This window comes from Procambarus clarkii, chromosome 9 (assembly GCF_040958095.1).
Source record: "Procambarus clarkii isolate CNS0578487 chromosome 9, FALCON_Pclarkii_2.0, whole genome shotgun sequence".
Lineage (NCBI taxonomy): Eukaryota > Metazoa > Arthropoda > Malacostraca > Decapoda > Cambaridae > Procambarus > Procambarus clarkii.
Genome location: NC_091158.1, coordinates 2859401 through 2931489, shown reverse-complemented (window position 1 = coordinate 2931489; position 72089 = coordinate 2859401). Strand labels below are relative to the sequence as shown.

Below are 72089 nucleotides of genomic sequence, written 5' to 3'. Positions count from 1 at the left end.
TCTTTCCGCATATTGAGAACTTTGGTAGTTATAGGTCAGCCAAGTATAATTCTGAGTGCTTCATTTTGCATTTTTTCCAGTTTATCTATACTTTTGCAATTGTATACCAGGCTGTGGTTTTGTCCCTGTATAGCCACCAGTGGTGTACCAACCAGTGGTGTACCAACCTATGATATAGCAAGCTGTGGTGTACCAACCTATGATATAGCAAGCTGTGGTGTACCAACCAGTGGTGTACCAACCTATGATATAGCAAGCTGTGGTGTACCAACCAGTGGTGTACCAACCTATGGTATAGCAAGCTGTGGTGTACCAACCAGTGGTGTACCAACCTATGATATAGCAAGCTGTGGTGTACCAACCAGTGGTGTACCAACCTATGGTATAGCAAGCTGTGGTGTACCAACCAGTGGTGTACCAACCTATGATATAGCAAGCTGTGGTGTACCAACCAGTGGTGTACCAACCTATGGTATAGCAAGCTGTGGTGTACCAACCAGTGGTGTACCAACCTATGGTATAGCAAGCTGTGGTGTACCAACCAGTGGTGTACCAACCTATGGTATAACAAGCTGTGGTGTACCAACCAGTGGTGTACCAACCTATGGTATAGCAAGCTGTGGTGTACCAACCAGTGGTGTACCAACCTATGGTATAGCAAGCTGTGGTGTACCAACCAGTGGTGTACCAACCTATGATATAGCAAGCTGTGGTGTACCAACCAGTGGTGTACCAACCTATGGTATAGCAAGCTGTGGTGTACCAACCAGTGGTGTACCAACCTATGGTATAGCAAGCTGTGGTGTACCAACCAGTGGTGTACCAACCTATGGTATAGCAAGCTGTGGTGTACCAACCAGTGGTGTACCAACCTATGGTATAGCAAGCTGTGGTGTACCAACCAGTGGTGTACCAACCTATGGTATAGCAAGCTGTGGTGTACCAACCAGTGGTGTACCAACCTATGGTATATTAGCAAGCTGTGGTGTACCAACCAGGGGTGTACCAACCAGTGGTGTACCAACCAGTGGTGTACCAACCTATGGTATAGCAAGCTGTGGTGTACCAACCAGTGGTGTACCAACCTATGATATAGCAAGCTGTGTTATACAAAGCTCTGGTGTACCAAGCTGTGGTATATCAAACTATGGTATAGCCGTATTATACCAAGCTGTTGTATAGCTTTGGTATACCAATCTGTTTAATAGCAAGTCGTGGTATAGCAGCTGTGGTACAGAAAGCTCTACTATAGTGTAGGACAACGAACACAACCACGGGACAAGACAACACAACATATATATTATAATTAATGTACAGTTAAGCTGTGATAAGACGGAGGAGGACCCCTGGGGTCCTCCTCCCCCCAGCCACCACCACCACCTGACCCCTGGGGTCCTCCCCCAGCCACCATCACCACCTGACCCCTGGGGTCCTCCTCCAGTCTTCACTGCCACCCCTGGTTGATGGGGTTCTGGGAGTTCTTCTACTCCCCAAGCCCAGCCTGAGGCCAGGCTTGACTTGTGAGAGTTTGGTCCACCAGGCTGTTGCTTGGAGCGGCCCGCAGGCCCACATACCCAACACAGCCCGGTTGGTCCGGCACTCCTTGAATAAAACAATCTAGTTTCCTCTTGAAGATGTCCACGGTTGTTCCGGCAATATTTCTGATGCTCGCTGGGAGGACGTTGAACTACCGCAGACCTCTGATGTTTATACAGTGTTCTCTGATTGTGCCTATGGCACCTCTGCTCTTCACTGGTTCTATTCTGCATTTTCTTCCATATCGATCACTCCAGTACGTTGTTATTTTACTGTGTAGATTTGGGACCTGTCCCTCCAGTATTTTCCATGTGTATATTATTTGGTATCTCTCTCGTCTCCTTTCTAGTGAGTTCCATTGGAGAGCTTTGAGACGATCCCAATAATTTAGGTGCTTTATCTCGTCTATGCGTGCCGTATATGTTCTCTGTATTCCATCTATTTCAGCAAACTCTCCTGCTCTGAAGGGGCTAGTGAGTACTGAGCAGTACTCAAGACAGGACAACTCCAGTGACTTGAAAACAACCATTGTGATGGGATCCTTTGATTTGAAGGTTCTCGTAATCCATCCTATCATTTTTCTGGCTGATGCAATATTTGCTTGGTTATGCTCCCTAAACGTTAGGTCGTCGGACATCATTATTCCCAAATTCTTGACATGTTGTTTTCCTACTATGGGCAGATTCGAATGTGTTATATACCCTGCATTATGTTTCAGATCCACATTTTTGCCGTACCTGAGTACCTGGAATTTATCAGTTAAACATCATGTTATTTTCTGCTGCCCTATCGAAAACTTTGTTGATATCTGCTTGTAGTTTTTCAATGTCTTCCACAGAGGTAATTTTCATGCTGATTTTCGTGTCATCTGCAAAGGATGACACAAAGCTGTGACTTGTATTTTTGTCTATATCTGATATGAGAATAAGGAAAAGCAGTGGTGCAAAGACTGTACCTTGAGGTACAGTGCTTTTAACTGCGCTTGGGCTCGATTTTATTTGATTGACTGTTACTCTTTGTGTTCTGTTCGACAGGAAACTGAGTATCCAGCGTCCTACTTCCAATTATTCCCATTGACCTCATTTTGTGTGCTATCACCCCATGGTCACATTTGTCGAACGCCTTTGCAAAGTCTGTGTATACAACATCTGCATTTTGCTTTTCTTCCAGAGCTTCTGTGATTTTGTCATAGTGGTTGAGTAACTGTGACAGACAGGATCTTCCCGCTCTAAATCCATGTTGTCCTGGGTTGTGTAGTTCATTATTTTCCATAAAACTAGAAAGTTGATTTCTAATCACTCTTTCAAACACTCTCCACCTGACCACTGGGGTCCTCCCAGAGCCTTCATCACCCCCACCTGACTGTTGGACGCCAGTTAATCGCCATGGCCATACACATGGGGAGACCCAATACCCTCTTATGATGGCCGGCACTAAGCTAAACAACTTAATAGGTATCAACAACGTTGTCAGCAGATTTAAATGTAGCTCTGCCCCTGCTGCCCTCAGACCTTCAGAGACAGCCCGGGCCACGGAGCGTCTACACACGCTCCCTCACACACTGTAGCTTCTAGATTCTGGCCCGTGTACAAGATATATATTTTTATAATAAAAGTAAGGAAAAACAGTTTTTTTTTTATTATTATTTTCTACCACAGACGTGGCCACACATTCAGTGGACGTTTGGTACTCCAATTCCTGCCCGCTACCGAGTAACCTTCGACCATCCCCGGTCAACAACAACCCAACATCAACCGATGTTACATGACCCCTGGGGTCCTCCCCCAGCCTTCACCACCCCCACCTTCCCCCTGGAGTCCTCCCCCAGCCTTCACCACCCCACCTTCCCCCTGGGGTCCTCCCCCAGCCTTCACCACCCCACCTTCCCCCTGGGGTCCTCCCCCAGCCTTCACCACCCCCACCTTCCCCCTGGAGTCCTCCCCCAGCCTTCACCACCCCACCTTCCCCCTGGGGTCCTCCCCCAGCCTTCACCACCCCACCTTCCCCCTGGGGTCCTCCCCCAGCCTTCACCACCCCCACCTGACCCCTGGGGTCCTCCCCCAGCCTTCAACACCCCCACCTGACCCCTGGGGTCCTCCCCCAGCCTTCAACACACCACCTTCCCCTTGGGGTCCTCCCCCAGCCTTCACCACCCCCACCTGACCCCTGGAGTCCTCCCCCAGCCTTCACCATGTAACACCCATGATCCCCCCCCCCCTTAGAGTTCACACCCAGGGAAGCCTTCTCCAAGAGGTCAGCCCAGATGACCTCCGGTTTATCTTGTATATTGATTATAAATTCCTGGGTTAGTCTTAGTCAGCAGAGTTTCAAGTATGTAATATTTCATGCAAGGAAATTAGACTCCAGATTCTTATGTGTAAACATCCCTGGATCTCCCCCTTTTGGCCAGGTCAGAGGTCAGTCACACACGTAATTAATAACTCCTCTCTTGAAGAGTGTATGGTGAATGTCAAACAAGCTTTTTGAAATATTTCTTGAGTGTTTGTACACTCTTGGTGGGTAGCAACAGCAGATCTCCCCCTCCCCCCTGTGGGGGTTGTATATAGAGGGCCTGTAGGAACATAGGAGGGCAGAGGGCGGTACACCGGGATCGAGAACGGGGCTGTGAAGAACATCTCAGCCAGGGAGAGACAGATAGCTTAAGGTAATGTGTGTGATCTCTGAGTCTTTGTTCCATGTCCAAATTTCTTAACTTTTTGCCAGTGTTAGAGTAGCATGTATAAGTAGTGATTGACATAATTTTGGTCTCAATAAACTCGTTAAATTTCCCGTCTTTGTCAATTGTTGAATCCTCTTAGCCTTTTGGATATAGTGGCTGACAACCATTTTCATAATTAATGACAGTCATAGAAAGTACTCTCCTAGTCAAGCAATGTTTCTTGCCTCGTTGCTTGATATAGTTTCAATGGTCAAAGGCAGATGGTGGCAGCGTATTTAATCCTTGTGTTAGCATTTCCTTCTTGGCAGTGTACCTTTGGTTCCGGTGTAACCATCATATGTCAGCTCATAACAGTGTTATTAAGTGCAACCGATGAGGAAGTGTTACTCAGGATAGTTTAGTGTTCCATTATAGTGGTACATTTTAGGGTGGTGTTACAATAGAGTGGTGTTACAACCACCCCACCTTCCCCCTGGGGTCCTCCCCCAGCCTTCACCACCCCCACCTGACCCCTGGGGTCCTCCCCCAGCCTTCAACACCCCCACCTGACCCCTGGGGTCCTCCCCCAGCCTTCACCACCACCACCTGACCCCTGGGGGTCCTCCCCCAGCCTTCACCACCACCTGACCCGTGGGGGTCCTCCCCCCAGCCTTCACCACCACCACCACCTAACCCCTGGGGGTTTTCCCCCAGCCTTCACCACCACCATCTGACCCCTGGGGTCCTCCCCCAGCCTTCACCACCCCCACCTTCCCCCTGGAGTCCTCCCCCAGCCTTCACCACCCCACCTTCCCCCTGGGGTCCTCCCCCAGCCTTCACCACCCCCACCTGACCCCTGGGGTCCTCCCCCAGCCTTCAACACCCCCACCTGACCCCTGGGGTCCTCCCCCAGCCTTCAACACCCCACCTTCCCCTTGGGGTCCTCCCCCAGCCTTCACCACCCCCACCTGACCCCTGGAGTCCTCCCCCAGCCTTCACCACCCCACCTTCCCCCTGGGGTCCTCCCCCAGCCTTCACCACCCCCACCTGACCCCTGGGGTCCTCCCCCAGCCTTCAACAACCCCACCTGACCCCTGGGGTCCTCCCCCAGCCTTCACCACCACCACCTGACCCCTGGGGGTCCTCCCCCAGCCTTCACCACCACCTGACCCGTGGGGGTCCTCCCCCCAGCCTTCACCACCACCACCTAACCCCTGGGGGTTTTCCCCCAGCCTTCACCACCACCATCTGACCCCTGGGGTCCTCCCCCAGCCTTCACCACCACCACCTGACCCCTGGGGTCCTCCCCCAGCCTTCACCCGCCCCTGACCCCTGGGGTCCTCCCCCAGCTACCACCACCACAACCTGACCCCTGGGGTTCTCCCCCAGCCACCAACACCACCACCTGACCCCTGGGGTCCTCCCCCAGCCACCACCACCAACTGACCCCTGGGGGTCCTCCCCCAGCCTTCACCACCCCACCTTCCCCCTGGGGTCCTCCCCCAGCCTTCACCACCCCCACCTGACCCCTGGGGTCCTCCCCCAGCCTTCACCACCCCCAACTGACCCCTGGGGTCCTCCCCAGCCACCACCACCACCACCTGACCCCTGGGGTCTTCCCCCAGCCACCACCACCACCTGACCCCTGGGGTCCTCCCCCAGCCACCACCACCACCTGACCCCTAGGGTCCTCCCCTAGCCTTCACCACCACCACCTGACCCCTGGGGTCCTCCCCCAGCCTTCACCACCACCAACTGACCCCTGGGGGTCCTCCCCCAGCCTTCACCACCACCACCTGACCCCTGGGGGTCCTCCCCCAGCCTTCACCACCACCACCTGACCCCTGGGGGTCCTCCCTCAGCCTTCACCACCACCACCTGACCCCTGGGGTCCTCCCCCAGCCTTCAACACCCCACCTTCTCCTTGGGGTCCTCCCCCAGCCTTCACCACCCCCACCTGACCCCTGGAGTCCTCCCCCAGCCTTCACCACCCCACCTTCCCCCTGGGGTCCTCCCCCAGCCTTCACCACCCCCACCTGACCCCTGGGGTCCTCCCCCAGCCTTCAACACCCCCACCTGACCCCTGGGGTCCTCCCCCAGCCTTCACCACCACCACCTGACCCCTGGGGGTCCTCCCCCAGCCTTCACCACCACCTGACCCGTGGGGGTCCTCCCCCCAGCCTTCACCACCACCACCTAACCCCTGGGGGTTTTCCCCCAGCCTTCACCACCACCATCTGACCCCTGGGGTCCTCCCCCAGCCTTCACCACCACCACCTGACCCCTGGGGTCCTCCCCCAGCCTTCACCCCCCCTGACCCCTGGGGTCCTCCCCCAGCTACCACCACCACAACCTGACCCCTGGGGTTCTCCCCCAGCCACCAACACCACCACCTGACCCCTGGGGTCCTCCCCCAGCCACCACCACCACCACCTGACCCCTGGGGTCTTCCCCCAGCCACCACCACCACCTGACCCCTGGGGTCCTCCCCCAGCCACCACCACCACCTGACCCCTGGGGTCCTCCCCTAGCCTTCACCACCACCACCTGACCCCTGGGGTCCTCCCCCAGCCTTCACCACCACCAACTGACCCCTGGGGGTCCTCCCCCAGCCTTCACCACCCCACCTTCCCCCTGGGGTCCTCCCCCAGCCTTCACCACCCCCACCTGACCCCTGGGGTCCTCCCCCAGCCTTCAACACCCCACCTGACCCCTGGGGTCCTCCCCCAGCCACCACCACCACCACCTGACCCCTGGGGTCTTCCCCCAGCCACCACCACCACCTGACCCCTGGGGTCCTCCCCCAGCCACCACCACCACCTGACCCCTGGGGTCCTCCCCTAGCCTTCACCACCACCACCTGACCCCTGGGGTCCTCCCCCAGCCTTCACCACCACCAACTGACCCCTGGGGGTCCTCCCCCAGCCTTCACCACCACCACCTGACCCCTGGGGGTCCTCCCCCAGCCTTCACCACCACCACCTGACCCCTGGGGGTTCTCTCTCAGCCTTCACCACCACCACCTGACCCCTGGGGTCCTCCCCCAGCCTTCACCACCACCACCTGACCTCTGGGGTCCTCCCCCAGCCTTCACCACCACCACCTGACCCCTGGGGTCCTCCCCCAGCCTTCACCACCATCAACTGACCCCTGGGGGTCCTCCCCCAGCCTTCACCACCACCACCTGACCCCTAGGGGTCCTCCCCCAGCCTTCACCACCACCACCTGACCCCTGGGAATCCTCCCCCAGCCTTCACCACCACCACGTGACCCCTGGGGTCCTCCCCCAACCTTCACCACCACCTGATCCCTGGGGTCCTCCCCCAGCCTTCACCACCCCCACCTGACCCCTGGGGTCCTCCCCCAGCTACCACCACCACCACCTGACCCCTGGGGTCCTCCCCCAGCCACCAACACCACCACCTGACCCCTGGGGTCCTCCCCCAGCCACCACCACCACCACCTGACTCCTGGGGTCCTCCCCCAGCCTTCACCACCTCCACCTGACCCCTGGGGGTCCTCCCCCAGCCTTCACCACCACCACCTGACCCCTGGGGTCCACCCCCAGCCTTCACCACCACCACCTGACCCCTGGGATCCTCCCCCAGCCTTCACCCCCCCTGACCCCTGGGGTCCTCCCCCAGCTACCACCACCACAACCTGACCCCTGGGGTCCTCCCCTAGCCACCAACACCACCACCTGACCCCTGGGGGTCCTCCCCCAGCCACCACCACCACCACCTGACCCCTCGGGGTCCTCCCCCAGGCACCACCACCACCTGACCCCTGGGGTCCTCCCCCAGCCACCACCACCACCTGACCCCTGGGGTCCTCCTCCCCCAGCCACCACCACCACCTCCTGACTCCTGGGGTCCTCCCCCAGCCTTCACCACCACCACCTGACCCCTGGGGGTCCTCCGCCAGCCACCACCACCACCACCTGACTCCTGGGGTCCTCCCCCAGCCTTCACCACCACCACCTGACCCCTGGGGGTCCTCCCCCAGCCACCACCACCACCACCTGACCCCTGGGGTCCACCCCCAGCCTTCACCACCACCACCTGACCCCTGGGGGTCCTCCCCCAGCCACCACCACCGTCACGGGCCAAGCTCAACAAGGACAAACTTCTTTCCATAATTCACGTGAGCTTCACTGACACACTTGTGGAGGAAAACTGTCCTTGAAATGGCCGCAAAACCCTGGAGGAGGAGGAGGAGGAGGAGGAGGAGGAGGAGGAGGAGGAGGAGGAGGAGGAGGAGGAAGAAGAAGAAGAAGAAGAGGAGGAGAAGAAGGAGGAGGAGGTTCAGGAGTCAAGAAGCAGGGATGACTGACAGGTGTGTGGGAGGAGGCAGGAAGGATACAGCACACGCCAGGTCTGCTAAATGCTTCTACTTATACAAAGAAATCCAAGATATCGAGCGCACACACACACACACACACACATACACACACACACACACACACACACACACACACACACACACACACACACAGACAGACAGACAGACAGACAGACAGACAGACACACACACACACACACACACACACACACACACACACACACACACACACACACACACAGACAGACAGACAGACAGACAGACAGACACACACACACACACACACACACACACACACACACAGACAGACAGACAGACAGACACACACACACACACACACACACACACACACACACACACACACACACACACACACACACACACACACACACACACGGGGGCCTCGTAGCCTGGTGGATAGCGCGCAGGATTCGTAATTCTGGGGCGCGGGTTCGATTCCCGCACGAGGCAGAAACAAATGGGCAAAGTTTCTTTCACCCTGAATGCCCCTGTTACCTAGCAGTAAATAGGTCCCTGGGAGTTAGTCAGCTGTCACGGGCTGCTTCCTGGGGTGTGTGTGTGTGGTGTGGAAAAAAAATAGTAGTTAGTAAAAAGTTGATTGACAGTTGAGAGGCGGGCCGAAAGAGCAAAGCTCAACCCCCGTAAAAACACAACTAGTAAACACAACTAGTAAACACACACACATACACACAGACCAAAGAGCCATAGCTCAACCCCCGCAAGCACACCTAGGTGAGTACACCACTGTAATGTACCAGCTACTGTAATATACACTTTGTAATGACAGGTTATGTCAACACCGCTGTTACAGTTGTAACGAAGGTGATCTTACCTTCGCCAATTTGTGAATTTAACAATAATAATTGTAATTAAAGCTTAATAAGAACAACATGTTGAATCCAGGCGTCACCCTGACAGTGGGACACCCCGTCACCCTGACAGTGGGACACCCCGTCACCCTGACAGTGGGACACCCCGTCACCCTGACAGTGGGACACCCCGTCACCCTGACAGTGGGACACCCCGTCACCCTGACAGTGGGACACTCCGTCACCCTGACAGTGAGGCACCCCGTCACCCTGACAGTGGGACACTCCGTCACCCTGACAGTGAGGCACCCCGTCACCCTGACAGTGGGACACCCCGTCACCCTGACAGTGAGGCACCCCGTCACCCTGACAGTGGGACACCCCGTCACCCTGACAGTGGGACACTCCGTCACCCTGACAGTGGGACACCCCGTCACCCTGACAGTGAGGCACCCCGTCACCCTGACAGTGGGACACCCGGTCACCCTGACAGTGAGGCACCCCGTCACCCTGACAGTGGGACACCCGGTCACCCTGACAGTGGGACACCCGGTCACCCTGACAGTGGGACACCCGGTCACCCTGACAGTGGGACACCCGGTCACCCTGACAGTGGGACACCCGGTCACCCTGACAGTGGGACACCCGGTCACCCTGACAGTGGGACACCCCGTCACCCTGACAGTGGGACACCCCGTCACCCTGACAGTGGGACACCCGGTCACCCTGACAGTGGGACACCCGGTCACCCTGACAGTGGGACACCCCGTCACCCTGACAGTGGGACACCCCGTCACCCTGACAGTGGGACACCCGGTCACCCTGACAGTGGGACACCCGGTCATCCTGACAGTGAGACATCCCGTCACCCTGACAGTGGGACACCCCGTCACCCTTACAGTGGGACACCCCGTCACCCTGACAGTGAGACACCCCGTCACCCTGACAGTGGGACACCCCGTCACCCTGACAGTGGGACACCCGGTCACCCTGACAGTGGGACACCCGGTCATCCTGACAGTGAGACATCCCGTCACCCTGACAGTGGGACACCCCGTCACCCTTACAGTGGGACACCCCGTCACCCTGACAGTGGGACACCCCGTCACCCTGACAGTGAGACACCCCGTCACCCTGACAGTGGGACACCCGGTCACCCTGACAGTGAGACATCCCGTCACCCTGACAGTGGGACACCCCGTCATCCTGACAATGGGACACCCCGTCACCCTGACAGTGGGACACCCGGTCACCCTGACAGTGGGACACCCCGTCACCCTGACAGTGGGACACCCCGTCATCCTGACAGTGGGACACACCGTCACCCTGACAGTGGGACACCCCGTCATCCTGACAGTGGGACACACCGTCACCCTGACAATGGGACACCCCGTCACCCTGACAGTGGGACACCCCGTCACCCTGACAGTGAGACACCCCGTCACCCTGACAGTGAGACACACCGTCATCCTGACAGTGGGACACACCGTCACCCTGACAGTGGGACACCCGGTCACCCTGACAGTGGGACACCCCGTCACCCTGACAGTGGGACACCCCGTCATCCTGACAGTGGGACACCCCGTCACCCTGACAGTGGGACACCCCGTCACCCTGACAGTGGGACACCCCGTCACCCTGACAGTGGCACACTCCGTCACCCTGACAGTGAGGCATCCCGTCACCCTGACAGTGGGACACTCCGTCACCCTGACAGTGAGGCACCCCGTCACCCTGACAGTGGGACACCCCGTCACCCTGACAGTGAGGCACCCCGTCACCCTGACAGTGGGACACCCCGTCACCCTGACAGTGGGACACTCCGTCACCCTGACAGTGGGACACCCCGTCACCCTGACAGTGAGGCACCCCGTCACCCTGACAGTGGGACACCCGGTCACCCTGACAGTGAGGCACCCTGTCACCCTGACAGTGGGACACCCGGTCACCCTGACAGTGGGACACCCGGTCACCCTGACAGTGCGACACCCGGTCACCCTGACAGTGGGACACCCGGTCACCCTGACAGTGGGACACCCGGTCACCCTGACAGTGGGACACCCGGTCACCCTGACAGTAAGACACCCCGTCACCCTGACAGTGGGACACCCCGTCACCCTGACAGTGGGACACCCGGTCACCCTGACAGTGGGACACCCGGTCACCCTGACAGTGGGACACCCCGTCACCCTGACCGTGGGACACCCCGTCACCCTGACAGTGGGACACCCGGTCACCCTGACAGTGGGACACCCGGTTATCCTGACAGGGAGACATCCCGTCACCCTGACAGTGGGACACCCCGTCACCCTTACAGTGGGACACCCCGTCACCCTGACAGTGAGACACCCCGTCACCCTGACAGTGGGACACCCCGTCACCCTGACAGTGGGACACCCGGTCACCCTGACAGTGGGACACCCGGTCATCCTGACATTGAGACATCCCGTCACCCTGACAGTGGGACACCCCGTCACCCTTACAGTGGGACACCCCGTCACCCTGACAGTGGGACACCCCGTCACCCTGACAGTGAGACACCCCGTCACCCTGACAGTGGGACACCCGGTCACCCTGACAGTGAGACATCCCGTCACCCTGACAGTGGGACACCCCGTCATCCTGACAGTGGGACACCCCGTCACCCTGACAGTGGGACACCCGGTCACCCTGACAGTGGGACACCCCGTCACCCTGACAGTGGGACACCCCGTCGTCCTGACAGTGGGACACACCGTCACCCTGACAGTGGGACACCCCGTCATCCTGACAGTGGGACACACCGTCACCCTGACAGTGGGACACCCCGTCACCCTGACAGTGGGACACCCCGTCACCCTGACAGTGAGACACCCCGTCACCCTGACAGTGAGACACACCGTCATCCTGACAGTGGGACACACCGTCACCCTGACAGTGGGACACCCGGTCACCCTGACAGTGGGACACCCCGTCACCCTGACAGTGGGACACCCCGTCATCCTGACAGTGGGACACACCGTCACCCTGACAGTGGGACACCCCGTCATCCTGACAGTGGGACACACCGTCACCCTGACAGTGGGACACCCCGTCACCCTGACAGTGGGACACCCCGTCACCCTGACAGTGAGACACCCCGTCACCCTGGTACATGTCCCACCCTGACAGTGGGACACCCCGTCACCCTGACAGTGAGACACACCGTCATCCTGACAGTGGGACACACCGTCACCCTGACAGTGAGACACCCCGTCACCCTGACAGTGGGACACCCCGTCACCCTGACAGTGAGACACCCCGTCACCCTGACAGTGGGACACTCCGTCACCCTGACAGTGGGACACCCCGTCATCCTGACAGTGGGACACCCCGGTCACCCTGACAGTGAGACACACCGTCATCCTGACAGTGGGACACCCCGTCACCCTGACAGTGGGACACACCGTCACCCTGACAGTGGGACACACCGTCACCCTGACAGTGGGACACCCTGTCATCCTGACAGTGGGACACACCGTCACCCTGACAGTGGGACACCCCGTCATCCTGACAGTGGGACACACCGTCACCCTGACAGTGGGACACCCCTTCACCCTGACAGTGAGACACCCCGTCACCCTGGTACATGTCCCACCCTGACAGTGGGACACCCCGTCACCCTGACAGTGGGACACCCCGTCACCCTGACAGTGGGACACCCCGTCACCCTGGTACATGTCCCACCCTGACAGTGGGACACCCCGTCACCCTGACAGTTGGACACCCCGTCACCCTGACAGTGGGACACCCCGTCACCCTGACAGTTGGACACCCCGTCACCCTGACAGTGGGACACCCCGTCACCCTGACAGTGAGACACCCCGTCACCCTGGTACATGTCCCACCCTGACAGTGGGACACCCCGTCACCCTGACAGTTGGACACCCCGTCACCCTGACAGTGGGACACCCCGTCACCCTGACAGTTGGACACCCCGTCACCCTGACAGTGGGACACCCCGTCACCCTGACAGTGGGACACCCCGTCACCCTGACAGTGGGACACCCCGTCACCCTGGTACATGTCCCACCCTGACAGTGGGACACCCCGTCACCCTGACAGTGGGACACCCCGTCACCCTGACAGTGGGACACCCCGTCACCCTGACAGTGGGACACCCCGTCACCCTGACAGTGGGACACCCCGTCACCCTGGTACATGTCCCACCCTGACAGTGGGACACCCCGTCACCCTGACAGTTGGACACCCCGTCACCCTGACAGTGGGACACCCCGTCACCCTGACAGTTGGACACCCCGTCACCCTGACAGTGGGACACCCCGTCACCCTGACAGTTGGACACCCCGTCACCCTGACAGTGGGACACCCCGTCACCCTGACAGTGGGACACCCCGTCACCCTGACAGTGGGACACCCCGTCACCCTGGTACATGTCCCACCCTGACAGTGGGACACCCCGTCACCCTGACAGTGGGACACCCCGTCACCCTGACAGTGGGACACCCCGTCACCCTGACAGTGGGACACCCCGTCACCCTGACAGTGGGACACCCCGTCACCCTGACAGTGGGACACCCCGTCACCCTGACAGTGGGACACCCCGTCATCCTGACAGTGGGACACACCGTCACCCTGACAGTGGGACACCCCGTCATCCTGACAGTGGGACACACCGTCACCCTGACAATGGGACACCCCGTCACCCTGACAGTGGGACACCCCGTCACCCTGACAGTGAGACACCCCGTCACCCTGACAGTGAGACACACCGTCATCCTGACAGTGGGACACACCGTCACCCTGACAGTGGGACACCCGGTCACCCTGACAGTGGGACACCCCGTCACCCTGACAGTGGGACACCCCGTCATCCTGACAGTGGGACACCCCGTCACCCTGACAGTGGGACACCCCGTCACCCTGACAGTGGGACACCCCGTCACCCTGACAGTGGCACACTCCGTCACCCTGACAGTGAGGCATCCCGTCACCCTGACAGTGGGACACTCCGTCACCCTGACAGTGAGGCACCCCGTCACCCTGACAGTGGGACACCCCGTCACCCTGACAGTGAGGCACCCCGTCACCCTGACAGTGGGACACCCCGTCACCCTGACAGTGGGACACTCCGTCACCCTGACAGTGGGACACCCCGTCACCCTGACAGTGAGGCACCCCGTCACCCTGACAGTGGGACACCCGGTCACCCTGACAGTGAGGCACCCTGTCACCCTGACAGTGGGACACCCGGTCACCCTGACAGTGGGACACCCGGTCACCCTGACAGTGCGACACCCGGTCACCCTGACAGTGGGACACCCGGTCACCCTGACAGTGGGACACCCGGTCACCCTGACAGTGGGACACCCGGTCACCCTGACAGTAAGACACCCCGTCACCCTGACAGTGGGACACCCCGTCACCCTGACAGTGGGACACCCGGTCACCCTGACAGTGGGACACCCGGTCACCCTGACAGTGGGACACCCCGTCACCCTGACCGTGGGACACCCCGTCACCCTGACAGTGGGACACCCGGTCACCCTGACAGTGGGACACCCGGTTATCCTGACAGGGAGACATCCCGTCACCCTGACAGTGGGACACCCCGTCACCCTTACAGTGGGACACCCCGTCACCCTGACAGTGAGACACCCCGTCACCCTGACAGTGGGACACCCCGTCACCCTGACAGTGGGACACCCGGTCACCCTGACAGTGGGACACCCGGTCATCCTGACATTGAGACATCCCGTCACCCTGACAGTGGGACACCCCGTCACCCTTACAGTGGGACACCCCGTCACCCTGACAGTGGGACACCCCGTCACCCTGACAGTGAGACACCCCGTCACCCTGACAGTGGGACACCCGGTCACCCTGACAGTGAGACATCCCGTCACCCTGACAGTGGGACACCCCGTCATCCTGACAGTGGGACACCCCGTCACCCTGACAGTGGGACACCCGGTCACCCTGACAGTGGGACACCCCGTCACCCTGACAGTGGGACACCCCGTCGTCCTGACAGTGGGACACACCGTCACCCTGACAGTGGGACACCCCGTCATCCTGACAGTGGGACACACCGTCACCCTGACAGTGGGACACCCCGTCACCCTGACAGTGGGACACCCCGTCACCCTGACAGTGAGACACCCCGTCACCCTGACAGTGAGACACACCGTCATCCTGACAGTGGGACACACCGTCACCCTGACAGTGGGACACCCGGTCACCCTGACAGTGGGACACCCCGTCACCCTGACAGTGGGACACCCCGTCATCCTGACAGTGGGACACACCGTCACCCTGACAGTGGGACACCCCGTCATCCTGACAGTGGGACACACCGTCACCCTGACAGTGGGACACCCCGTCACCCTGACAGTGGGACACCCCGTCACCCTGACAGTGAGACACCCCGTCACCCTGGTACATGTCCCACCCTGACAGTGGGACACCCCGTCACCCTGACAGTGAGACACACCGTCATCCTGACAGTGGGACACACCGTCACCCTGACAGTGAGACACCCCGTCACCCTGACAGTGGGACACCCCGTCACCCTGACAGTGAGACACCCCGTCACCCTGACAGTGGGACACTCCGTCACCCTGACAGTGGGACACCCCGTCATCCTGACAGTGGGACACCCCGGTCACCCTGACAGTGAGACACACCGTCATCCTGACAGTGGGACACCCCGTCACCCTGACAGTGGGACACACCGTCACCCTGACAGTGGGACACACCGTCACCCTGACAGTGGGACACCCTGTCATCCTGACAGTGGGACACACCGTCACCCTGACAGTGGGACACCCCGTCATCCTGACAGTGGGACACACCGTCACCCTGACAGTGGGACACCCCTTCACCCTGACAGTGAGACACCCCGTCACCCTGGTACATGTCCCACCCTGACAGTGGGACACCCCGTCACCCTGACAGTGGGACACCCCGTCACCCTGACAGTGGGACACCCCGTCACCCTGGTACATGTCCCACCCTGACAGTGGGACACCCCGTCACCCTGACAGTTGGACACCCCGTCACCCTGACAGTGGGACACCCCGTCACCCTGACAGTTGGACACCCCGTCACCCTGACAGTGGGACACCCCGTCACCCTGACAGTGAGACACCCCGTCACCCTGGTACATGTCCCACCCTGACAGTGGGACACCCCGTCACCCTGACAGTTGGACACCCCGTCACCCTGACAGTGGGACACCCCGTCACCCTGACAGTTGGACACCCCGTCACCCTGACAGTGGGACACCCCGTCACCCTGACAGTGGGACACCCCGTCACCCTGACAGTGGGACACCCCGTCACCCTGGTACATGTCCCACCCTGACAGTGGGACACCCCGTCACCCTGACAGTGGGACACCCCGTCACCCTGACAGTGGGACACCCCGTCACCCTGACAGTGGGACACCCCGTCACCCTGACAGTGGGACACCCCGTCACCCTGACAGTGGGACACCCCGTCACCCTGGTACATGTCCCACCCTGACAGTGGGACACCCCGTCACCCTGACAGTTGGACACCCCGTCACCCTGACAGTGGGACACCCCGTCACCCTGACAGTTGGACACCCCGTCACCCTGACAGTGGGACACCCCGTCACCCTGACAGTTGGACACCCCGTCACCCTGACAGTGGGACACCCCGTCACCCTGACAGTGGGACACCCCGTCACCCTGACAGTGGGACACCCCGTCACCCTGGTACATGTCCCACCCTGACAGTGGGACACCCCGTCACCCTGACAGTGGGACACCCCGTCACCCTGACAGTGGGACACCCCGTCACCCTGACAGTGGGACACCCCGTCACCCTGACAGTGGGACACCCCGTCACCCTGACAGTGGGACACCCCGTCACCCTGACAGTGGGACACCCCGTCACCCTGACAGTGGGACACCCCGTCACCCTGACAGTGGGACACCCCGTCACCCTGACAGTGGGACACCCCGTCATCCTGACAGTGGGACACCCCGTCACCCTGACAGTGGGACACCCCGTCATCCTGACAGTGGGACACCCCGTCACCCTGACAGTGGGACACCCCGTCACCCTGACAGTGGGACACCCCGTCACCGTGACAGTGGGACACCCCGTCACCCTGACAGTGGGACACCCCGTCACCGTGACAGTGGGACACCCCGTCACCCTGGTACATGTGGGAGAACACACCAAGGGGTAACTAAGGCAATCTGAATGATAAGTTCCAAAAGGAATAATTATAAAAGAACACTAATTGAAGTTAATCCTCCGCCACCATCCTCTATTTTACAGTGAAGGATTTACTGACACATTCCTCCCTGACTCGGGCGGAAGAAGGTCAAGAACATAGAACAAGAGCCTAGAACATTGAGCGAAGTTGCAGAATCTGTGGTGAGAGTGACGGACACCGCCTTGACCACTATCTACGTGAATGTGAACACCTGAGAGACATTAGGAATATGTGTAGAATAATAAACCCCACATTGTTTGAGTTAGGAAAACACTATTTGTCAAATATTGATACTGTTCTTGAAAGATTTCCCCATTTTGCACCCGCAAGATAACGTAAGCTTTTAAGGGTTGATAAATGTTAATCTTCTTGTTTGAGGAGCTGTTCACTTGAGACAGTTAAGCAAGTCCCAGCTGTGTCTGGGTACAAGTGACAGGATGAACAACCCAGCGGGTTTTCTTCCTATTGGGGAGTGTTGTACATGCTGCTATGGCGGTGTGTCCACTCACAGGATGAGTGGCGCTGCCCAATACTGTCACTATGGCGGTGTGTCCACTCACAAGATGAGTGGCGCTGCCCAATACTGTCACTATGGCGGTGTGTCCACTCACAAGATGAGTGGCGCTGCCCAATACTGTCACTATGGCGGTGTGTCCACTCACAAGATGAGTGACGCTGCCCAATACTGTCACTATGGCGGTGTGTCCACTCACAAGATGAGTGGCGCTGCCCAATAAACTCGCCCCTCGGGGCAAAATTTAAAAATTTAACATTCTCTTCATAATTACTGAATTAATTAGAAGTCAATAATTATTATACTTGTTGATAATTACAGATGTTACAAAGACACGTGGAGAATCACTTGAAATGACCAAGACAAGACAGCTCAAGATGGGGCTACACTGAAGTAATTCTGCAACCAATCCAGACCAATAAGATCATCACTATACCTGGTTGATACCTGCTTGATGGGGTTCTGGGAGCTCTTCTACTCCCCAAGCCCGGCCCGAGGCCAGGCTTGACTTGTGAGAGTTTGGTCCACCAGGCTGTTGCTTGGAGCGGCCCGCAGGCCCACATACCCACCACAGCCCGGTTGGTCCGGCACTCCTTGAAGAAAACTATCTAGTTTTCTCTTGAAGATGTCCACGGTTGTTCCGGCAATATTTCTTATAGTCGCTGGGAGGACGTTGAACAACCGCGGACCTCTGATGTTTATACAGTGTTCTCTGATTGTGCCTATGGCACCCCTGCTCTTCACTGGTTCTATTCTGCATTTTCTTCCATATCGTTCACTCCAGTACGTTGTTATTTTACTGTGTAGATTTGGGACCTGTCCCTCCAGTATTTTCCACGTGTAGCTCGCAGTAAAAAATTGAACTATGAACTATCCCAGAGCTGGTAACTCCGCCCCCTCAGGTACTCTGGCCACGCCCCTGGTCACACAAGGGCCAATCACTAATGTCACCAATTCCTAAGCCTACCAGGGGTCCCAGACACTGTCCTGTGTGTGACAATTTATCTGTCGTAGCCTGTCGTAAACACCGTGGAGAGGAGAGGTGGATAGTGGAGGCCAAGGTACTTCACACAACCTTGACCCACTCTCAAACAGATATATATGGCTCTCATCTTGTCGTAAACGTCAGAGTCTGGGAACGAAGAGAGGGAGAAGGGAGAAGGGAGAAGGGAGAAGGGAGAAGGGAGAGCGGGAATAAAGAGATATAATGTAGAAAATAATACAGATTTCCCTAGCCGTTACAACACACACACACACACACACACACACACACACACACACACACACACACACACACACACACACACACACACACACACACACAAAACACACATATGCACACACACAAGGAAATAGGTTAGGAGTCATTGCATTAGCCAACCAGCAGCTAGGAAAGTGGGATCCAAGAACTAGAGCTCGATCCTGCAGGCATAAATAGGTGAGTACACACACACACACATGCAGGAGCAGCGCTGCATGTCCTGCACGCAAGGTCATGATAACCTTTTTAGTCGCGCAAATTTACATAAATTTGAATTTCATTTTCAGAGACAAAATATATATGAGTTGTGAGTGGAGAGATGTGGTGCGGCGTCTGTGTGAGTGTAACCTACACTTCCCGGAGAGCTTGTATACATTGTGTTACAACAACATTTAAGTATTAAGATGGAGTCGGCCACGACAGCACCGACGATGGGTATATTAAGAACAAGACAAAGCTTCCTGCCAAGACACCATTTTCCCCTAACTAAAGAAAATGTCTGGAAGATCTTGCTCAGCCACAAGGTGGGAGGAGGAGAGGGTGGGAGAATGAGTGGGAGGGACTTCCGTGGGAGGAGGAGAGGGTGGGAGGAGGAGAGGGTGGGAGGAGAGAAACCAATACATACTGTATATGATGTTCCAAGAGATCGGCTCGACCGAAGCATCAATAACATACAAGTAAGGGCCCTAAAGAGCTGACTGACCTCTCGGATACAATCAAATGCTGTTCTTCTCTCAACTAATTTAAATGAGGAACAAATATATATTATTTTCTTCTCCGAGGCTATGGGTCCCTACACTTGCACCAGAGGTGGTACCCCTTCTAGGTATAATTATTTATATATATATATATATATATATATATATATATATATATATATATATATATATATATATATATATATATATATATATATATATACACTAGCTGTACCCGGCCACGTGTTCCCTGTCCCCCAGTCCTCCCCCAGTGGAATGGTAGTGTCACCCCTCACCTGTCTCCTCGGCCACCCAACCATTCCCCACTCCACCATCCCCTCTTCCTTCCCACCATGCCCCACTCCCCTGTCCCTTTGTGCTCCCCACCATTCTCCGTTCCCCCATCCCCTCGGCCCCACCATCCCAAACTCCCCCGTCCCCTCGTCCTTCCCCACCATTCCCCACTCTCTCGTCCGATGCCTTCCCAAATGGTCTGATGTTCCCATCAGAAAACTGGGAACATCAAATGATCTGATGTTCCCATCACTGAAATATAAGAAAAACAGTTACAAAATGAAATGAAAATATGAAAAAATATAGAAATGAACTATACTCACGAAATGATCGGTCTGGTAAACAACACAGCTCAATTCCAACGCAATTCACACAAAATAATTAAATCAAAATGAAAATAAATAAAAATTTATGAAAATTCAATTTATCAATGCAATCAGAAACATTGAAATGGAATTGTAACATATCTAGTATAGCATGTGTGTTGCTCTTTCATGCAACAGATGGCGCTGTTTTTTTCAAAAACATATGTTTTTACCTGTCACAGGAGTGGCATCTATATAGTAGGTATATAATAAGATGCGCCTATTCAAATGCAACGTTGTGTTAAAATTTCAAAGCAATCGGTGAAGAGTTTTCGGAGATTACAGCATGTGTTGCTCTTACGTCCAACAGATGGCGCTGTTTTTCAGAAAAAGCATGTTTTCCCTGTCACAGGTGAGGCATGTATATAGTAGATATATAAAAAGACGCGCTTATTCGAATACAACGTTGTGTCAAATTTTCAAAGCAATCGGTAAAGAGGTTTCAAAGATTTCCCTCACAACATTCGCAATACTAAATATGTTAAGATTTCATTTCAATGTTTCCAATTTCATTAATAAATTGCATTTTCATGTATTTTTATTTATTTTCATTATGATTTCATTATTTTGTGTGACATTGCGTTGGAATTGAGCTGTGTTGTTTACCATACCATTCATTTCGTGAGCATATTTTTTTTTTATTTTTTTTTTCATTTTGTTTTTTTTAACTGTTTTTCTTATATTTCAGTGACGGAACCATCAGATCATTTGATGTTCTCAATTTTCTGATGGGAACATCATATCATTTGGGAGTGCATCGAACGAGTGAGTGAGGAATGGTGGGGAGGACAAGACGAGAGTGGGGGATGGTGGGGAGGACGAGGGGATGAGGGAGTGAGGAATGGTTGGGAGGACGAAAGGATGGGAGCCTCGTAGCCTGGTGGATAGCGCGCAGGACTCGTAATTCTGTGGCGCGGGTTCGATTCCCGCACGAGGCAGAAACAAATGGGCAAGGTTTCTTTCACCCTGAATGCCCCTGTTACCTAGCAGTAAATAGGTACCTGGGTGTTAGTAAGCTGTCACGGGCTGCTTCCTGGGGGTGGAGGCCTGGTCGAGGACCGGGCCGCGGGGACACTAAAGCCCCGAAATCATCTCAAGATAACCTCAAGATGGGGGAGGGGTGAATAATAGGGAGGACTGGAAGACAGGGGAAGGTTACTGTTGCTCAGCAACGCACAAGCGTTGCTGAGCCTCAGGAACACGTGGCTGGGTACAGCTAGTTATATATAATTTTGTTTTTAACCTGAGTTAAAACTAACATGGAAATTTTATCAAAGGTAACGTAACGATCACTGTTAGCTGATATAGATCTGACTATTGGTGACCGATCAGATCTGACTATTGATGACCGATCAGACCTGACTATTGATGACCGATCAGACCTGACTATTGATGACCAACCAGACCTGACTACTGATGACCCATCAGATCTGACCAATATGGCTGACTTCGCCAGCAATACTGTCCTGTTGTTATCATAAACTTATTATTCACTAACTTCATGCAACATGTTCACCAATGTTGCCACTCTTCCTTGCTGAGAATATGGGCAGTGCAGCTCCAGGACCGTCCTCCTGGAGCTGCACTCACCTTGCGGGGGTTGAGCTCTGGCTCTATGGTCATAGTGTGGTGGGCCCCTCACCACCTTGGCTCTATGGTCATGGTGTGGTGGGCCCCTCACCACCTTGGCTCTATGGTCATGGTGTGGTGGGCCCCTCACCACCTTGGCTCTATGGTCATGGTGTGGTGGGCCCCTCACCACCTTGGCTCTATGGTCATGGTGTGGTGGGCCCCTCACCACCTCGCCTCAACTTTGCTCAAGAGAAAAGAGCATTCTCTTGAGCACTATCATGTAGAATGTCCCATATTGACTGACTCCCGACCCCAAGGGTTAAAAAATGCTGAACTCTGTAAATATTGTCTGAATACTGCAAGACTTGATGATATACTCATCCTATACCCAAGATTTACTATGCAAATATATGATATATGTGATGTAATTATTGCCTGGGTTTGTAAAAGGACTTTAGTCATGCTTTGTACCCAATAGCCCACTACAGTGTAGTGTAGTAGTGTTGTAGTGTAGTGGTGTAGTAGACCGGGTCAGATTGTTACAGATCTCTATGGGTTCATAGACCCACTACACAAAAAAAATATTTATCAAAAATAAACATTCAGGGACGTGACTTGCTGTGGGTTATGTAATGTGTTAGGACGAGCCGTGGAGAGGGGGGACCTGCTGCATGGGTGACAGCTTCTCCCCAGTATCAACCTACCATGGCTTTGCGCCCTGGAGAGGCTTCTCCAGATCAATAATCAGAGCGCAACTCCATAGTCTCCAGAGACTGATGGATGCCAACTACTAGAGCTAGAGCTACTAGAGCCATATTAGTCCCTGATGTGTGTGGTAGGGGAGCCCCCGCGGGTGTAGCACACCAGGTACCTCCGCTACACCTCTCTCAGAGGTCGTGTACCTGCATAATGTGGTCCCGGCGCACCCCTGCTGTCCTGGTCAGGATAACCTTGCTTGGTCCTCCTTCCCTGCCTCACTCTCTCTATCATTGTCCATGATACTGTCTCTATCATTGTCCATGGTACTGTCTCTATCATTGTCCATGGTACTGTCTCTATCATTGTCCATGGTACTGTCTCTATCATTGCCCCTTATACTTTCTCTATCATTGTCCATAGTACTGTCTCAATCATTCCCTTGTACTGTCTCTATCATTGTCCCTTGTACTGTCTCTATCATTGCCCCTTGTACTTTCTCTATCATTGTCCATAGTACTGTCTCAATCATTCCCTTGTACTGTCTCTATCATTGTCCCTTGTACTGTCTCTATCATTGTCCCTTGTACTGTCTCTATCATTGCTCCAAGTATGAAATCTGATTATGAATTTTGGTTTTACAAGGTAACCACTCTGTCAAAATATTAAATATGTACCCAACTCAGTTAATGATTAATCAACCAATTACTCCATGGGATAACTGGGATCTATCAGTTGATTTTGTAAATGCGCCCAAGAAAGATAGTGTGCACACTACATTTTTAAAACAGTTAACACTGTGCAGCATCACTGAGAGTACTCAGAGTATGGGTAACGATGTGTATCAGTGCTATACCGACGGTTCTGTTGAAGAAGGTGGATGATGTATAGAATTCGCATGTAATATATTTGAACAATCTTCTCTCGTACATACAGCAATGAAGCGCGTCAATGACTGGGCAAGTACAACTCAGACCAAACTTGCAGGCATATACCTGTAAGTTATGTGCCCAAAACACGTCATAGGCCACTTAACTTTAAGCCGTTCGTGATGAGCCGGACGGAAGTGCATAGATCAGGTTGCCAGCACAAACAAGCTGAGTGGTCATGGCATCAACTAGGATAGACTAGAGACAAGGCCGCGGGGGCAGAAGTGCTCATTAATCTATCAGTATACTATGTATATTCCCAGAGCCATGATGTATACTATGTATATTCCCAGAGCCATGATGTATGAGTGCCCGTTGACTGGGGCAGGAAGACCAGGTATGCATACCTGGGTTGGCTGTTAGGCTTACCAAGACACGCACAGCCAACCACCAGTCATCTTCCAGGATACAGCTTCCAGGATACAGCTTCCAGGATACAGCTTCCAGGATACAGTCGCAGCAATTACCTGAATCACCTGCCTGTTTAATGCTAGATGAGGTGCTGCCATGGCAGTACGGAGACGCGCTCTCATGTCTCGCTCTGCTCGGAAATCGAACCCTGGTCCAATTGATTACCAGTCGACAACACAACAGGACACGGGATTATGGCACCTGAAGGATGTGATTCCCTTCCTCTCTTCAGACACATCCTGTGTGATGTGGACACATGCCTGGACACATGCCCGGATACATGCCTGGACACATGCCTGGACACATGCCCGGACACATGGCCGGACACATGGCCGGACACATGCCTTGACACATGCCTGAACACATGCCCGGACACATGCCTGGACACATGCCCGGACACATGCCTTGACACATGCCTGAACACATGCCCGGACACATGCCCGGACACATGACTGGACACATGCCCGGACACATGACTGGACACATGCCCGGACACATGACTGGACACATGCCCGGACACATGCCCGGACACATGCCTGGACACATGACTGGACACATGCCCGGACACATGCCTGGACACATTCACAGTGTGATAATAGCTAGTGTTCAGTATGATCAGTTCCATGTGGCTGGTGAGTGGTTAGGGGGTTCCCCTTTTTTCTCTTTAATCAGACTGTTAATTTCATAGTAATTATTCACTTACTGCTAATTACAAAGTAATTATATAATTAGTGAGATGAAGTAATTAGAAAGTAAATTAATGTAGTATTTCAGTTAATTGTCAGTTAGTTAGACTCAACAATTACCCGGTGCCTGTTACATCCTTACTCACCTTCCAACTCCAAGTTTACTCACCCTCCAACTCCAAGTTTACTCACCGTTATTGTTGTCGTTGTTTTAGATTTAGCTACTCAGAACGAAATGTCCATGTAGCACTGGCTATGGTGAGCCCATAATTGAGTTCGGTTATTCGCGACAACCTTGTTACTCTGATATTTGGGTCAAAGTTTTAAATGGAGGTGGGGTTTCCTCCTTTTCCCCTGTTTCTTTTCCGCTTCTGTTTTAGCAGACCGCTTATCACATGCCTCTGTATGACTAACCATCCTGTGTGATGGGGATTTTTTAGCATCACCTAGTTAGCTTTTTTTGACACACTGTACTCCACTTCATATAGTCTAGGGCAGCTGCACTAATGCACATGTACCTAATATGTTAATAAAAAAAAAAAAATTCTGTTTTAGCGCACAGATTTTAGTGTTGTTTTAATAGCATTATCTTCGAGGTGGATACAGATACACAGTGTTCACTAGTGTGTCTCATTCTTCAACTGCTATTCTAATGCCTAGTTGATACCTGGTTGATGGGATTCTGAGAGTTTTTCTACTCCCAAGCCCGGCCCGAGGACAGGCTTGACTTGTGAGAGTTTGGTCCACCAGGCTGTTGCTTGGAGCGGCCCGCAGGCCCACATACCCACCACAGTCCGGTTGGTCCGGCACTCCTTGGAGGAAACAATCAAGTGCAATATTTCATATGCTCGTTAGGAGGGTGTTGAACAACCGCGGACCTCTGATGTTTATACAGTGTTCTCTGATTGTGTCTATGGCACCTCTGCTCTTCACTGGTTCTATTCTGCATTTTCTTCCATATCGTTCACTCCAGTACGTTGTTATTTTATTGTATAGATTTGGAACCTGTCCCTCAATTATCTTCCAGGTGTATATTATTTGGTATCTCTCTCGTCTCCTTTCTAGTGAGTACATTTGGAGAGCTTTGAGACGATCCCAATAATTTAGGTGCTTTATCGCGTCTATGGGTGCCGTATATGTTCTCTGTATTCCCTCTAATTCAGCAATCTCTCCTGCTCTGAAGGGGAAAGTGAGTACTGAGCAGTACTCAAGACGGGATAACACAAGTGACTTGAAGAGTACAACCATTGTGATGGGATCCTTGGATTTGAAAGTTCTCGTAATCCATCCTATCATTTTTCTGGCTGACGCAATATTTGTTTCGTTATGCTCCCTAAACGTTAAGTCGTCAGACATCATTATTTCCAAATCCTTTACATGCTGTTTTCCTACTATGGACAGATTTGATTGTATTTTGTATCCTGTATTATGTTTAAGGTCCTCATTTAAACCGTACCTGAGTACCTGGAATTTATCACTATTAAACATCATGTTATTTTCTGATGCCCAGTCGAAAACTTTATTAATATCTGCTTGAAGTTTTTCAGTGTCTTCAGCCGAGGTAATTTTCATACTAATTTTTGTGTCATCTGCAAAGGATGATACGAAGCTGTGACTTGTATTTTTGTCTATATCTGATATGAGAATAAGGAACAGCAGTGGTGCGAGGATTGTACCCTGAGGTACAGAGTTAATACAGCTGCTGTCGTTGGATTAATGTTGACTTTGATGTACAAGGATTCAGTTGCTTCACATTCCAGTAAGTAGTGCAATATTGGCGCCTCTGCTTCTGTTCCACATATATGACACTCTTTAACTATTGGGTTTATTACCTCCCAGCAGCACTTGTAACCAAGTCTGAGTCTGTGTATGGCTACTGCAATGTCTCTGGATAGCTTTTTGCAAAGCTTGAAAGAGTAGCACCCAGTGGCTTGCTCGTACCACACCGCAGTGGAGCTTCCTTCCGTTACTTTGGCTCTGTGGTTTACTCACCCTCACCCCTCCCATACCCACCACCGACCCCTCACCCACCCACCCTCACCCCTCCCTTACCCACCACCGACCCCCCTCACCCACCCACCCTCACCCCTCCTCACTTCCTGCCTGCTGGTTCTTCTAGCTACAGTCAATGTCAATATTATTCCCGTACATGTCAGCCCTCACTCAACACCATAACGACGCTGGACTTGGCAGCCGGTCTTCATATACATGTGATCAGTCCACTATCTACACCTGATAGACTTGTCAAGTGAAGAGGTATACTGAGTGTGAGTTTACATTCTTGTCCTGACCAGTGGTTGCACCATCTGCATTAATCAGGAGACATATGTTGACGTGCAAGGGTCTTCAACCTCCACAGTGTTGCTGTTGAAACTAAAACATTGTGCACCCTCTACCGGAAGTGAACAATTGTCTACTCGGTACGAACAATGGCGATTAAGAGGCATTTGTGGCTTATATATTCTTCTGTGTGGGTTTGAGGCCCTTCCCTGGCTGCCAGTGGGCCCCTTCCCTGGCTGCCAGTGGGGCCCTTCCCTGGCTGCCAGTGGGCCCCTTCCCTGGCTGCCAGTGGGGCCCTTCCCTGGCTGCCAGTGGGGCCCTTCCCTGGCTGCCAGTGGGCCCCTTCCCTGGCTGCCAGTGTGTCCCTTCCCTGGCTGCCAGTGTGTCCCTTCCCTGGCTGCCAGTGGGCCCCTTCCCTGGCTGCCAGTGTGTCCCTTCCCTGGCTGCCAGTGTGTCCCTTCCCTGGCTGCCAGTGTGTCCCTTCCCTGGCTGCCAGTGTGTCCCTTCCCTGGCTGCCAGTGGGCCCCTTCCCTGGCTGCCAGTGGGCCCCTTCCCTGGCTGCCAGTGGGCCCCTTCCCTGGCTGCCAGTGTGTCCCTTCCCTGGCTGCCAGTGTGTCCCTTCCCTGGCTGCCAGTGGGCCCCTTCCCTGGCTGCCAGTGGGCCCCTTCCCAGGCTGTCAGTGGGCCCCTTCCCTGGCTGCCAGTGGGCCCCTTCCCTGGCTGCCAGTGTGTCCCTTCCCTGGCTGCCAGTGTGTCCCTTCCCTGGCTGCCAGTGGGCCCCTTCCCTGGCTGCCAGTGGGCCCCTTCCCAGGCTGTCAGTGGGCCCCTTCCCTGGCTGCCAGTGGGCCCCTTCCCTGGCTGCCAGTGTGTCCCTTCCCTGGCTGCCAGTGTGTCCCTTCCCTGGCTGCCAGTGTGTCCCTTCCCTGGCTGTCAGTGGGCCCCTTCCCAGGCTGTCAGTGGGCCCCTTCCCTGGCTGCCAGTAGGCCCCTTCCCTGGCTGCCAGTGTGTCCCTTCCCTGGCTGCCAGTGTGTCCCTTCCCTGGCTGCCAGTGTGTCCCTTCCCTGGCTGCCAGTGTGTCCCTTCCCTGGCTGCCAGTGTGTCCCTTCCCTGGCTGCCAGTGGGCCCCTTCCCTGGCTGCCAGTGGGCCCCTTCCCAGGCTGTCAGTGGGCCCCTTCCCTGGCTGCCAGTGGGCCCCTTCCCTGGCTGCCAGTGTGTCCCTTCCCTGGCTGCCAGTGTGTCCCTTCCCTGGCTGCCAGTGTGTCCCTTCCCTGGCTGTCAGTGGGCCCCTTCCCAGGCTGTCAGTGGGCCCCTTCCCTGGCTGCCAGTAGGCCCCTTCCCTGGCTGCCAGTGTGTCCCTTCCCTGGCTGCCAGTGTGTCCCTTCCCTGGCTGCCAGTGTGTCCCTTCCCTGGCTGCCAGTGTGTCCCTTCCCTGGCTGTCAGTAGGGCCCTTCCCTGGCTGCCAGTGTGTCCCTTCCCTGGCTGCCAGTGTGTCCCTTCCCTGGCTGCCAGTGTGTCCCTTCCCTGGCTGTCAGTAGGGCCCTTCCCTGGCTGCCAGTGTGTCCCTTCCCTGGCTGTCAGGAGGGCCCTTCCCTGGCTGCCAGTGTGTCCCTTCCCTGGCTGCCAGTGGGCCCCTTCCCTGGCTGCCAGTGGGCCCCTTCCCTGGCTGCCAGTGTGTCCCTTCCCTGGCTGTCAGTAGGGCCCTTCCCTGGCTGCCAGTGTGTCCCTTCCCTGGCTGTCAGTAGGGCCCTTCCCTGGCTGCCAGTGTGTCCCTTCCCTGGCTGCCAGTGTGTCCCTTCCCTGGCTGTCAGTAGGGCCCTTCCCTGGCTGCCAGTGTGTCCCTTCCCTGGCTGCCAGTGTGTCCCTTCCCTGGCTGCCAGTGTGTCCCTTCCCTGGCTGCCAGTGTGTCCCTTCCCTGGCTGCCAGTGGGCCCCTTCCCTGGCTGCCAGTGTGTCCCTTCCCTGGCTGTCAGTAGGGCCCTTCCCTGGCTGCCAGTGTGTCCCTTCCCTGGCTGCCAGTGGGCCACTTCCCTGGCTGTCAGTAGGGCCCCTTAACTGGCTGCCAGTGTGTCCCTTCCCTGGCTGCCAGTGTGTCCCTTCCCTGGCTGCCAGTGTGTCCCTTCCCTGGCTGTCAGTAGGGCCCCTTCCCTGGCTGCCAGTGTGTCCCTTCCCTGGCTGTCAGTAGGGCCCTTCCCTGGCTGCCAGTGTGTCCCTTCCCTGGCTGCCAGTGTGTCCCTTCCCTGGCTGCCAGTGTGTCCCTTCCCTGGCTGCCAGTGTGTCCCTTCCCTGGCTGCCAGTGTGTCCCTTCCCTGGCTGTCAGTAGGGCCCCTTCCCTGGCTGCCAGTGTGTCCCTTCCCTGGCTGCCAGTGTGTCCCTTCCCTGGCTGCCAGTGTGTCCCTTCCCTGGCTGCCAGTGGGCCCCTTCCCTGGCTGCCAGTGTGTCCCTTCCCTGGCTGTCAGTAGGGCCCTTCCCTGGCTGCCAGTGTGTCCCTTCCCTGGCTGCCAGTGGGCCCCTTCCCTGGCTGCCAGTGTGTCCCTTCCCTGGCTGCCAGTGTGTCCCTTCCCTGGCTGCCGGTGTGTCCCTTCCCTGGCTGTCAGTAGGGCCCTTCCCTGGCTGCCAGTGGGCCCCTTCCCTGGCTGCCAGTGGGTCCCTTCCCTGGCTGCCAGTGGGCCCCTTCCCTGGCTGTCAGTGGGCCCCTTCCCTGGCTGCCAGTGGGCCCCTTCCCTGGCTGCCAGTGTGTCCCTTCCCTGGCTTCCAGTGTGTCCCTTCCCTGGCTGTCAGTAGGGCCCCTTCCCTGGCTGCCAGTGTGTCCCTTCCCTGGCTGCCAGTGTGTCCCTTCCCTGGCTGTCAGTAGGGCCCTTCCCTGGCTGTCAGTAGGGCCCTTCCCTGGCTGTCAGTAGGGCCCTTCCCTGGCTGCCAGTGTGTCCCTTCCCTGGCTGCCAGTGTGTCCCTTCCCTGGCTGCCAGTGTGTCCCTTCCCTGGCTGTCAGTAGGGCCCCTTCCCTGGCTGCCAGTGTGTCCCTTCCCTGGCTGCCAGTGTGTCCCTTCCCTGGCTGCCAGTGTGTCCCTTCCCTGGCTGTCAGTAGGGCCCTTCCCTGGCTGTCAGTAGGGCCCTTCCCTGGCTGTCAGTAGGGCCCTTCCCTGGCTGCCAGTGTGTCCCTTCCCTGGCTGCCAGTGTGTCCCTTCCCTGGCTGCCAGTGTGTCCCTTCCCTGGCTGCCAGTGTGTCCCTTCCCTGGCTGCCAGTGTGTCCCTTTCCTGGCTGCCAGTGGGTCTCTTCCCTGGCTGCCAGTGGGCCCCTTCCCTGGCTGCCAGTGGGCCCCTTCCCTGGCTGCCAGTGGGTCTCTTCCCTGGCTGCCAGTGGGTCCCTTCCCTGGCTGTCAGTGGGCTCCTTCCCCAGCCAGTCTCCCTCCTCTCCAAGTATTGTATGTAATGCAGACTGTAACACCCCTAAATTGTAACACCACTATAATGTATATACTAAACTAATAAAGTAACTCTACTACTTATCCTGAGTAACACTTCCTATCGGTTGCACTTGGTAACACTGTAATATGAGCTGACATATGATGGTTACACCGGAACCAAAGGTACTCTGCCAACAAGGAAATGCTACACAGGATTAACTACGCTGCCACCATCTGCCTTGACCATTGAGACTATATCAAGCAACGAGGCAAGAAACATTGCTTGACTTGGAGAGTACTTTCTATAACTGTCATTAATTATGGGACAGTTGTCAGCCACTATATCCAAAAGGCTAAGAGGATTCAACAATTGACACAGACGGGAAATTTAACACGAGTTCATTGAGACCAAAATTATGCTAATCACCACTTATAAATCCTACTCTAACACTGGCCAAGAGTTAAGAAATTTAGACATGGAACAAAACTCAGAGATCTCACACATTACCTTAAGACCTCTGTCTGTCCATCCGGTGGATTCACTGTCACTCCCGCTGTGAGATGTTCTTCACAGACCCCTCTCGACCCTGGTGCCCCGCACTCTGTCCCTAAGTCTGCTATAGGACCAATATATACACCCCAAAAGGGGGGAGGGGAGATCTGCTGTTGCTACCTACACCAAAACTGCAAGGGGGCTGGGCCACACACGCACAAACACTTAAGAATTTTCAATTAAGCTTGTTTGACATTCACCATACACTCCTCAAGAGAGGAGTTATTAATTACGTGTGTGACTGAACTTTGACCTGGCTAAAAGGGGGAGATCCATGGATGTTTACACATAAGAATCTGGGGTCTAATTCCATTGCAATGTTTGACAAGAGTATCATGAAATATTACATACTTGAAACTAGCTGACTAAGACTAACCCAGGAATTTTTTAATTAACATACAAAATAATCCAGAGGTCATCTGGGCTGACCTCTTGGAGAAGGCTTCTCGGGAGGGGGGGGGGGGGTCATGGATGTTACAGCACGACGAGTCACAATAACGTGGCTGAAGATATGATGACCAAAACACACACCAGAAGATTACGAGACGACGTTTCGGTCCGTCCTGGACCATTATCAAGTCGATTGTGGACATGATAATGGTCCAGGACGGACCCAAACATCATCGTCTATAAGGTGTGAAGGATTGAAGAAATTGTTTATGTAATAATCTAAGATGAGGTCTGATAAAGACCCTTGTGCCTTCTGTAATGCTTTTGCGCTACCGCTCACAGGATGAGTATGGGGTGCACAATAAACTAGCCGCCTTCGGCGGCAACAATAAAAAATCGTCGTCTCATCATCTTCTGAAGTGTGGTTTGGTCATCATTGTATGAGTTACTCACAAGACTGTACAGTGTGAGTGACCCAAACTTGCCCCTGCTGGTCACAGTACTCATTAAACAAGAACATCCTCGCTGGAACATTCTCCACACATGTTAAAGTCGGAGTCGTGGGAGTATCCCCCACACATAGAGTCGTGGGAGCATCCCCCACACATAGAGTCGTGGGAGCATCCCCCACACATAGAGTCGTGGGAGCATCCCCCACACATAGAGTCGTGGGAGCATCCCCCACACATAGAGTCGTGGGAGCATCCCCCACACATAGAGTCGTGGGACCATCCCCCACACATAGAGTCGTGGGAGCATCCCCCACACATAGAGTCGTGGGAGCATCCCCCACACATAGAGTCGTGGGAGCATCCCCCACACATAGAGTCGTGGGAGCATCCCCCACACATAGAGTCGTGGGAGCATCCCCCACACATAGAGTCGTGGGAGTATCCCCCACACATAGAGTCGTGGGAGCATCCCCCACACATAGAGTCGTGGGAGCATCCCCCACACATAGAGTCGTGGGAGCATCCCCCACACATAGAGTCGTGGGAGCATCCCCCACACATAGAGTCGTGGGAGCATCCCCCACACATAAAGTCGTGGGAGCATCCCCCACACATAGAGTCGTGGGACCATCCCCCACACATAGAGTCGTGGGAGCATCCCCCACACATAGAGTCGTGGGAGCATCCCCCACACATAGAGTCGTGGGAGCATCACCCACATATAGAGTCGTGGGAGCATCCCCTCCATATAGAGTCATGGGAGCATCCCCCATATATAGAGTCGTGGGAGCATCCCCCACACATAGAGTCGTGGGACCATCCCCCACACATAGAGTCGTGGGAGCATCCCCCACACATAGAGTCGTGGGAGCATCCCCCACACATAGAGTCGTGGGAGCATCCCCCACACATAGAGTCGTGGGAGCATCCCCTCCATATAGAGTCATGGGAGCATCCCCCATATATAGAGTCGTGGGAGCATCCCCTCCATATAGAGTCATGGGAGCATCCCCCACATATAGAGTCGTGGGAGCATCCCCTCCATATAGAGTCATGGGAGCATCCCCCATATATAGAGTCGTGGGAGCATCCCCTCCATATAGAGTCATGGGAGTATCCCCAATATATAGAGTCGTGGGAGCATCCCCTCCATATAGAGTCATGGGAGTATCCCCAATATATAGAGTCGTGGGAGCATCCCCTCCATATAGAGTCATGGGAGTATCCCCAATATATAGAGTCGTGGGAGTATCCCCTCCATATAGAGTCATGGGAGTATCCCCAATATATAGAGTCGTGGGAGCATCCCCTCCATATAGAGTCGTGGGAGCATCCCCCATATATAGAGTCGTGGGAGCATCCCCTCCATATAGAGTCGTGGGAGCATCCCCCACATATAGAGTCGTGGGAGCATCCCCTCCATATAGAGTCGTGGGAGCATCCCCCACATATAGTCGTGGGAGTATCCCCTCCATATAGAGTCGTGGGAGCATCCCCCACATATAGTCGTGGGAGTATCCCCCATATATAGAGTCGTGGGAGCATCCCCTCCATATAGAGTCATGGGAGTATCCCCAATATATAGAGTCGTGGGAGCATCCCCTCCATATAGAGTCGTGGGAGCATCCCCCCACATATAGAGTCGTGGGAGCATCCCCCACATATAGAGTCGTGGGAGTATCCCCTCCATATTGAGTCGTGGGAGCATCCCCCACATATAGTCGTGGGAGTATCCCCCATATATAGAGTCGTGGGAGCATCCCCTCCATATAGAGTCGTGGGAGCATCCCCCACATATAGAGTCGTGGGAGTATCCCCTCCATATAGAGTCGTGGGAGCATCCCCCACATATAGTCGTGGGAGTATCCCCCCACATATAGAGTCGTGGGAGCATCCCCCACATATAGTCGTGGGAGTATCCCCCCACATATAGAGTCGTGGGAGCATCCCTCACATATAGAGTCGTGGGAGTATCCTCCACATATAGAGTCGTGGGAGCATCCCCCACATATTGAGTCGTGGGAGCATCCCCACATATAGAGTCGTGGGAGCATCCCCCACATATAGAGTCGTGGGAGTATCCCCCATATATAATCGTGGGAGCATCCCCCACATATAGAGTCGTGGGAGCATCCCCCACATATAGAGTCGTGGGAGCATCCCCTCCATATAGAGTCGTGGGAGTATCCCCTCCATATAGAGTCGTGGGAGTATCCCCTCCATATAGAGTCGTGGGAGCATCCCTCACATATAGTCGTGGGAGTATCCCCCACATATAGAGTCGTGGGAGTATCCCCCACATATAGAGTCGTGGGAGTATCCCCCACTTATAGAGTCTTGGAAGCATCCCCCACATATAGAGTCGTGGGAGCATCCCCTCCATATAGAGTCGTGGGAGCATCCCCCCACATATAGAGTCGTGGAAGCATCCCCCACAAATAGAATCGTGGGAGCATCCCCCACATATAGAGTCGTGGGAACATCCCCCACGTATAGAGTCGTGGGAGCATCCCCCCACATATAGAGTCGTGGGAGCATCCCCCCACATATAGAGTCGTGGAAGCATCCCCCACAAATAGAGTCGTGGGAGCATCCCCTCCATATAGAGTCGTGGGAGCATCCCCCCACATATAGTCGTGGGAGCATCCCCCCACATATAGAGTCGTGGAAGCATCCCCCACATATAGAGTCGTGGGAGCATCCCCCCACATATAGAGTCGTGGAAGCATCCCCCACGCATAGAGTCGTGGGAGCATCCCCCCACATATAGAGTCGTGGAAGCATCCCCCACATATAGAGTCGTGGGAGCATCCCCTCCATATAGAGTCGTGGGAGCATCCCCCCACATATAGTCGTGGGAGTATCCCCCACATACAGAGTCGTGGGAGCATCCCCCACATACAGAGTCGTATAAGCCTCTCCCACAACACTCATTAACTTATCATTCTACACATCACGCTTAAACGTTATTAATAGTAGTCAGCCCTCGCCTCCCCCTTCACCAGCCCTCGCCTCCCCCTTCACCAGACCTACGCCCCATTTCACCTACATCACCCTCATCTTCCCCCTCCCCCTCATTCACCCAGACCTACTCCTCCCCTTACATTATTTCATCAAGACTTCTCATAACACCAAGGGGCCGCCTGCCTCCCTCCCCCACATCACCAAGGGGCCGCCTGCCTCCCTCCCCCACATCACCAAGGGGCCGCCTGCCTCCCTCCCCCACATCACCAAGGGGCCGCCTGCCTCACTCCCCCACATCACCAAGGGGCCGCCTGCCTCACTCCCCCACATCACCAAGGGGCCGCCTGCCTCACTCCCCCACATCACCAAGGGGCCGCCTGCCTCACTCCCCCACATCACCAAGGGGCCGCCTGCCTCACTCCCCCACATCACCAAGGGGCCGCCTGCCTCACTCCCCCACATCACCAAGGGGCCGCCTGCCTCCCTCCCCCACATCACCAAGGGGCCGCCTGCCTCACTCCTCCACATCACCAAGGGGCCGCCTGCCTCCCTCCCCCACATCACCAAGGGGCCGCCTGCCTCACTCCTCCACATCACCAAGGGGCCGCCTGCCTCCCTCCCCCACATCACCAATGGGCCGCCTGCCTAACTCCCCCACATCACCAAGGGGCCGCCTGCCTCACTCCTCCACATCACCAAGGGGCCGCCTGCCTCCCTCCCCCACATCACCACGGGGCCGCCTGCCTAACTCCCCCACATCACCAAGGGGCCGCCTGCCTCCCTCCCCCACATCACCAAGGGGCCGCCTACCTCCCTCCCCCACATCACCACGGGGCCGCCTGCCTAACTCCCCCACATCACCAAGGGGCCGCCTGCCTCACTCCTCCACATCACCAAGGGGCCGCCTGCCTCCCTCCCCCACATCACCACGGGGCCGCCTGCCTAACTCCCCCACATCACCAAGGGGCCGCCTGCCTCCCTCCCCCACATCACCAAGGGGCCGCCTGCCTCCCTCCTCCACATCACCAAGGGGCCGCCTGCCTCCCTCCCCCACATCACCAAGGGGCCGCCTGCCTCCCTCCTCCACATCACCAAGGGGCCGCCTGCCTCCCTCCCCCACATCACCAAGCCGCCCAGGAGACAAATCTTCCTAAAAGCAAGCCGAATGCAATTTCCTCAAAGAAAAGATATGACACGATCATTAAAAGACCCCACCTTCCTTAAGGAGCCAATATGAGCAGCTCCTGCTTGATCTGCTTGATGGGGTTCTGGGAGTTCTACTACTCAGGCATATTTCTTATGCTTGCTGGGAGGACGTTGAACAACCGCGGACCTCTGATGTTTATACAGTGTTCTCTGATTGTGCCTATGGCACCTCTGCTCTTCACTGGTTCTATTTTGCATTTTCTTCCATATCGTTCACTCCAGTACGTTGTTATTTTACTATGCATATCTGGGACCTATCCCTCCAGTATCTTCCACGTGTATATTATTTTATATCTCACTCGTCTTCTTTCTATTGAGTACATTTAGAGAGCTTTGAGACAATCTCAATAATTGAAGTGCATTATCGCGTCTATGCGTGCCGTATATGTTCTCTGTATTCCCTATATTTCAGCAATCTCTCCTGCTCTGAAGGGGAAAGTGAGTACTTAGCAGTACTCAAGACGGGACAACACAAGTGCCTTGAAGAGTACAACCATTGTGATGGGATCCCTGGATTTGAAAGTTCTGGTAATCCATCCTATCATTTTTTCTGGCTGACGCAATATTTTCTTGGTTATGCTCCTTAAACGTTAGATCGTCAGACATTATTATTCCCAAATCCTTTACATGCTGTTTTCCTACTATGGGCAGATTTGATTGTATTTTGTACTCTGTATTATGTTTAAAGGTCCTCATTTATACCGTACCTGAGTACCTGGAATTGATCACTTTTAAACATCATGTTATTTTCTGCTGCCCAGTCGAAAACTTTATTAATATCAGCTTGAAGTTTTTTAATGTCTCAGCCGAGGTAATTTTCATACTGAATTTTGTGTCATCTGCAAAGGATGATATGAAACTGTGACTTGTACTTTTGTCTATATCTGATATGAGAATAAGGAAAAGCAGCGGTGCAAGGACTGTACCTTGAGGTACAGAGCTTTTAACTGCTCTTGGAATAGATTTTATATGGTTGACTGTTACTCGCTGAGTCCTGTTTGACAGAAAACTGAGTGTCCAGCGTCCTACTTTACCGGTTATTCCCATTGACTTCATTTTGTGTGCTATCACGCCATGGTCACATTTATCGAAAGCCTTTGCGAAGTCCGTGTATATCACATCAGCATTCTGTTTTTATTCTAATGCCTCAGTGACTTTGTCGTAGTGATCAAGTAGCTGTGAGAGGCACAATCTTCCCGCTCGAAATCCATCTTGGCCTGGGTTGTGAAGGTCATTGGTCTCCATGAAATTGGTGACCTGACTCCTAATCACTCTCTCAAATACTTTTAATATGTACAACGTTAGTGAAACTGGTCTATAATTCTTTGCCAATGCTTTGCTCCCTCCCTTGTGTAGAGGGGCTATGTCTGCTACTTTAAGTGCATCTGGTATCTTCCCCGAGTCCAAGCTCTTCCTCCACACTATACTGAGTGCCTGTGCTACCGCCACTTTGCATTTCTTTATAAATATTGAATTCCATGAGTCTGGACCTGGGGCCGAGTGCATGGCCATGTTTTCAATTTCTCTTTCAAAATTTAGTGCGCTCGTGTTGATATCAGTTATGTTTACAGGGGTTTGAATATCCCGCATAAAGAAATTGTCTGGATCTTCCACTTTCATGTTGTTTATTGGAGTGCTAAACATGTCCTCATACTGCTTTTTAGGATTTCACTAATTTCTTTGTCATCCTCCGTGTATGAACCTTCACTTGTACGAATAGGTCCAATACTGGCAGTGGTTTTTGCCTTTGATTTTGCATATGTGAAGAAGTATTTTGGGTTTTTCTTTATTTCCTGAACTGCTTTCTGTTCTAACTGCCTTTCTTCAGTTTGATATGAGTGTTTCAATTTCCGCTCGATTTCTTCAATCTCCCTATTTAAATTATTCCTTCTTTGACGGGAAATTCGTGTCTGCATAAGTATTTTCGTTATTTTTTCATTCTTTTATAGTGTCGTCTGCGTTCTCTTTCTACGTTAGATCTCTTTCTGGCTTTCCTCAAAGAAATATGTTTCAGACAGACTTGATACGCTTCCGAAGTCAGTTTTTCTATTCCTTCTGTAGGACTTGTATTACTTAGAACAGTTCCCCATGGAATGTTTGTAAGTTCCCTGTTTATTATCTCCCAGTCTATCCTTTTATTATTAAAATTGAATTTACTGAATAACCCCTCTCGCTTCATCAACGTTTTAGGTCTATTCTGAGTATTGATGGTCGTTTGCACTTCAATGAGCTTGTGATCTGAGTATGTGGTATCTGATATCATAATGTCCCTGATAATGTCTTCATTGTTCGTAAAGACCAGATCTAGAATATTTTCATTTCTCGTTGTCTCCGATATCTGCTAGTTGAGTGAAAATTTGTCACAGAATATAAGTAGTTCTCTAATCTGTGGTTGGTTAGGTCCCGATAGATTTCCTGGTATAATATTATTGTTTACTATTCTCCATCTGAGACTAGGCAAGTTGAAGTCACCTAGGAAGATAATATCAGGTATCGGGTTCTCCAAATTATCAAGGCTATTCTCTATTTTGTTTATCTGTTCTGTGAATTCCTCGGCCGTGGCATCTGGCGGTTTGTATATTATAATAATCACTAAGTTCATTTTCTCTATTTTTAATCCCAGTACCTCTACCACCTCATTTGTAACGTCAAGGAGCTCCAAGCATACAAGGTCTTCCCTAATATACAAACCCACTCTTCCATGTGACCTAATTTTCTTATCACACCTGTATAGGTTATATCCTGGAATCCAGATCTCACAGTCCAAGAATTCCCCTGCATGGGTTTCTGTGAAAGCTCCAAATACTGCACTTGACTCCGTGAGGAGGCCATTTATGAACTGTACTTTGTTGTTTGTTCTTGTTTTTAGTCCTTGTATGTTGGCAAAGACTAATGAGGTTACTCTATTAGTGATAGTTTGACTGGGAAACTTTTTCGGCAAGCCCATTATGCGTGGACTTTGTTCTGACCAGTGCTGATTGTTGTAGGGCAGTTGCCTGTCGTAGTTGTAGTTCCCTTTCGGTGGGTAATTGTATCTGTAATTCTGGAATGCAAGTGGATCTGGCATCCAGTTCCATACATTCTCCATGCTCCTCCTTTTGAATTCTCTTTCGGTTTGGTATAAAAAATTTATCGAGTTTCCTCCAAATTCATTATCCTGCTTGCCACTCTTTATGTAGCGTTCTGTGCCTATCACGTGGGCTAACAACCGTCCCATAATTAATGACAGTTAAAGAAAGAGGACTCTCGAAGTGAAGCAATGTTTCTAGCCTCGTTGCTTGATATAGTTAATAGACAAGGCAGATGGTGGCAGCGTAGTTAATCCTGTGTAGCATTTCCTTGGAAGTGTACCTTTGGTTCCGGTTACTCAGTATATATATTAGTGTTCCTCAGGCTTTTCTCTACTCCCACTTACTCTCTCCTCCTGCTACCTCCCTCTTACCCCTCCTCACTATTCCCTTTCTCCTCCTCTTCCTCTCCTACCTCCACGCTTCCCGTGCGCACCTCGTTTTATATTGCCCCACAGAGGAGTTTCCCCTCCCCGTCCCCGTTTTCTAAATCTTTCCACCTCCCCTCTCTTCTCCTTTTACTCCTCCCTCCCTTCCCTCTGCTGTACTTCTCACCATCAAATATAGTCGAGGATACAACACTAGGGTTTTATTATTAGTGTTACAATGCGTCATGTTATCTAGAAGGTTTTTAAGATATTCTAAACTGGCAGGTCATTTTTACACACTCAGAGCAAGTGGCCAGCTCTCAGTGCCGTAGTGTTACTCCTGTACAAGCCGAATGAAATCTATTCTTACAGATATATAATTTATATCTGTAAGAATATAATATATAATTTATATTTTGTCTGTATTTACTAAAGAGGAACTTAACAATATGCCTTCAGCCGAACAAGTCTATGTGGATGGGGACGAGGACAGGTTGACGAGTTTAGCAGTTACCAGGGAGGATGTTCTTAAACAAATAGTAAAACTCAAACCAAACAAATCCCCAGGGCCGGATGAAGTGTTTGCCAGGGTGCTTAAAGAATGCAAAGAGGAGCTTTGTGACCCACTGTCAACCATATTTAATAAATCAATAGAGTCAGGCAGAGTGCCCGAGTTTTGGAAAGTTGCAAATGTGATACCAGTTTTTAAGAGAGGAGATAGATCACTTGCGTCTAACTATCGACCAATTAGCCTAACGTCTATTGTGGGAAAGTTACTCGAATCTATAATAGCAAATAAAATTCGTCTTCATCTTGAAAAACATAAATTAATAATTGAGTCGCAACATGGTTTAATAAATAGCCGTTCATGTTTAACAAATTTCTTATCTTTTTATTCTAGCATAGTTGAGGCAGTTGATAGTGGTAAGGATTGTGATGTTGTGTACCTTGACTTTAGCAAAGCTTTTGATACAGTGCCACATGAAAGACTGATTAAAAAGATAGAGTCTCATGGTATTGGGGGGTGCTATATTAAGCTGGATTAGGGCATGGCTATACTAAAGGAAACAGAGAGTTAGTATAAATGGAATCAAGTCAGAGTGGGAAAATGTTGTAAGTGGAGTGCCTCAAGGCTCTGTCCTGGGACCTCTGTTGTTTATAATATATATAAATGATTTAGATTCAGGTTTGAGTAGCAACATTTGCAAATTTGCCGATGATACGAAAATCGGTAGGGAAATTAATTCGGAGGAGGACTCACTATCACTTCAAGTTGATCTAGATAGGGTTTTTAAATGGTCAAAGGATTGGCAGATGCAGTTTAATGCTGATAAATGTAAAGTTCTGAGGTTAGGTAATGATGATAGAGTTACAAGATACGAGCTAGATGGTGTTGAGATTGCGAAGTCGGATTGCGAAAGGGATCTGGGAGTTATGATTAGTAAGAATTTAAAACAAAAGGATCAATGCATAAATGTTCGTAATAAGGCAAATCGGTCACTTGGATTTATTAATCGCAGCGTTAGTAACAAGACACCTGGTGTGGTTCTCAAGCTATATCTTGCTCTAGTTAGGCCCCATTTAGATTATGCAGTTCAGTTTTGGTCGCCATATTATAGAATGTATATAAATTCACTTGAACGTGTCCAGCGTAGGATGACTAATTCCCCAAATTAGAAATCTTTCATGTGAAGAAAGATTAACAAAGCTTAAGTTGCATTCACTGGAAAGGCGAAGAGTTAGGGGTGACATGATAGAGGTTTACAAGTGGGTGAATGGACATAACAAAGGGGATATTAATAGGGTATTAAAAGTATCAACACAAGACAGAACACGAAACAATGGGTATAAATTGGATAAGTTTAGATTTAGGAAAGACTTGGGTAAATACTGGTTCAGTAACAGGGTTGTTGATTTGTGGAACCAATTACCGCGTAACGTGCTGGAGGTGGGGTCCCTCGATTGTTTCAAGCGCGGGTTGGACAAGTATATGAGTGGGATTGGGTGGTTATAAATAGGAGCTGCCTCGTAGGGGCCAATAGGCCTTCTGCAGTTGCCTTTGTTCTTATGTTCTTAATTCAAATCCGGTTGCCTTCGACTTTAAGGAGTTGTTACAGTGGCCGCAAGTTTGTTTGTTTACTCCCATTTTGCCTTGTTTTGTTGTATATATCTATATATTTATAATATTATATGTATACAGTATATTTGTAATAATATATATATTTATTTGTTCTACTGTATGGTCAGTACTTATCACACGGTCGAGGGTGAGGGTCCCAGAGGCTGTACAGTTGACACGTTGTTGTCCCAGGCCGCGGCTGGATGCCGTCAGTTACTAGTTACTTGAGTTATAACACTGATATATTAATTTCCATGTATTACCATAAGGGATTTTCTGCTTTATTTCCGACTTTCAATGGTATTCACTTTCTCTATTACTATTTCTCGATCCACATTCCCCCTATTACACTTGTTGGAAACCAATTTGCTAGTAAGCACACACACGGTGGGCACACCGGACGTGGGTCTATGTATGCCGTGTATGTCCTCTGTATTCCCTCTATTTCAGCAATTTCTCCTACTCTGAAGGGGGAAGTGAGCACTGAGCAGTACTCAAGCCGGGACAGCACAAGTGATTTGAAGATTTGACCTCATTTTGTGTACTATCACTCCATGGTCACATTTGTCGAATGCCCTTGCGAGATCCGTGTATATAACATCTGCATTCTGTTTTTCTTCTAATGCCTCAGTGATTTTGTCATAATGATCAAGTAGCTGTGAGAGGCATGATCTTCCTGCTCTAAATCCATGTTGGCCTGGATATGGAGGTCATTGGTTTCCATGAATCTAGTGACCTGACTCCTGATCACTCTCTCAAATACTCTTATTATGTGGGACGTTAGTGCAACTGCATTCAGTTAGACTATGCAACTGCATTCAGGGAAAATGCACACTGCATTCAGGGCTCCTGCCGCCATCTGAGGAGCTGGAGGAACTCGACAAGTTATGATAATCACCTTTGTACCCTATATGTAACTTCTTTTTTGTAACAAAGTTTAAATAAAACGAATATATATGAATACATACAAAAGAATAGGGGGTGGTAGTAGAAGAAAATATTAAAGTGTTCAGTGAGAATCCAACAAGGTCTTCTCTGAATACAGCTGTACCCGGCCACGCGGTGCTGAGCCACAGCAATCTTGCCCTGTCTCCCAGTCCTTCCCGCCATTCCCCATTCCCCTCGTCCCCACCATCCCCAACTCCCCTGTCCCCTCGTCCTCCCCAGCATCCCCCACTCCTGTCCCCTCGTCCCTCCCACCATTCACCACTCCCTGATGATCAAATGATCTGATGTTCTCATCGGAAAATTGGGAACATCAAATGATCTGGGGCTAGATTCACGAAGATGTTACACAAACTCTTACGAACCTGAACATCTTTTCTCAATCTTTGGCAGCTTTGTGTACAATTATTAAACAGTTAATGAGCTCCGAAGCACAGAAGCTGTTTATAACAATAGCAACAGTTGATTAGCAAGTTTTCATGTTTGTAAACTGTTTAATGAATATACCCAAAACCATCAAAGATTGAGGAACGATGTACATGTTCGTAAGTATTTGCGTAACTGCTTCATGAATCGGGCCCCAGATGTTCCCATCACTGAAATATAAGAAAAACAGTTCAAAAAACGAAATTAAAAATTATGAAAAACATAAAAGAATAAACTATACCCACAAAATGAACGGTCTGGTAAACAACACAGCTCAGTTCCAACGCAATGTCACACAAAATAATTAAATCAAAAGGAAAATAAATTGAAATTTATGTAAATTCAATTTATCAATGAAATCGGAAACATTGAAATGGAATCGTAGCATATTTTGGTCTTATGTGCAACAGATGGCGCTGTTTTTCAAAAACACATGTTTTTACCTGTCACAGGGGTGGCATCTATATAAAAACACGCGGGTATTCGAACGGAACGTTGTGTCAAAATTTCAAAGCAATCGGTGAAGAATTTTCGAAGATAACAGCGTGTGTTGCACTTACGTCTAACAGATGGCGCTGTTTTTCAAAAAAGCATGCTTTTTCCTGTCACAAGTGAAGCATGTATATAGTAGTGATATATTAGTATATTTTGGTAGCAGTCTTTCCTGTAGACATATATTATTCAATATGACCGAAAAAGTAAGATTAATAATTCTACCACGAATTTTCTCGATCTTTCTTACATTTCTTTTCACTGTTGATGGTAATTCAAAGATCAATTCTCCAAAATTCATTTTTATTTCTAGTCTGACGCGACACTTGAGCGCGTTTCGTAAAACGTATTACATTTTCAAAGACTTTAGTTTACAAACACACAACTGAAACTGAATAGAGCTTACACATCTTCGATTTTATATCTACATTTGGGTGAGGTGGATGAGGTGAAAACAAACTTTCAACAATGGGTATTGAATGGGTATTAAATTCAAACACAAGACAGAACACGAAACAATGGGTATTGAATGGAAGTAATTATAGAAAGCCTATTGGTCCATATTTCTTGATGCTTCTATATTGGAGCGGAGTCTTGAAGTGGGTAGAATATAGTTGTGCATTAATTGGCTGTTGATTGCTGGTGTTGACTTCTTGATGTGTAGTGCCTTGCAGACGTCAAGCCGCCTGCTATCGCTGTATCTATCGATGATTTCTGTGTTGTTTGCTAAGATTTCTCTGGTGATGGTTTGTTTGTGGGAAGAGATTATATGTTCCTTAATGGAGCCCTGTTGCTTATGCATCGTTAAACGCCTGGAAAGAGATGTTGTTGTCTTGCCTATATACTGGTTTTCTTGAGGCTTACAGTCCCCAAGAGGGCATTTGAAGGCATAGACGACGTTGGTCTCTTTTAAAGCGTTCTGCTTTGTGTCTGGAGAGTTTCTCATGAGTAGGCTGGCCGTTTTTCTGGTTTTATAGTAAATCGTCAGTTGTATCTTCTGATTTTTGTCTGTAGGGATAACGTTTCTACTGACAATATCTTTCAGGACCCTTTGTAACACCCAGGACCCCCCCTCCCTTAGAGTTCACACCCAGGGAAGCCTTCTCCAAGAGGTCGGCCCAGATGACCTCCGGTTTATCTTGTATATTGATTAAAAATTCCTGGGTTAGTCTTAGTCAGCATAGTTTCAAGTATGTAATATTTCAGGCAAGGAAATTAGACTCCAGATTCTTATGTGTAAACATCCCTGGTTCTCCCCCCTTTTGGCCAGGTCAGAGGTCAGTCACACATGTAATTAATAACTCCTCTCTTGAAGAGTGTATGGTGAATGTCAAACAAGCTTATTGAAATATTTCTTGAGTGTTTGTATACGTGTGGCCGAGCTTTTTTTACGTTCTTGACCTGGGTAGCAACAGCAGATCTCCCCCTCCCCCCTGTGGGGGTTGTATATAGAGGTCCTGTAGGGACTTAGGAAGGACAGAGTGCCGGACACCGGGGCCCAGAGAGGGCTGTGAAGAACATCTCAGCCAGGGAGAGACAGAGGTCTTAAGGTACTGTGTGTGATCTCTGAGGTTTTGTTCCATGTCCAAATTTCTTAAATTTTTGCCAGTGTTAGAATAGAATTTATAGTGGTGATTGACATAATTTTGGTCTTTAATAAATCATGTTAAATTTCCCGTCTGTGTCAATTGTTGAATCCTCTTAGCCTTTTGGATATAATGGCTGACAACCATTTTCATAATTAATGACAGTCATAGAAAGTACTCTCCAAGTCAAGCAATGTTTCTTGCCTCGTTGCTTGATATAGTCTCAATGGTCAAAGGCAGATGGTGGCAGCGTATTTAACTCCTGTGTTAGCATTTCCTTGTTGGCAGTGTACCTTTTAGTTCCGGTGTAACCATCATATGTCAGCTCATAACAGTGTTACCAAGTGCAACCAATGGGGAAGTGTTACTCAGGATAAGTAGTGTTTACATTATTAGTTTAGTAACCATTATAGTGGTGCATTTAGAGTGGTGTTACAATTGGTGGTGTTACACCTTTCCTCCGTTTTATGGGCTGTGGAAAAGAAGTTCCTGTAAAATAGTCTAATAGGGGGTATAGGTGTTGTGTTAGTTGTCTCTTCAGAGGTTGCATGGCGTTTCACTTTATATAGAGATATATATAAAGACGCGCCTATTCGAATGCAACGTTGTGTCAAAATTTCAAAGCAATCGGTAAAGAGGTTTCGAAGATTAGCGATTATGAACAAACGAACATTTCCATATATATATATATATATATATATGTAATATATATATATATATATATATATGTATATATATATATATATATATATATATATATATATATATATACATATACATATATATATACATATACATAGAGATATATATATATATATATATATATATATATATATATATATATATATATATATATAACACGATAGTGGAGATTGTTCTTTATTTGATGTGATGAAGGCTGTCATAATATTTATTGCTGGTGTCGGCTTCGAGAGCCGGATTATTATTATTCTAACTGGAGGAGCATGACAGTGTAAGTTATTACGTCACATAAACAATGGTGACGTGAGCACTGTTAACATTGTGTTGAGCACGAGGGCAGTGAGTGCAATGAGTTGTGTTGATAGTGAGCAATATTTAACAGAGCCTACGAGCAGAACTGCGCACTATGCGACGCCCATGATGCTCTTCTGTTCCGTAAATACAGTTTGTTACGAGCGAAGGAATATTTATGTTCTTGAAGACCGTGTCACAATGACCTGGCTGAACACTGGACCACCAAGCCACACATCTGAAAATAAACAATAGAAGACGTTTCGGTCCGTCCTGGGCCGTCCTGGCCCGTCCTGGCCCGTCCTGGTCCGTCCTGGCCCGTCCTGTCCCGTAATGGTCCGTCCTGGTCCGTCCTGGCCCTTCCTGGTCCGTCCTGGCCCGTCCTGGCCCGTCCTGGTCCATCCTGGCCCGTCCTGGACCACCATCGTGAAATAATGGTCCAGGACAGACCGAAACGTCAACTCTTTGTCTTAATATATGTGCGTTAGGTGTCTAATTTGTGTTCTTATTTTTGTATATTATACAATACCATATTGTATTGCCGTGTATCAATATCCTCCGCCATACAGGTCGAGAACTACCATAATAGATGAGACCTGAATATTTTGCCACTTGTGTGTCATATTTTATTGTCACTTTGAACGTTATTAGCGAGGAGCGGCGAGGCTCGGCGACACTCCAGGGTGACTCCTGCAAGTTGAAGCACATTGTAAGACAAGAGCAAGTGTGTTGATTATGTGAGTTATAGTAGAGGTGTCAGTCATGTGTACACCTGTTGAGGTGTGCCACTCCCCAGTGGGGGAGACGGTGCCACTCCCCAGTGGGGGAGATGGTGCCACTCCACAGTGGGGGAGACGGTGCCACTCCACAGTGGGGGAGACGGTGCCACTCCCCAGTGGGGGAGACGGTGCCACTCCCCAGTGGGGGAGATGGTGCCATTCCCCAGTGGGGGAGATGGTGCCACTCCACAGTGGGGGAGATGGTGCCACTCCCCAGTGGGGGAGATGGTGCCACTCCACAGTGGGGGAGATGGTGCCACTCCACAGTGGGGGAGATGGTGCCACTCCACAGTGGGGGAGATGGTGCCACTCCACAGTGGGGGAGATGGTGCCACTCCACAGTGGGGGAGATGGTGCCACTCGTCAGTGGGGGAGATGGTGCCACTCGTCAGTGGGGGAGATGGTGCCACTCGTCAGTGGGGGAGATGGTGCCACTCGTCAGTGGGGGAGATTGTGCCACTCCCCAGTGGGGGAGATTGTGCCACTCCCCAGTGGGGGAGATGGTGCCACTCCCCAGTGGGGGAGATGGTGCCACTCCCCAGTGGGGGAGATGGTGCCACTCCACAGTGGGGGAGATGGTGCCACCCCACAGTGGGGGAGATGGTGCCACCCCACAGTGGGGGAGATAAATTATTACAGACCGATAACACTAACATCATAAATATGTTACAATGAGTGTTTACAAGATGCCAAACACCCCGGGTCACTAAGTGTAAGGTAACCCTGGCCACCACCGTGGGTGTGGACCAGGACACTCCCGCTACACCACTGTCACCTGGCCGTGGGTGTGGACCAGGACACTCCCGCTACACCACTGTCACCTGGCCGTGGGTGTGGACCAGGACACTCCCGCTACACCACTGTCACCTGGCCGTGGGTGTGGACCAGGACACTCCCGCTACACCACTGTCACCTGGCCGTGGGGGTGGACCAAGACACTCCCGCTACACCACTGTCACCTGGCCGTGGGTGTGGACCAAGACACTCCCGCTACACCACTGTCACCTGGCCGTGGGTGTGGACCAAGACACTCCCGCTACACCACTGTCACCTGGCCGTGGGTGTGGACCAAGACACTCCCGCTACACCACTGTCACCTGGCCGTGGGTGTGGACCAAGACACTCCCGCTACACCACTGTCACCTGGCCGTGGGTGTGGACCAGGACACTCCCGCTACACCACTGTGTTACGGCCCTCTCGGGACGCAACGGGGTTCTCACTCTGATGTTGTTAGAGGAAGATATATGTATCCGTTCCCAAGCCAGTATTGGCTATCAAGGGATGAGATCCGTGACGCAAGCAACTTAAAGGGAGTAGGGAAAGAAAGCTAAGAACTTAAGATTATACTTGTCACCATCTCCAATTAAATATATAAAATCAAAAAGTGCACAGGGGGAGGGGTATTAACACTATACAAGGGGATTATACACAATATAGTCTTCTGCTGAAGACTCTGGTGCCACAACTCTCGGTGCCGAGTCCTTGGTGCTTCTTCGTGGCCACACAACGAAATATCCAAAGAAGTTGAGCCTACCCTGGCCACAGGTCAGCCAAAACACAGGTCCACTGGGGGCACCGTCGTGGAGGCCGTCAACCACACGTCCCGCTGGTCTGCTGGCAGGTGGCCGTGCCAGCCACCAAGGCTGGCACGGCCACTCCACGAACGATATAAGGGGTACGCCCTAGACAGGAGTCTCGTGTGATATCACAAATCACCCTCCTGTCCTCAATACCCCAGTGGATGATCGTCTCCAACAGTCGGTCCCGGGTAAATCCTTTTACTGCCACTCCACTGGCAGGCTAACACACCACAGTGTTCTTCCGGGGGGACGACGTCACAACAGCTGCAGCAAACTTCACAGTATGGAGACTGGCTGCCTCGGGTAGACTGACTCCACTTCCATCACAGTGGTCCCAGGTCGGCTCTGTAAGTAGACACGTCATCAATGACCGGGACACTAATACACCTCACTTACGGGCTCGGGCACAAACACCTGACGTATCCGGTCCATAGATGGCGCTGTCGTCGGTGCACCACCTCACCAGAGGTCAGGAGCGGCGGTGTTGTGAGCTGCACAGGACTGGAAACTGGCCCTTGTGGCCGATATTCGCCGTCCTCATCCGGTGTCGTCGTTCGTTTGGCGGGGGTTTCGGGAGCTGACCCACAGATGGCGTAGTCGTTACTACTCCGTGCTCGGATGCTGGATCCGGGTTCGTAACACACTGTCACCTGGCCGTGGGTGTGGACCAGGACACTCCCGCTACACCACTGTCACCTGGCCGTGGGTGTCGTGTTAGACAAGCGGAGGCAAATGTAATACAGACTGACTGCGCAGAAGCTTTCGACAAAAGTGTCCATGATATTATTGCGCACAAAATGTGTAAGAAAGGAAAACTGGGGGTTGAGCTCTGCCTCACTGGGCCCGCCTCTCAACTGTCAATCAATCAACTGTTACTAACTACTAACTAATTTTTTTCCATGCACACACACACACACACACACACACACACACACACACACACACACACACACACACACACACACACACACACACACACACACACACTCACACTCACACACACACTCACACACACACTCACACTCACACACAGACACACACACACACACACACACACACACACACACATACACACACACATACACACAGTGGTTGTCCGGTGGCTGAGCGGGCAGCACACTGGACGCGTGATCCTGTGGTCCCGGGTTCGATTCCGGGCGCCGACGAGAAACAATGGGCAGAGTTTCTTTCACCCTGATGAAGATTTCCAATACTCAGGGAAATTGACAAAGTGGAAATGGATGAAATGTTCACACGTAACAGAACGAGGGGACATGGGTGGAAGCTGGAAACTCAGATGAGTCACAGAGATGTTAGGAAGTTTTCTTTTAGCGTGAGAGTAGTGGAAAAATGGAATGCACTTAAGGAACAGGTTGCGGAAGCAAACTCTATTCATAATTTTAAAACTAGATATGATAGGGAAATGGGACAGGAGTCTTTGCTGTAAACAACCGATGGCTCGAAAGGCGGGATCCAAGAGTCAATGCTCGATCCTGCAAGCACAAATAGGTGTGTACAAATAGGTGAGTACACACACCTAGGAATCAGGCCGTAACAGCTGTCTAACTCACAGCTCCCTATTTACAGCTAGGTAACAGGGGCATCAGGGTGAAATAAACTCTGCCCATTTTGTTTCCTGCCGGCGCCGGGAATCGAACCCCGGAACACAGGATTACGTATCCAGAGCGCTGTCCACTCAGCCATCGGCGCCCGTGTGTGTGGGGGAGGGGGAGGGGGTCCAGTGAAAGTGTAACAACACCCAGTTATCTATATAAATAAAAATGGAAATGTTCGTTTGTTCAAAATCGCTAATCTCCGAAAGTTCTTCACCGATTGCTTTGAAATTTTCACATAACTTTCCATTCGCATCCGAGCATGTTTATATATACCTACTATATAGATGTCACGTCTGTGACGGTAAAAAAAACATGTTTTTTTCTGAAAAACTGTGTTTTTCATATGTTTTTCATTTGAGGGAGATCTTCGAAACCTCTTTACCTATTGCTTTGAAATTTTGACACAACGTTGCATTCGAATAGGCGCGTCTTTTTATATACCTACTATATAGATGCCACCCCTGTGACAGGTAAAAGCATGCATTTTTGAAAGACTGTTGCAAATAATGGCAACATGCACGCTTTACTAAATATGTCACGAATTCCAATTTAATGTTTTCGATTGCATTGATAAAATTTATTTTCATAGATTTCAATTTATTTCAATTTTTTAGTGAATTATTTTGTGTGACATTGTGTTAGAATTTAGCTGTGTTGTTTACCATACCGTTAATTTCGTAAGGATAAGTAAAGATGCCACACCTGGGACTGGTAAAACTATGCTTTTCTTGACAAACAAAGCAATCTGTTGCATGTAAGAGCAACACACATGCTATACTAGATATGTTACAATTCCATTTCAGTGTTTCTGATTGCGTTGATAAATTGAATTTTCCTAGATTTTGATTTATTTTCATTTTGATTTAATTATTTTGTGTGAATTGCGTTGGAATTGAGCTGTGTTGTTTACCATGCCGGTCATTTTGTGAAAATAGTTTATTTTTATTTGTTTTCATATTTTCTTATCATTTTTGAACTGTTTTTCTTATATTTCAGTGATGGGAACATCAGACCACTTGGGGAGGCATCGGACGAGGGAGTGGGGAATGGTGGGGATGACACGGGGACGGAAGTGAGAGATGGTGGGGAGGACGAGGGGATATGGGAGTGGGTAATGGTGGGGAAGGACGAGGTGATGGGGAAATGGAGAATGGTGAGCAGAACAAAAGGACAGGGGAGTGGGGAATGGTTGGGAGGCCGAGGAGACGGGTGAGGGGGAAAAGGTGGGGAGGACTGGGGGACAGGGAAGGTTGCTGTGGCTCAGCAACAGCCACAGCAACGCGTGGCCGGGTACTGCTAATATATAATATATATTAACATCTTACTACAAGGGTGAGAGAGGCGTGCAGGGAGAGAGCGGCTGCCAGTGTTGATGCACAAGATCACAATGACGCAATTCAATTTCAATTTCTATCTTTATTATGCACCCCATACCCATCCCGTGGGCGGTGTTGGACAGGATTACAGAGGCACATAATGGGTTCAGGAACTGAACCCCAGAGTTCGAATAGCTAAGCAAGTGACAATCTTTTGACGCTAGTTACATAGTTGTTAATGTTACATATATACATAAATATATATATATATATATATATATATATATATATATATATATATATATATATATATATATATATATATACTCATTTACACAAATATATGCAGAGTATATAAAGACAGCAACGAACTCTGAACACAACCCAGGGACTGAGAAGTTAGAGAGTCAAAGTAGCAATGTAGAAGGGTATAGTGTCGAGGTACACAAAAATGAAGGCAATATTGTAGAGCACACTGGTGATATGAATAAGGAGAGAAAAAATGAGACGAATGAGAACACAAATGAGAAAGACGAAAGCAACAAGGAGAAAGATAAGGGCAATACCGAGAATGAATGCAGAAACGAGAAAGTTGGAACAAAAAACACAGAGGTAGCCAAGTCGTGCACGGGTACAAACAAGAATAATACAATCACAAATGAAAATATTTGCTGGTATTATGCAAAAGGACAGTGTAGATATGGGCCCAGAGGCACGGAATGCTCATTCATGCACCCACGGAAATGCCGAAACTGGTTAGGGAAAGGCAGATGTCGTTTTGATACAGAGTGTAGATATTTTCACCCTAAGCTATGCACACTCTCAGTCAATGAGAGGAAATGCTACGATCTTCACTGCCCCGATTTCCACGTCAGAGGTACACAGCGCCATATAAGAGAAGAAGTCCAACATAATAGCCCTGAAAATTTTTTAGAGGCAGGTACAAACAGAGGGAGAAACAGACAGGCAGAAACGTGGCAGGAGTACGGATGGAGAGGGGGAAATGCCCAAGACTGGACTACAGTTCGTCATCAAGCCCACACTTACTACACCCCCCAACTACACAGAGACTACCACACTCCCCAGTATCACTTCCAAAACTGGACAAACCATTGCCACAACAACACACCCTGGGTCAGGGTAGAGAGGAGGGAGAACTACCAAAACCTTCCAGAAGTGACACACAATATGGACAATCATTCATATTTGCAAACATTCAAGGTTTAAAGCCAAAGTCAAGAAATAAAGTTAAGTTCATAAATGGCCTTCTATTAGAGTCAAACTCAATATTTGGGGCATTCACGGAAACTCATACAAAAGATTACATGGATGGTGAAATCTGGATTCCAAATTATAATCTATATAGATGTGATAGAAAAACTAGGTCAAATGGAGGAGTAGGTCTGTATATTAAAGAAGACCTGGTATGCACAGAACTATTAAATTCAACTAATGAGGTGGTAGAGGTACTTGGAATGAAGGTAGAGAAACTAAACCTAATTATTATTCTAATATATAAACCGCCAGATACAACGATTGAGGAATTCACAGAACAGATGCACAAAATAGAGAACATACTTGACAACCTAGCAAACCCAGCTCCAGATATTATCTTTCTTGGAGATTTCAATTTACCGAGTCTAAGATGGAGAACGGCAAACACAAATATCATAGCAGGGAATGACCCGGGAAATAACCAACCACAGGTTAGAGAACTGTTGAGATTCTGTGACAAATTCTCGCTCAATCAACAGATTACAGAACCAACTAGGAACGAAAACACACTAGACTTGTTATTCACAAACAATGATGAACTAATCAGGGATATCACAATCTCAGATACTTCATACTCAGACCATAAGCTCATTGAAGTGCGAACTAGCATAAATAACGGTAGTAGGTCTAAGAGACCCAACAAGCGAGAAGGAATATTCAATCAATTCAATTTCAACAATAAGAGGATTGACTGGGAAAAAATAAATGTAGACCTTGCAACCATTCAATGGGAGACGGTCTTAAGCGACAAAACTCCCACACAGGGAATAGCTCAACTGACAGCTGAAGCTTACAAGGTCTGCTTGAAGCACGTACCTGTGAGGAGGGGCAGAAAGAGGACCACTCTAGAAAGAGAACGGAGACGACTGTACAGGAGAAGGAAAAAAATAACGGAAATGCTTCGGCAGACACAACTATCACAAGCAAGGAAAACAAGCCTAAGCAGGGAGATTGAGGAAATAGAACAAACGTTGAAGCGATCATATGAGTCTGAGGAAATGGAATTGGAACAGAAAGCTATACAAGAGATAAGGAAAAATCCGAAATATTTTTTCACATACGCAAAATCAAAATCCAAAACCTCGACCAGTATTGGACCGTTAATTACAAATGAAGGTACGTACACAGAGGACAACAAAGAGATTAGTGAAATTCTAAGAAGCCAGTATGAGGCTATGTTTAGCACACCAATAAACAACATGAAAGTTGATGACCCAGACAGCTTCTTTATGAATGACATTCAAGCTGCAGATAATATAACGGATATTACCACAAACTCGGAAGACTTTGAAAGAGAAATTGATAATATGCCTATGCACTCAGCTCCTGGGCCTGACTCATGGAATTCAATATTCATAAAGAAATGTAAAGTACCAGTAGCGAGAGCACTCAGCGTAATATGGAGAAAGAGCCTGGATACAGGGGAGATACCAGCAGCACTTAAATCTGCAGATATAGCTCCGTTGCACAAGGGGGGGAGTAAAGCCTTGGCAAAAAATTATAGGCCAGTTGCACTAACATCACACATAATAAAAGTGTTTGAAAGAGTGATTAGGAATCAAATTTCTAGTTTTATGGAAAACAATGAATTGCACAATCCAGGACAACATGGATTTAGAGCGGGAAGATCCTGTCTGTCACAGTTACTCAACCACTATGACAAAATCACAGAAGCCCTAGAAGAAAAGCAAAATGCAGATGTTGTATACACAGACTTTGCAAAGGCGTTCGACAAATGTGACCATGGGGTGATAGCTCACAAAATGAGGTCAATGGGAATAACTGGAAAAGTAGGACGCTGGATACTCAATTTCCTGTCGAACAGAACACAAAGAGTAACAGTCAATCAGATAAAATCGAGTCCAAGCGATGTTAAAAGCTCTGTACCTCAAGGTACAGTCCTTGCACCGCTACTGTTCCTTATTCTCATATCTGATATAGACAAAAATACACGCCACAGCTTCGTGTCGTCCTTTGCAGATGACACAAAAATCAGCATGAAAATTACCTCTGCTGAAGACATTGAAAAACTACAAGCAGATGTCAACAAAGTTTTTGATTGGGCAGCAGAAAATAACATGATGTTTAACAGTGATAAATTTCAGGTACTCAGGTACGGCAAAAATGAGGATCTGAAACATAATACAGGGTACAAAACACAATCGAATCTTCCCATAGTAGGAAAACAGCATGTCAAGGATTTGGGAATAATGATGTCCGACGATCTAACGTTTAGGGAGCATAACCAAGCAAATATCGCGTCAGCCAGAAAAATGATCGGATGGATTACGAGAACTTTCAAATCCAGGGATCCCATCACAATGGTTGTACTCTTCAAGTCACTTGTGCTGTCCCGTCTCGAGTACTGCTCAGTACTCACTTCCCCCTTCAGAGCAGGAGAGATTGCTGAAATAGAGGGAATACAGAGAACATATACGGCACGCATAGACGAGATAAAGCACCTAAATTATTGGGATCGTCTCAAAGCTCTCCAAATGTACTCTCTAGAAAGGAGACGAGAGAGATACCAAATAATATACACCTGGAAAATACTGGAGGGTCAGGTCCCAAATCTACACAGTAAAATAACAACGTACTGGAGTGAACGATATGGAAGAAAATGCAAGATTGAACCTGTGAAGAGCAGAGGTGTCATAGGCACAATCAGAGAGCACTGTATAAACATCAGGGGTCCGCGGTTGTTCAACGTCCTCCCAGCGAGCATAAGAAATATTGCCGGAACAACCGTGGACATCTTCAAGAGAAAACTGGACGGTTTTCTAAGAGAAGTTCCGGATCAGCCGGGCTGTGGTGGGTACGTGGCCCTGCGGGCCGCTTCAAGCAACAGCCTAGTGGACCAAACTCTCACAAGTCGAGCCTGGCCTCGGGCCGGGCTTGGGGAGTAGAAGAACTCCCAGAACCCCATCAACCAGGTATCAACCAGTACATATACATGTAAATTATCTTTCTATATGACAAGTGATTCAACAAGAAGCTCACAACAGTCACTATAGAAGGCACTTTACATCTATGGTGAGTCACACAGTTACTAGTCTTGCTCCACACCCACCCAACTGGGCGGCAGCTTTACAGTCATGTGCAGGCTGCACCTACAGTCATGTGCAGCCTGCACCTACAGTCATGTGCAGGCTGCACCTACAGTCATGTGCAGGCTGCACCTACAGTCATGTGCAGGCTGCTCCTACAGTCATGTGCAGGCTGCACCTACAGTCATGTGCAGGCTGCTCCTACAGTCATGTGCAGGCTGCACCTACAGTCATGTGCAGGCTGCACCTACAGTCATGTGCAGGCTGCTCCTACAGTCATGTGCAGGCTGCACCTACAGTCATGTGCAGGCTGCACCTACAGTCATGTGCAGGCTGCACGTACAGTCATGTGCAGGCTGCACCTACAGTCATGTGCAGGCTGCTCCTACAGTCATGTGCAGGCTGCACCTACAGTCATGTGCAGGCTGCTCCTACAGTCATGTGCAGGCTGCACCTACAGTCATGTGCAGGCTGCACCTACAGTCATGTGCAGGCTGCACGTACAGTAAGCAAACTGTGGATACTTGGCTAAGATTCCTGGCAGTACATCATTATGAATGAATAACTTACACATTTCTTGGACAACATTGATGGTGTTATCTCTGAATTCAGCGATATATTTTATATTCCATTATACAATGAGGAGGGCGCCACCTCTCCGCTACAGAGTAACACCCCCGCTGTCTCGTGGCGCCTTTGTCACCGCTACTCTCACAACTGTCACTCTCCAACATTATAACTGACACCATGAAGGTGCCTCGCTGCTCTCAGGGTGCCTCCCTGCTCCTAGGGTGCCTCCCTGCTCCTAGGGTGCCTCCCTGCTTCCAGGGTGCCTCCCTGCTCTCAGGGTGCCTCGCTGCTCCTAGGGTGCCTCCCTGCTGGTGCCTCCCTGCTCCCAGGGTGCCTCCCTGCTCCCAGGGTGCCACAGTGAGTCAACCATGCGGGGATGTGGTCACTATAACGGATCACGCTTCACTCACCGTCCTGAAGTTCACTATACAGAGAACATGGTCACCCACGGTCCCAGTACAAAGGGGGCGCCCACGGTCCCAGTACAAAGGGGGCGCCCACGGTCCCAGTACAAAGGGGCGCCCACGGTCCCAGTACAAAGGGGGCGCCCACGGTCCCAGTACAAAGGGGGCGCCCACGGTCCCAGTACAAAGGGGGCGCCCACGGTCCCAGTACAAAGGGGGCGCCCACGGTCCCAGTACAAAGGGGGCGCCCACGGTCCCAGTACAAAGGGGCGCCCACGGTCCCAGTACAAAGGGGGCGCCCACGGTCCCAGTACAAAGGGGGCGCCCACGGTCCCAGTACAAAGGGGCGCCCACGGTCCCAGTACAAAGGGGCGCCCACGGTCCCAGTACAAAGGGGCGCCCACGGTCCCAGTACAAAGGGGGCGCCCACGGTCCCAGTACAAAGGGGGCGCCCACGGTCCCAGTACAAAGGGGCGCCCACGGTCCCAGTACAAAGGGGGCGCCCACGGTCCCAGTACAAAGGGGGCGCCCACGGTCCCAGTACAAAGGGGGCACCCACGGTCCCAGTACAAAGGGGGCGCCCACGGTCCCAGTACAAAGGGGGCACCCACGGTCCCAGTACAAAGGGGGCGCCCACGGTCCCAGTACAAAGGGGGCGCCCACGGTCCCAGTACAAAGGGGCGCCCACGGTCCCAGTACAAAGGGGGCGCCCACGGTCCCAGTACAAAGGGGGCGCCCACGGTCCCAGTACAAAGGGGGCGCCCACGGTCCCAGTACAAAGTGGGCGCCCACGGTCCCAGTACAAAGGGGCGCCCACGGTCCCAGTACAAAGGGGGCGCCCACGGTCCGGCACAAAGAATGTGTGGGACCACAGCCTTGATAACATGAACTAGCCCACAGTGCCGGCACAAAGGGGCGCCGCTGGCGTCTCGTCTTGCCTTCGTTAACTCTAGTTTCTTAAATATATTGCCTGATGTTATCAATCCTCCTCCTATCTTTCCTTCTTGCCTCTGTTTCCTTCACTCTGGTGACTGCGCTCCGTCTTCGCCTCTTCCAGTACTTCATTGTCTTGTTGCTATAGTTCCCTGCTGCTTCCACCTCCCTTGCCTTACCTGCGGCTTCCCTTGAGGCTATCTTGAGGTTTCCTGCAGGCTGCCAACAACTTGAACGCCTTGTCTCAAGAACGACAAAGAAGGCAAGGTAGAGAAATAGAAATGACTGAACTAAACCTACAAGAATCATATAAAATCCAGGAGAGGCAGGGAGAGCAAGAGGCTATCAGTAGAAATAGAGAGAAATCCGAAATACTTTTTTCTCCTGTGCAAAATCTAGAAGAAAACCTTCATGTAGTCTCGGGCCCCTGAGAAGGGGAGAAGCAACGTTCACAGATGACAACAAAAATGGGCCAAATACTGAGGCAACAGTACGATTCCGTTTTCAGTGAGCCATTAAACACAATGAACATTGATAATCCATCGAATTCTTCATAAAATTAATACCTTATTATTATTAACATCTTTATTGAATAAATTAATTATAATTTTGCCTTAATTGAGGATTTCAATTAATTCTTATTAAAGTGAGGATAATGCTGGTATTCACTGTCACGCAGGACAGAGGGTCATACACAAGACAATAAGTCTAAACTGTAGGCTGAAGCACATATGGTTACAATCACATGGTTACAATCAATGTTTTAATGTATGAATATGTGAAAACAACTTTCTATTGTGCACTGCCACACAAGGGCAGGGATGGGCTCATCAATATCAAATCATACATAAGATGTCACCCTAACTCCACTTGGTTTTGAGGTAGCCATAGACAGTACGCCTGTTGTCATCCAATTCCCCTGCATAGCAGTGGAAAGCTGCCTCTCCGTGCTACCTCCACCGCCTACATGCTACAGTACACCCTCTACGACAGCCGGCCAGGCGTTTGACCGGAGACCTCACCCTACCGGCAACCCGTTCTCGCACTTTCGTACAGTCAATATTGACTTATTAAATAAGTGCATATGTGACATACTAATTTATTGTGAATATTTTAGTTTACCTTGAAAAGCTTCATAGAAAACACCGACCTTACCTAACCTTCTTAGTATGTTAAGATAAACATCAATTTGCTTCTTAATTACAATTATTACTTAACCTATTATAGGTATAGGTTAACCCGTTCTCAACCACCGGTCACCCAACCAAGCCCCTCGAGCCCATCACAGGTGAGCTCCGGTGACCTGTTAGCGCTCGCCGGCTCCTCGTCACCCGCACCTTGCCGGCAGACGTGACGTCACCCGCAGGCGTACATATACACCTGGTGGTGGCCGGGAACACCAGACAACCTCTGGTGCTCCTGGGCTCTACACTCCACCTCCGTCACTCACCCCTGCTCCTGCTACGCCGCGTGACGGTGGTCTGGTGTACTTGTTCATTGTATTTCGTCACCATTATTGTTCTTCAATTAGAATAACATATTCCGTTAATTTCTCGTGTTTATAGCAAGCATTATCTCAGGAATTATTGTGTTGTTATGATTGATGTTACAGAAAAGTGATTAATTTTTCTTGTTTGTTCAATCCTGCAACTTTCACACAGCAAAGGCAAAAACTGTTTTTGTTTACTTTGCTTTACCTTATTTGTTTGATGTGAGTGAGAGCAATTTTTCATCCTTTGCAGATGACACAAGGATTTTTATGAGAGTAGACAACATAGAGGACACAGCAAACCTCCGAACTGATGTAAATCAGAGCTTTCAATGGACCACAAAAAATATGATAATTAATGAAGATAAGTTCCGCTACGGTACTGTGCTACGGAAAAAAATGAAACTATAAAAATGGAAACAACGTACAAAACGCAGTCAAATCATAACATAAAACGAAAAAACAGTGTGAAGGATTTGGGTGTACTCATGTCGGCAGACATGAGTACACCCAAATTAAAGGGTGTACATGAGTACACCCTTTAAAAACACAGTAAAGTAGCCGTCACAACTGCAACAAAAATGACAGGTTGGATAACAAGAACTTTTCACACTATAGATGCTATACCGATGATGATACTCTTCAAAACGCTTGTGCTCTCTAGAGTGGAGTACTGCTGCACAATGACAGCCCCTTTCAAAGCTGGAGAAATTGCTGACCTGGAGAACGTGCAGAGATCCTTTACTGCTAGAATCCACTCAGTAAAACATCTAAACTACTGGGACCGACTAAAGAGCGTAAACCTGTATTCTCTTGAGCGCAGGCGGGAGAGATACATAATAATTTACACGTGGAAAATATTAGAGGGGCTGGTCCCAAACCTGCACACAGAAATAACACCATATGAGACCAGAAGGCATGGCAGGATGTGCAGAATAACCCCGTTGAAAAGCAGAGGTGCAACAGGTATTCTGAGAGAACTCTATCAACATCAGAGGCCCGAGACTGTTCAACACGCTTCCACTACACATAAGGGGCATAACTGGCCGACCCCTCACAGTGTTCAAGAGAGAACTTGATAAACAACTCCAAAGGATACCTGATCAACCAGGCTGTGATTCATACATCAGGCTGCGAGCAGCCGCGTCCAACAGCTTGGTTGACCAGAAAATCAACCAGCTAGAAGGCCTGGTCCAAGACCGAGTCGCCGGGACCTTAACTAGCGGAATGAACGCAAGGTAACAGTAAGGAGTTTCTCTTGAGGTTCCGTCTAGGGGGCGTCCAGGCCTGGTGGCACCAGAGGCTCGTCAGTGGGTCTGGGCCATCTCGTCTGTCGCCACACATGAAGATCGTGGACACATTAGTCCATGTCGCACGCTATGAGCCATGTTGCTGAGTTCCATCATATTTGTGTTATTGTGAACGGGTTTAGCTGGTTGAGATGCCTGACTGTCACTGGTGATGGTGCATAGAGCACTCACTGTCACTGGTGATGGTGCATGGAACACTCACTGTCACTGGTGATGGTGCATAGAGCACTCACTGTCACAGGTGATGGTGCATGGAACACTCACTGTCCCCAGTGGAGGAGCAGCCACCATAGCCTGGAACAGTGTTGTGTTAGAGCAGGCTGGTCCAGCGGCCCCTCACACCTACCCATCCATACTGGTGTTGTATACATCCAGGTGTGTAAATAAACACGGTAAATGTGACTATGGGGTGAGTGCCCATGAAGTGAGGTCCATATGAATAACAGGAAAGTTGGTTCATAAATCTTGAATAGCGTATTCATGAGTAACAGTATCCCACACACTCATGTCCAAGGACAGTGAGAACTGTCCCCCACCAAGGTGCACCCCTTGTCCCACCTCCACTCCTCAGCCTCCCACGGTAAACACACAACAGATATCACAGCTTCTCGCCACGTTCTGGACAGTGCGAGTATATAGGTACTTGACACTTCACACATATACCAATAAGGTCTTCCACTGGACAATAGTGAAGAATATCTCAACATTTATAACTGTTAAGGCCAAGATAAAGTTGATGAATAATATTAAACATTTTATTACTAACGGTTTGAGAGATCCCAGTCTCCTTCTGCCTCATTAATCACATTTATACGTTGATCTTTAGCTTAAGATGCTTACTATTCACGACCCCAGATCTCTCCTGCGTTATGACTTACCAATGTCATCGTTGTGCAGCTGGTGTATGGCAACTGTTGCCATACACCACAACCATCTACCTTTATGTTGTTGAGCATTGTACTGCACCCGTCACTCTTCCGTCTGGTCTCACCCCCCCCCCCAGTCTAGACCCAGCACCTCCACAGCTGGTGGGGGGGGGGGGGGTGGTGGTGCTGGGGTGGGGGGGGCGTCGGTGGTGGCAGGCTACACTCGGGGTTACACTCACCTGCAAAATAACAGATAAAAGGTGTTAATACGGAATTAAGATGAAAATTATTGAAAAAAATTGAAAATAAGATAAAATTAAACTACAGGTGTTGCCTGGTGGTGTATGGTGCTTGTCACCACGGGTGTTGCCTGGTGGTGTATGGTGCTTGTCACCACGGGTGTTGCCTGGTGGTGGATGGTGCTTGTCACCACGGGTGTTGCCTGGTGGTGTATGGTGTGTTATGATCTCAGCCTGCAGGAGAAACGAGTCTCCCTCCTTGAGAGTTATTCATCAAGCCTGACCTGATTAGAAGGTCTAGCAAATATTGAGGTGATAACACATATGTAAAATAGTTGCGTGGATATATATAACAATTTAAGATTATGGGCAGTGAAGAAGAAAACAGATAAATGACTGGCTAGGAGATGTGGATATTTTGCTGGAGGCGTGAGGCTCGTTTCTGGAGGGGCTTTGACCTCACTTGAGTGCCAGACATCGCAGGGGAAAGCCGTGCTCCGTTGAGCTCCCGTCAGAAGGGAACCCCTAGTGATATATCTCGAAGAGAAGAGAAGTGTGCAGACGTACCAGCTGTGGAATCGAGCTGGGGACGTGTGGTCTCAAGTCGTGGGCGACGAGAAGAATATTAAACCGCCCAGAGGCATTATTGTGGGCCGTGGAAAGGCCCTGATAAGCTTCGTCAGAGGGAGGGAGCGCCCTCGACCAGACAATCTGTGGTAAGCACGATATACGCCAGTTCATAGTGATTGCTTGTAGTTGGTCGTGTGCCCAGCGACAGTAGCAACGTTTATTGATAAGTTAGACATGTTTTAATAAGGCAGAAAGCCTAAAATAAGAGAGTGGAGAGGGAGGAACACGGAGCGACGTCTGTCCCCTCTGAGCGCTGGCAGGTGACTGAGAGCTCCCGACAGCGAAGGCCCCTCCCTGAGTGAGTGAGGCGGAGTGAGTGAGGACCGCCGCCGGGCGAGGTGGAGTATGGACCCGCCCAAAACGGGGGAGTCCACTCTCACTGTATGTAGAGGACAGATAGAGGTTTGAGGCAAGCATATTGTGTGGTTATTTTTGTTTATGTGTTAAAGGGGAACATTTTATTGGAGTGTCGATGGGTTGCAGGTTTGTCTTTGGGGAAGAAGTTGCTGAGAACTTCAAAGCCAGCACAGATGAATTAGTTGATGAGACTCCAAGGTAGTGGAGTCGAGGACCTCGAGCTGTGAGAAGCAGTGTAGAGGAGTGTCACGTGCTTCTGTAGAGGTGGAGAAGCACCATAGTTGCTCGAGGAAACTTCATGGTGTAGCAGCCAAGAGAGCTGTGGAGGACCCTAGCAGAAGGGTGAAGCACCATAGTTGCTCAAGGAAACTTCATGGTAGCAGCCTGGAGGAGCTGCAGAGGAACCTGGTAGTGAAGCCCGGAAGAACCTGAAGATATCAGGGTAGTGAACTTCCAGAGGTGGAAGGGAAGTTCTGGTGGATTACTTGTAGGGAGTTGATAGTGTTTGGATGTCATTGGCGTGCAAGACGCAGTGAGAGGTGAGTGATTGTTGGCATTCTTATGTCAAGGAGTGTTTTATACTGAAGTTTAGAGTTACAGTCGTAGGCTGGATTACCTACAGATGTATGCGTTCTAGGGCTGATAGAGTGATCGATTGATCATTGTTGTGTATCAAGGAACATTTATACTGATACGTGTTATTGCATTCATATGCTGATTTTCTTTGTACACATTTATTTATATATATATATATATATATATATATAAATATAGATAAATATAAATATATAGATATATATATATATATATATATATATATATATATATATATATATATGTGTATTCCTCTTGTTGATAGTGCGACAGTGTATGTAGACTTGATCAACTTGAGGAGGTTGATAGTATCAGGTGGTGAACCAGGAGATAGGACACCACTTGATAAGCTGATGATAGAGTTCTGATGATGTTGGAGTGCAACCTGATTGTAATAGTATAGAGTATAGGATTCATTATTACTGTATGTGTGTATGTATTGTGTATGTGCTTTGTCCAGTAAATGTATCCCAATTTGCCGGTGTTTGCCCTTGTCCTAGTGAGGCTTCCCAGGAGGTAGTAAAGAAGGAGAGAGAGAGAAAGAACCAAGAACCACTGCTGTGGACAGGGTAGGAGGTAATACTAGTAAGTCATAGGGGATTGAGGAGATCATATCTCATAAGGAGAGAGTGGGGAGTCACAGCGGCTCGAGTGGGTGTGTGCACGTGACAACGAGGCTAAGTGTTGGAGCCGCATCCCCTAAACGTGTGACGCTGAGCCCCTCTCCAAGAGCCAGAAGCGCCAAGGGTGATCTCCTAGTATAAGCACTCTACCGAGTTGTGGGTTGGGTTGTCCATAGAGAAGGATCAACGACGACAACACCAACCAACCCACAGACTATGATAAATTGGGGGCCTGTGTCCGGGAGAGTGAACTGACACACCCACACCTTGTCCAAGAGTGGATTTGTACACCCTTGCTGAAATAGATAAACTGTGTTTGACCGCAGGTGTATACTCTCTCTCTTGGGAAGACTCACAGGACAAGATGGAGAAGGTGCAAGCGTTTGTGGAGTCAGGCAAGCCTGAGGACTTGGAAGGTTGCACGAGGGATCAATTGAAGCAAATAGCAGAAAAATGTGGCATTAGGTTGAAAGCATCTAAGGTGGCTGGGATGAAGGATGAGATCCTTAGACAGTTGAGAGCCAGAAGTGAAGCGGCAGAGCAAGGAGCCCAAAAAGGAGCTGAAAGTGGAAAGGAGGATGATGGGCAGGATGAAGTGAGATCCCAGGGATCGAGTAGGAGCAGCAAGAGTAGCCGCAGTAGCAGTAGCCGAAATAGGAGCTTGGAGAGATTCCAGTTAGAGCTCCAGATGCAGCGTGAGGACAAGGAGAGACAGTTCCAGCTGGAAAAGATGAAGTTAGAACTCCAGATGAAAAGGGAAGTAGAAAAAGAGAAAACCAGAATAAGGGAAGTGGAGTTGGAACAGGAGAAAGAAAAAGAAAAAGCCCAGGTCGAAAAAGAAAAAGAGAGAACAAAACAAATGCAGATAGAAGCGAATAGAACCTTGGCTGAACAAAGGATTGAACATGGGTTGCCAGAGAGCACCACCCAGGTATCACACCCACCAGATGTTAGGGCTAGGGAGAAGGACATACCCTTGTTTGTTCCCGAAGAGGCAGAAAGCTTTTTCGAGCATTTTGAAAAAGTAGCCAGCATCAAGGAGTGGCCACAAGAGGAATGGGCCCAGCTGGTCCAGTTAAGATTGACTGGTGCAGCCAGGGAGGCATACACCCAATTGTCACTGGAAGAGTGCCAGGATTATGCCACGGTAAAGAGCAGCATATTGCGCTCGTTTCAGTTAACCCCAGAAGCTTATAGGAAGCGCTGCAGAGAGATGATGAAGGTTGGAGCTTGTACGTTTGCTGAGACAGCAAGAGATCTGGAAAGACGATTCCAGAAATGGATTGAGGCTGCTGGAGTTGGATCTTACGCTGACCTGAAGCAACTGATGGTCATGGAGAAGTTCTTGGAGATGATGCATCCCGAAACAAAGTTCAAGATCCAAGAAGCAGGGATAAAGGAGGTGAAAGATGCCGCAGATAGGGCGGATATGATTACCGAAGCATATAAGAGCTTGAGGGAGAACAGAGTGAGAAGTGAGGCGAGATACAGCAATAGCAGATCCAGTGGAGTCTGGGGAGGAAGAAATTATGAGAGACCCAGAAGAGTCTGGGGTGAGAAGAATTTTGATAAATGGGCAGATAAAAGTAAGTACCCTAAAACTCAGAAGAGTAGGTCGCCCACTTCGTCTGAAAGTGAAGATGGAGGAGCTAAACGAGAAACTGATCGTTATCCAGGAAATCAAGAGTCCAGTAAAGCCCCACAGAGTGCAGGCACTACCTGCACTCTGTGGGGCTTTACTGGACTCTGGCCCGAGGAACTCTCATGTGAGTGGGCAGAGTCAGAGCTACTCTGGTTCGTATAGGAGAGATTTCTCCCAGGTGAGGTGTTACAATTGTAACGGAGTGGGTCACGTGATGCGAGATTGTCGGCAGGGCAAGAGAGTTGTGACCCTGGCCATGTGTGACCCCCGAAGTAAATATACTAATGTGTTCCGAGACAAACCACAGAGATCAAACTTAGTATTAAGTTCTAGATATTAATGTTTTTCTTGCCCGAAACGCATTGCGTAATAGTGGCTTTAGGCATTGTATGTACTAGCTCTATCTATATATCAATCCATTAATGTAACATCACTTGTATGTATGTACCTTACCTGAATAAACATATTTATTTATTTATTATTTATTAGTGAACGAGAGGTATAGGCCGTTCATGAGCAAAGGTTGGATCAGAATAGGAGGCCAACCTGAGGTAGAAGTTGGTATCTTAAGAGATACCGGAGCTAATCAGAGCTTGATTACGAGAAGCCTGATTGGGAATGATCGACGGTTAGCTGGCAGGGGTAAGACGAGAGTATGTGGGTTATTGTCTGAGAGTGACATGCCCGTTTGTACTGTCCAGCTAAGGTCGGAATATGTGTCGGCAGAGGTGATGTTGGGAGTATGCCCCGACATACCTGTTCCAGGAGTCCAAGTGATCCTGGGAAATGACTTGTGCGGGACGAAGGTGTTGACAAGAGTCACGGTGGAGACTGTGCCAGAGGAGTGCCCAGAAGGCCACGGTACCACGTGTGGGACACCTCAGAGTGTGAACCTGACTGACATCTGAGGAGATGAGTCAGGAGACCGCCAAGCCATTGAGTACCCTGTCTCGGTAGTGACGAAGGCAGAGGTGGCCGACGAGGAAGACGCTCGAGAAGATGAGACAGTGTCGATTAAACCGGTAGAAGATATCGATGTAGATATAGCATGGCTGTTTGATGTAGGTCCAGCCCAGGAAAATGAAGTCTCGGTGAGGTCAAAATTGAAGATGGCCCAGCCGAAAAAGAATCATGTGAAGAGAGCAGACCTGAGTAGAGCCCAGACTGCTGAAATTAAGAGTCGGAAGGCGAATGCAACTGTGCTGAGTAGGAATGAGGAAGGATGTGGACAGACTGAGGACGGGAGTAGAGCGTCAAGTTGTCCACGAGCACAGAGGCATATGGATAGTAGAGTTAAGTTGTGGGAGATGTCAAGAGTTGACATGTTCCACAGGAAACGTGAAGAAAAGATAGTGAAGAAGAGTAATAGCCGAGAAAATGAAAGGAGAAGAGACAGTATGTGTGGAGAGATGCTTACGAGCACTTTGGGAGAGGCAAAGCGACATGTATGGTCGAGTGCTGTTGGATGTAGTGCAGTGCTCGAAGAAACTTTTAAGGAACGAAGAAGAGTTGAAGGAGAAGAAATGGATTTGTATAAAGATGAGAAATGTGGGAAGAGGATGATGATGCAAGCATGGATGGATAGAAGAAAGGCGAGGACTCGATGGAAGTCAAACAGGATGAGCTCTCGGATAAATGAGGAGACGAAAGGGAGGATCGTCAGTGAAGACGAGGGAGTGAAGTATGATGACAGGAGACGGAAGTATAATGGCAGTAGAAGGAAGTGTGAAGACGACAGAGGAGGTACAGACAGCAGATGTCTGACTCTGGACGTGAAGAGAAGAAGACGAGGAAACGGAGGGTGGAAACAATAACTAGAGTGGACCGATGGAGTGCAGGCGTCCAAGGAGGACAGCCTAGCCAAGAGGTGCCAGAGGTGTCAGATCGTTTGTGAGAAGATCATGTTTCTGGCGAGTTGTGAGCCGGATGTTGCAAGGAGCAACGAACTAATTGTAGACTCCTAAGGGAGTATATCGGTTGAAGAACGAGACAGTGTGGTGGCGGATGTATTATCCCGAGCTTTGCCACTGGAATAACTCTCAAAAATAAGGGGAGGGGAGTGTTATGATCTCAGCCTGCAGGAGAAACGAGTCTCCCTCCTTGAGAGTTATTCATCAAGCCTGACCTGATTAGAAGGTCTAGCAAATATTGAGGTGATAACACATATGTAAAATAGTTGCTTGGATATATATAACAATTTAAGATTATGGGCAGTGAAGAAGAAAACAGATAAATGACTGGCTAGGAGATGTGGATATTTTGCTGGAGGCGTGAGGCTCGCTTCTGGAGGGGCTTTGACCTCACTTGAGTGCCAGACATCGCAGGGGAAAGCCGCGCTCCGTTGAGCTCCCGTCAGAAGGGAACCCCTAGTGATATATCTCGAAGAGAAGAGAAGTGTGCAGACGTACCAGCTGTGGAATCGAGCTGGGGACGTGTGGTCTCAAGTCGTGGGCGACGAGAAGAATATTAAACCGCCCAGAGGCATTATTGTGGGCCGTGGAAGCGCCCTGACAAGCTTCGTCAGAGGGAGGGAGCGCCCTCGACCAGACAATCTGTGGTAAGCACGATATACGCCAGTTCATAGTGATTGCTTGTAGTTGGTCGTGTGCCCAGCGACAGTAGCAACGTTTATTGATAAGTTAGACATGTTTTAATAAGGCAGAAAGCCTAAAATAAGAGAGTGGAGAGGGAGGAACACGGAGCGACGTCTGTCCCCTCTGAGCGCTGGCAGGTGACTGAGAGCTCCCGACGGCGAAGGCCCCTCCCTGAGTGAGTGAGGACCGCCGCCGGGCGAGGTGGAGTATGGACCCGCCCAAAACGGGGGAGTCCACTCTCACTGTATGTAGAGGACAGATAGAGGTTTGAGGCAAGCATATTGTGTCGTTATTTTTGTTTATGTGTTAAAGGGGAACATTTTATTGGAGTGTCGATGGGTTGCAGGTTTGTCTTTGGGGAAGAAGTTGCTGAGAACTTCGAAGCCAGCACAGATGAAGTAGTTGATGAGACTCCAAGGTAGTGGAGGCGAGGACCTCGAGCTGTGAGAAGCAGTGTAGAGGAGTGTCACGTGCTTCTGTAGAGGTGGAGAAGCACCATAGTTGCTCGAGGAAACTTCATGGTGTAGCAGCCAAGAGAGCTGTGGAGGACCCTAGCAGAAGGGTGAAGCACTGTAGTTGCTCAAGGAAACTTCATGGTAGCAGCCTGGAGGAGCTGCAGAGGAACCTGGTAGTGAAGCCCGGAAGAACCTGAAGATATCAGGGTAGTGAACTTCCAGAAGTGGAAGGGAAGTTCTGGTGGATTACTTGTAGGGAGTTGATAGTGTTTGGTTGTCATTGGCGTGCAAGACGCAGTGAGAGGTGAGTGATTGTTGGCATTCTTATGTCAAGGAGTGTTTTATACTGAAGTTTAGAGTTACAGTCGTAGGCTGGATTACCTACAGATGTATGCGTTCTAGGGCTGATAGAGTGATCGATTGATCATTGTTGTGTATCAAGGAACATTTATACTGATACGTGTTATTGCATTCATATGCTGATTTTCTTTGTACACATTTATAGATATATATATATATATATATATATATATATATATATATATATATATATATATATATATATATATATATATATATATATATATATATATATATGTGTATTCCTCTTGTTGATAGTGCGACAGTGTATGTAGACTTGATCAACTTGAGGAGGTTGATAGTATCAGGTGGTGAACCAGGAGATAGGACACCACTTGATAAGCTGATGATAGAGTTCTGATGATGTTGGAGTGCAACCTGATTGTAATAGTACAGAGTATAGGATTCATTATTACTGTATGTGTGTATGTATTGTGTATGTGCTTTGTCCAGTAAATGTATCCCAATTTGCCGGTGTTTGCCCTTGTCCTAGTGAGGCTTCCCAGGAGGTAGTAAAGAAGGAGAGAGAGAGAAAGAACCAAGAACCACTGCTGTGGACAGGGTAGGAGGTAATACTAGTAAGTCATAGGGGATTGAGGAGATCATATCTCATAAGGAGAGAGTGGGGAGTCACAGCGGCTCGAGTGGGTGTGTGCACGTGACAACGAGGCTAAGTGTTGGAGCCGCATCCCCTAAACGTGTGACGTTGAGCCCCTCTCCAAGAGCCAGAAGCGCCAAGGGTGATCTCCTAGTATAAGCACTCTACCGAGTTGTGGGTTGGGTTGTCCATAGAGAAGGATCAACGACGACAACACCAACCAACCCACAGACTATAATAGGTGCTTGTCACCACGGGTGTTGCCTGGTGGTGTATGGTGCTTGTCACCACGGGTGTTGCCTGGTGGTGTATGGTGCTTGTCACCACAGGTGTTGCCTGGTGGTGTATGGTGCTTGTCACCACGGGTGTTGCCTGGTGGTGTATGGTGCTTGTCACCACGGGTGTTGCCTGGTGGTGTATGGTGCTTGTCACCACGGGTGTTGCCTGGTGGTGTATGGTGCTTGTCACCACAGGTGTTGCCTAGTGGTGTATGGTGCTTGTCACCACGGGTGTTGCCTGGTGGTGTATGGTGCTTGTCACCACGTGTATTGTTTATGCGGCAGCTGACATACATGTAACACCGCTCCATTGTAACACGGCCACTCTAAAATGCAGCACTATAATGGAACACCACTATAATGGAACACTAAAACTAATAATGTAAACACTTCTTATCCTGAGTAACACTTCCCCATTGGTTGCACTTGGTAACACTGTTATGGGCTGACATATGATGGTTACACCGGGACTACAAAGGTACACTGCCAACAAGGAGATGCTAACACAGGATGAAATACGCTGCCACCATCTGCCTTTGACCATTGAGACTATATCAAGCAACGAGGCAAGAAACATTGCTTGACTTGGAGAGTACTTTCTATGACTGTCATTAATTATGGAAATGGTTGTCAGCCACTATATCCAAAAGGCTAAGAGGATTCAACAATTGACACAGACGGGAAATTTAACATGAGTTTTATTGAGACCAAAATTATGTCTATCACCACTTATAAATCCTACTCTAACACTGGCAAAAATTTAAGAAATTTGGACATGGAACAAAAACTCAGAGATCACACACATTACCTTAAGATATCTGTCTCTCCCTGGCTGAGAGGTTCTTCACAGCCCTCTCTGGACCCCGGTGTCTGGCACTCTGAGTTTCCTAAGTCCCTACAGGACCTCTATATACAACCCCCACAGGGGGAGGGGGAGATCTGCTGCTGCTACCCACCAAGAATGTACAAACACTCAAGAAATATTTCAATAAGCTTGTTTGACATTCACCATACACTCTTCAAGAGAGGAGTTATTAATTACATGTGTGACTGACCTCTGACCTGGCCAAAAGGGGGGAGAACCAGGGATGTTTACACATAAGAGTCTGGAGTCTAATTTCCTTGCATGAAATATTACATACTTGAAACTATGCTGACTAAGACTAACCCAGGAATTTTTAATCAATATACAAGATACTTCGGAGGTCATCTGGGCTGACCTCTTGGAGAAGGCTTCCCTGGGTGTGAACTCTAAGGGGGGGGGGGGGTCCTGGGTGTTACATACATATATAAATATCTATATCTAAAAATGTTCAATATGTCTGTGTCTATCCAAGGACGAAGGCCGCAGGCTTGGGGCTAGGCCCGACATCCCTTGTGTCTACTGAACTGCGAGTCTTACAGATATCTTTGTGTCCCCATTAACGACCCTGGGTACCTTTCTTCTCTCAAGAGGAGACTGTGGGAAAGATTAAAGCCCTTGCGGGTCCTTGTTGGTATCAATCATGGGCTTAACGTGAGACTTGCTAGAATGTTTTATGTATCATTTATAAGCTCTGTGATTGACTACAATGCTCTACATCTCACACTGTATACTGGCAAAGAGCTGAAATCTCTTGAAACCTTGCAAAATGAAGCTATGCGTCTCATCCTTGGGGCTCCAAAGTCCACGAGAATAGTTAATTATGAGAGCAGAGTTAAAATTACCTACCATAAGTGAGAGAATTTTGTCTATTAGCACAGTTTTTGGCGTGAAGGCATTGAGTAGATCTAGACAACACATGAAGTTTCAAGCTAAACTTTCTAATATGCTGCACTCACCTGACGTCTATAGAAGAAGAACGAAATCTGATTATGTATTTTGGTTCTACAAGGTAGCCAACTCCATCAAAATATTAAATATGTACCCAACTCAATTAATGATTAATCAACCAATTACTCCATGGGATAACTGGGATCTATCAATTGATTTTGTAAATGCGCCCAAGAAAGATAGTGTTCACTCTACATTATTAAAACAGTTAACACTGTGCAGCATCACTGAGAGTACTCAGAGTATGGGTAACGATGTGTATCAGTGCTACACCGACGGTTCTGTAGAAGAAGGTGGACGATGTACCGGATGTGCATGTAATATATTTGAACAATCTTCTCTCGTACATACAGCAATGAAGCGCGTCAATGACTGGGCAAGTACAACTCAGACCAAACTTGCAGGCATATACCTTGCCACTGAATTTTTAAAAGACAAAGGCAGTGGACTTATATACT

The 72089-nt window shown here is 50.2% G+C and overlaps 2 protein-coding genes across 2 annotated transcripts; both read left to right on the top strand.

Annotated features, from left to right (window-relative positions):
* The first annotated feature begins 32186 nt into the window (after positions 1-32186).
* On the top strand, positions 32187-33626 carry LOC123766077 (uncharacterized). Its single transcript, XM_045754921.1, has one exon. The coding sequence runs from the start codon at positions 32187-32189 to the stop codon at positions 33624-33626; it is 1440 nt and encodes a 479-aa protein (XP_045610877.1).
* Positions 33627-56814: 23188 nt separating this feature from the next.
* On the top strand, positions 56815-57738 carry LOC123766078 (nascent polypeptide-associated complex subunit alpha, muscle-specific form-like). The gene has a single exon (XM_045754922.2). The coding sequence runs from the start codon at positions 56815-56817 to the stop codon at positions 57736-57738; it is 924 nt and encodes a 307-aa protein (XP_045610878.2).
* Positions 57739-72089: the final 14351 nt, after the last annotated feature.

What these genes read in the sequence shown, in the direction of transcription:
- LOC123766078 (XM_045754922.2), top strand. Translation starts at nt 56,815, where the DNA reads ATGCGGGGATGTGGTCACTATAACGGATCACGCTTCACTCACCGTCCT.
- LOC123766077 (XM_045754921.1), top strand. Translation starts at nt 32,187, where the DNA reads ATGTTAAAGTCGGAGTCGTGGGAGTATCCCCCACACATAGAGTCGTGG.